This window comes from Chanos chanos, chromosome 4 (assembly GCF_902362185.1).
Source record: "Chanos chanos chromosome 4, fChaCha1.1, whole genome shotgun sequence".
Classification (NCBI taxonomy): Eukaryota; Metazoa; Chordata; class Actinopteri; order Gonorynchiformes; family Chanidae; genus Chanos; species Chanos chanos.
In genome coordinates this window covers 3951028-4021999 of record NC_044498.1, presented here as the reverse complement: position 1 = coordinate 4021999, position 70972 = coordinate 3951028, and the positions used below count along the sequence as shown (strand labels likewise).

General features: G+C 40.9%; 6 protein-coding genes across 8 annotated transcripts in view; all 6 read left to right on the top strand.

Annotated features, from left to right (window-relative positions):
- The window catches only part of myt1la (myelin transcription factor 1-like, a), a 40483-nt gene extending 36527 nt beyond the window's left edge, over window positions 1–3956 (top strand). Inside the window, exons 20-22 of one of the 2 annotated variants that reach the window (XM_030771153.1) lie at window positions 796–939; window positions 2819–2881; window positions 3816–3956. In XM_030771153.1, the coding sequence (XP_030627013.1) occupies window positions 796–939; window positions 2819–2881; window positions 3816–3956 (348 nt within the window). The remainder of the gene's footprint in view (window positions 1–795; window positions 940–2818; window positions 2882–3815) is intronic. The other variant, XM_030771154.1, reaches the window with a different exon arrangement.
- Window positions 3957–10224: 6268 nt separating this feature from the next.
- On the top strand, window positions 10225–23019 carry cep43 (centrosomal protein 43). Of its 2 annotated transcripts, XM_030771214.1 has the most exons (20): window positions 10225–10333; window positions 11163–11216; window positions 11335–11389; window positions 11546–11634; window positions 13824–13961; window positions 14080–14106; window positions 14953–15009; window positions 15472–15542; window positions 15982–16043; window positions 16402–16463; window positions 16608–16688; window positions 17912–17971; window positions 19223–19440; window positions 19897–19962; window positions 20858–20947; window positions 21098–21189; window positions 21615–21689; window positions 21980–22013; window positions 22199–22286; window positions 22853–23019. In XM_030771214.1, the coding sequence occupies exons 1-20, from the start codon at window positions 10250–10252 to the stop codon at window positions 22925–22927; spliced, it is 1578 nt and encodes a 525-aa protein (XP_030627074.1). In that variant the 5' UTR covers window positions 10225–10249; the 3' UTR covers window positions 22928–23019. The 2 variants fall into 2 exon arrangements, with proteins under 2 accessions (XP_030627074.1, XP_030627075.1); XM_030771215.1 differs by lacking the exon at window positions 20858–20947.
- A 5139-nt stretch (window positions 23020–28158) lies between these two features.
- Window positions 28159–29337, top strand: LOC115809245 (C-C chemokine receptor type 6-like). The gene has a single exon (XM_030770825.1). It carries the CDS (start codon window positions 28159–28161, stop codon window positions 29335–29337), a length of 1179 nt encoding a protein of 392 aa, XP_030626685.1.
- A 1335-nt stretch (window positions 29338–30672) lies between these two features.
- On the top strand, window positions 30673–31845 carry LOC115809244 (C-C chemokine receptor type 6-like). Its single transcript, XM_030770824.1, has one exon. The coding sequence runs from the start codon at window positions 30673–30675 to the stop codon at window positions 31843–31845; it is 1173 nt and encodes a 390-aa protein (XP_030626684.1).
- Window positions 31846–38830: 6985 nt separating this feature from the next.
- On the top strand, window positions 38831–39973 carry LOC115809242 (C-C chemokine receptor type 6-like). The gene has a single exon (XM_030770822.1). It carries the CDS (start codon window positions 38831–38833, stop codon window positions 39971–39973), a length of 1143 nt encoding a protein of 380 aa, XP_030626682.1.
- A 16356-nt stretch (window positions 39974–56329) lies between these two features.
- Window positions 56330–57460, top strand: LOC115809241 (C-C chemokine receptor type 6-like). The gene has a single exon (XM_030770820.1). The coding sequence runs from the start codon at window positions 56330–56332 to the stop codon at window positions 57458–57460; it is 1131 nt and encodes a 376-aa protein (XP_030626680.1).
- The last annotated feature ends 13512 nt before the right edge of the window (window positions 57461–70972 follow it).

The following is a 70972-nucleotide window of genomic DNA, read 5'->3' as shown; positions in this document are numbered from 1 at the left end:
CAGCACAGTCAGATCCCAGATCTTAGCGAGAAGAGAACAAACCAACTATGAGGGAGTGAAATGAGAGACTAGCGCTTGTGAAACTTGGTTCACATTACGTTCAACAATCTTAGCACATAGGCTAACGCAGATTCTCCGTGTGACTGCATGCACCGAACCGTGACGTCCATACCGTGACAGTTCGGAACGAATACACGTACCGTTACACCCCTAGATCACACTTATGTTGTAGTTTTGAAATTCATCTTACACCATAAAACAAAAACATTAGGATGACTTATGTTATGGGTAGTGTTGAGGGTTTTTTTTTTTCTGTTTTCTGTCAGTTAGTGGAACTTGAATGAAGTCAAATCAGGTCAGTTCATTCCACCAAATGAAACCAGCTTTTGAAAGTGTTTGTGCACTTTACAACACTAGACACTTAGCTGATGAAGACAGTAAGTTCCATCACATCACCTGGCTGGCTCTACGAATATAGCTGATAGCTGGTTGTGACCTGGGTAGTTGTGGAATTTGATAAAAATTTTCACAAAAAGGTCTTACCCAGTGAAAGTGGGTAAACAAGACACACACATGGACCTACAGTAGAACTAATCCTTGGGGAGCACCAGAGGCAAGTGATTTGGATTCAAAGCCAGAACTTTTCAGCTCCTGTAATCATAACCAGATGACCCACTGCTGGTTTTGCCTTTACGCAGTCAATTAGCTTTTTTTTTTTTTAGCATGTTAGTGAAATCTAATGAATGGTTTATGACGCGTTTCTTAATACATATCCATCGCCCCTTCCATTCTTAGATCACCACTATGGAGACCAACCTGAAGTCCATTGAGGAAGAGAATAAGGCCATTGAACAGCAGAATGATTCCCTGCTGCATGAGCTAGCCAACCTTAGCCAGTCTCTCATCAACAGTCTGGCTAACATCCAACTCCCGCATATGGTAAGACCCTCCTCATGCAGTACTCTCTAAACCACACTCGGGTCTTGAAAAACCATTTGACATGTCCTTGATTCACTTTACTGGTGAGTTGGAGGTAGAGTTCCAGAACTTTCCAGTAATGTTTGGTTAGCTTAGCATCATACCCCGCTCACTTGCTCTAGCTTGTATTCATGCACAGTTAAAATAGGAATTAGTAGTATCTCGTGGATTCTGCTCACTTGCAAAAGGAAAGACTGCCTTTCGGGGTTGTGTGTTGGGGATGGGGTGGGCGGGACTGTATTCATTAACATTCTGACTGACAGTAGTCTCAGCGAATCATTAAACACAAGGCAAGCCCTAAAAAAAAAAACAACAGACAAAATAGATTTTTTTTTTCCACAAAGATTTCAGTCTTAAGTTTGCAAGACACTGAAAGCAGAGGGAGTTCCACAGTTAAATAATGTCCTAAAAACTGGCCCTTTAAAACCTCTCCCCAAAACCCTTTCATCAGTCAGAAAGATGTCAGAAGATGATGGAAAGCATTGCAAGGTAGAAATAGGTGATTAAATACTTGAAATGTACCATGCTCTTAAATGATTGGAAGTGAACAGAATTACCTGATGAATAATAATGACATGACCCCCCCAAGCCAGAAATTATACGCTGGCTTTAAAGGTCATAGACCTCGCTGTAAATGTTAATCAAGTTTAATTCAAACTCACTGATTCTGTAATTTAACAATTAAGGTGGGTCACATTCCAAATATATTGTGAGGTCCTTTTACAGTGCCCTAATTAAAACGTAAGTGCATGATATAACGGACCATAATTGTACCTAAATGGTAATTGGATCGTGTTAATCAATACTTTGCGTCATTAGTGACTCTTCTTTCCTGTGTTATGATAATATTTTGTAAGAGCGAAGGAAAGTTTTAAGAGTTAAGAAAAAATTTGATACCTTTGGTTTAATTTTGTTATATCACGCTTTACAGATCATTACCTAATGTACCCTGGTATCACAAAGCAATTACAACTTGAGGAAATATGTAACTTACAAAGAACAAAGTTGCAGCCTTCCAGTCAGAGCACAGTAGATGAGAGACTAATCCTTCTCTACATTTACAATGTGAATGTTCCATGAACCTGAAAAAGTCAGGGACAATAGTTATAATTGTAGAGGGCGGAGTTTTGGGGGGGGGGGGGGGGGGGTCGTGCGGTGAACGTTTAATCTGTAAGGGTCAATGACACTGCTGACTTTCTACCATCTGCTTCTTTGTCTGTGTTGTTGATTATTATTTTTTTCCTTGCAGTTCATGTGCTTCTGTGCCAAGGTCACTCCCCTTTTTGACCATTAATAATTATAATAATTAAAAAAAAAAAAAAAAACATATAATGGTCTCACTCCAAAGACTGCTTTCAGTTGAGTACAAACATGGATGCCTTGCTCTCACATGCTTGTACCTTGCCTATAATCACAATTTGCTTTTTTTGCCATCAGAATTCCTGGGGATTGGATAATCCCTGATTAGTTAAGGTACCCATGTTGCTAAACAACTGAAGACACGTCTTACTGAATATGGCTCCTTCACCCTCGCCTATTCGGGCTGTTTATTTAGAGTAATGAATGAGAAATTCTCACAGTTCACTCACAATGGCTGAACATTGAGTATTTGTCTTTCTCTGGACAGTGTGTCTTTAATCAATCTCAGCCTACATGCAAGCTGAAGATCTACTCTGTGTGTTAACTGATAAGCTGTAGATTTTGGCAATGCTTAAGACTTCATTTTTTCTTTCTTTCTTTCTTTCTTTCTTTCTTTCTTTCTTTCTTTCTTTCTTCTTTTTTTTCTTTTGGAAATAAAGCCATTAATTTCAACATTATTTCTCTATACCTCTCCCTGTAGAAACCGATGGCACAGAGAGAGGCCCCAGTAAAAAATTACTGCTGTTTACAGATGCCCCACAGAGTAAGAGATTCATTTTTCATAGTTTAATTTATCCTCCCTCCTCACTACCATTTCCCTCTAGTCCTCTTCCTCTCCGTCAGCACACTGTGGTGTGTGTATCTATATATCACAGCTGTCCATACATATGACATCATATCTCTATCTGATTAATGCAAAAACAAACAAACAAACAAAGTCAATTTATTGCATTTTCTGAACAATATCAAAGTTGCCCTGGGGCACATATCAAATTGTCAACCCGGGATTAGAGCCTGAGCCATATTTTCATACATTTCTTTGGAAAAAAACCCCCCAAAAAACACATTAACACAAACAAACAGTCATGATAGATTGTGTGTATTCAGTCAGCTGTTTGCACATAATTGTCTGTCTGCCATTCATAGTCTTGCTGCATTTAGTGTTTGATTTTTCTCATATACTGAATGCCAGTATTGCTAGCTTCCATTGACGCCCCCAGACTCACGCCAAATGCACATCCCGTTCTGTGTCTACACAAGCCTTTTTTTAAACCATGAACCATCGCATAGCAGTATGTGATGTCATCAAACAGTGCTCTGAGTTTGTCTTAGACAACAGATCTATACTCACTCTGATTGGACGGGATACTCCCATGGGTCATTGCCCTTGCAAATTCCTTTCCATGTTGGCAAAGTGATATTCTAAAGTATTTAGAGTTGTAGCCCAATTTCAAAGAAATTTAGAAAAGTTCCACCACACTCTTGTTACACAGGCTTTGAACTGACTAGACTAGTGAAAGTTCATTATTCCCTAAAACTTTCCCTTCCTCCCTTTCCCTGTATTGATGTATGCTTTCAAACGTAAAAGAACAATGTTTTTTGTTTTTCATTGAGGGATGCTGAAGATACCCTTTTGGTATGATCTTGTTTGATTTCCGTGCGTTTTGTATTCTCATTTGTTTGGGTCTGTTCCACAGGAGCCGATGAACGAGCAAAACTTTGACTCTTACGTGAGTACTTTGACAGATATGTACACCCATCAGGACCAGTACCAGAGCCCAGAGAACAAGGCTCTAATGGAGAACATAAAACAGGCGGTGCAAGGCATTCAAGTGTAACTCACCACAAACCTGCACTGAGTCGCGGACTCCCCATTTAATGGGGCTGCCAATTGAAGAGCTGATAAGCAAAAAAAAAGAAAAAAAAAGAAAGAAAGAAAAAAGTGATGGAAAAATAAATGAAGTGTTGAAGAAAAAAAGGGAAAAGAAAATGTAAAAAGTATGAATTATGATTTTTTTTCTCTTGCTGCTGTAATTTATTGTATCATTTTTTTTTTGCATTGTTTTTAATTGAGTTACGCTTTTAAAAAGAATATCCATAAACTATGATTTGTTGCCTTGCTTTGAAAGATATTCTAATTAATGGCCAATGTTTTGAGGAACATTCATGTTTTGTACATTTTCATATGACCTGACATAATGTGATGTAATGTTTATAGCTGCTATTGTATGCACATTTTAGTGTATATGTATTTACTAACTGTAAGCCGAACAAACAAAAAAAAAAAAGGAAAAAAAAAAGAAAAGAAGCATCCATTCTTTCTAAATGCTTATTGAAAAAAAGGTGAATGCGGGAGTGGAGAAAAGACACTGGAGGGGAATGTAAGGGCAATCAGCTTAAGATAAGCTTTTTTTTTTTTTTTATAAAATGGGAACTCAAATGTGTGGTGTGCAAGTAGGTACATGGATGTAAATTTATTAATTTTGTAACAATGTCAAAAAAAAAAAAAAAAAACAACCTCTTGGTCTTTTTGGTTGGAAGATCATATCAGTAGTGGTCAATGTGGGCACTCAAATACAATGTTTTGTTTTTGTTTTGTTTTTTGTTACATTTTTTTTCTTTCCAAAAGTATGAATAGGTGAAAATTAAAAATATATCATATATTTAATGAACGCAAACATCATGACACGGAAACCTACTGGTGCGAATCCCCAAATCCAGAGAGAACTCTCAACTTTCATAACGTTCTCCTGTGTCCTTGAATGGTATTCAGACACAGATCGTGATGTCCAATGGCTATAAAAAAAATTACGGAGACAATCCAGCATCAAATGTTAATTTTTGATCGTAAAACCTCGGTAGTTAGCAAGATCATGTATCAGCAATATATAACAACGAATCAATCATTTATTTAGATAAGAGATGCAAACATTTGGGTATATGCAATTTCTTATTCTTAACCTAGGAGAAAGCTGATTAATCTTTTTACTAAATGTAAAGTATTAAGTTTTATATGAATCTTTTAATACAATCATGTTGTAGGAGTTAAACAATGGATTATCAATTCCGAAAATGAGGAATGGCTTATGATTTTACTTTTTCTCGTCTTCGAGTTTGCACAGGGACACCTTCGTTTCCATGTTTTGATGTTTTTTCCAGAAACCGAGGAAATGCCCCTTAGCTTGAATAGAGGGACAAGGGTTTTCGTGGAGTGTAATTCTGTGACGTGAAAAAAATAATTGTGCGTTTATAAAAGTGCGCTGGATATACAGGGTTAATGTAAAACATCCATAAACATCATAATAATGCCACACTTGTCCTGTAAATTTGTCTGACTGATCATATAGAACTTTAGTACCCGAGACATGCAACATGACTGTCTAAAAAAATATACAGATATATATATATATATGTATATTGCAATTTCATGTCCGATTAGAATGGGAAGTACAAAGATTATTATGAAGCAGAATCTTTTTACATAAAGGGCAGTCATTAATGCGTTTATGCTAATCAGTGATTCATTAGAGTTTTTACTTTTGTTTTGAAAACAAATTTCAGCAGCACTTTAAGCTTAAAGAAAAAAAAAAAAAAAGAGAGAAACTCAAAAAAGTCTTTGTAACAACTTTCTATGAATGCATTCTCTGTTATACACCAACATTGCATATTACATCAAACATCTCTTGTTAATAGTATTCATGAACAAAAAAAAAATTCAATTGCAAATTTCTGCGTTTACAAATTGTAATTAATGTCCATTGCATATTTAAAGAATTGCAGAAATTGTGCATAGCCGTAAAAGTGGGCTAAGTAATGGACCTCCCACAACAACAACAACAACAGCAACAACAACAACAACAAACTGTTACCATGCCAACCTCACAAAATAAAACTCCATACCTGCCTCTGTTCTCTAGCAAAGCTTTTTCTTTTTCTGTTTCTTTTTTTTCTTTTTCTTTCCTTTTTTTCCAGTAGAGGCTAGCAATGTTAAGCAACGCTAACTCAAGCATTTCTGAGAGTCAGTGCAAAAAGGTGCTAGTCATTCACTTCTCACACACAGTGTAATATTCAGCCAACCCCTTTCATTGGCCCACTTCCCCTTATGAGATCACGCCTCTGTCCAAAGCTTTGTGTACGCAGCTTGTTGCTAATATAGTAATGCTTTAAATAGACTGATAGCAAGATACGTTTTCCATTCATCTGAGCCCTCATTGTGGATACAATGGAAAAGGGATTTAAGCACAACTCAGCTGCTCATCTTCTGTTGGTAAATATTGCAATATCAAATCTAAAAAGGTCATCTGTGACTATTTAAATAGAGAACACTACGGTGTCACATGCTTGAATGCAAAATGATTTTCTTATTACTAATTGTGAACTCATCAGGTTATGATAAATGGTCATCTCAAATTTATTCAATTAATCCTTTGAGGGAAAAAAAGGATTTTATAAAAACATTGCTTTCTCTCTGTCTCTGGCCTCTCTCTTATTGCCTCTCTTTCTCTCTTTCTATTCTCTCTCTCTCTCTGTCTCTCTCTCTCTCTCTCCCTCTCTCTCTCTCTCGCTCTCCCTTTCATTCTCTCTCTTACTTTATTTTTCTACCACATAGCATGATTTTTGTTGATACGATACTTTTGCTATAAATGTTAAAGATCACAGGTTACAGTGATATTTCATTTTCAAATTGTGGACTTTGTACAATTTTTAATCATGCTGGTGTTGACATCTCTTACTCAATAAAACTTGTGTTGCCACACCACATTGTTCTTCCCTCTGTCATTGAAAAGCTAGACAAAAAAAAAAACCCAGAAGAGTTGAGAGCATGATGCAAAAACAGACAAAAAATAAATCCTTCATCTCGGATATCAGAATGTCCGCACTGGCCACAAACATCACAAACATCATTAACAGACTTGACTGATGTGACAGGTGCATTTAAATCTGTATTACACAAGCACATTTTAGAGTACCACTGAGCCATCTCTACGGGTGGTAGCTAAAATGAGAATCCGATACATCATACCAAATGCAGTAGAAGGGAACCGTTCTCCAATAAGCAGACACTGGGACATTGGTTTGTGAGATACCTCAGAAGTTGGGCACCGCTCAATGCCTCGGCTCAAATACGACTAATTCGCGAAGCCATAGAGATTGCTGAGTGAAAGTGAAAGTGAAAGTCTTAACAGCCAGGGTGTCTGATCCTCCGGGGTCAGAGGTCATTTTGTTTCAGTGCCTGTGAATTTGCCTGTTTATGCTGATTTAACTGGTCTAATTACAAATAAGGAGTAAAGTATCACTTAGCTGTATTTTCATTGATTTGGAGTATAAGAGATTTGACCAGCAGTACACACTACAAATATATTTTTACCCCCCTTGAATTGTTTGCCAAGGGTGTTCAGTAAATTTTATTTTATTGAACCTTGTTGTGACCTTTTTGTCAAGATACCATTTAAAGTTACCATTCCATTAATGAACTCATTCATTATTTATTTTAGATAGACAACAATATCACCTTGATTGCTTGTCACTTGCCATACATTTTTTTATCATTTTAATGAAAAAAAAAATTCACAGTTGAAGGTGCAAATTATTTTATGAGAATGATTACTAATGAAATGATGGCTCCAACACTTAAGATGTCTACTCCTGTAAAGTGACGAATCTTAATGAGATGTTCATATCTGAGCATGCTTGCCATCATCTACAGTAACCTTTCTTTCAGAGCCCTGTATTGGATAACCAGTACAGACAGGTTCTGGATGACAAATTTACCTGAAGTTACATAGCTTGAGTCAAGGAGAATGGAGCCCAGGGTACACTTCTGTCACTTGGGGAGATCCAGACTTAATTTACTCAAGCTATAGGATCTTATCAGATAGACACATTCACCTACTTAAACAAGCACAGCCCATCAGTAATGCACAGTACTTCATACAGAGTGATGAGGGAGAACTCATTTGGTACCAGCAGTTCTTAACCATGGTAGCCAAAACTTTTTAATTAGTCAGGCCAAAGTAAACAAAATTAAAACAACTTGTGAGGTTATAGTGCTTTTGGTGCAAGCAAGATGCTATAAAAATACTGAAATCGGCCAACTCATGAGAAAGGCTGTAAACAAACAGGCCGCAGTTTGTGCAGCCGATGGTTTTAATGGTGTTCAGCCTCACCAAAACATTCTTTTCAAGCAAGATTCTTCACAAATCTAAATTTTGAATTAAAAAATGCATTTATCTGAAATTTTCAGGCATAGGTAAATGATTTGGCTGAATACAGACACTCGTGAGGTAAAGGCTTTAGTTTTCTGATGTGGTTCACTCTACACGTGGACTGCACAGAAAGCTCACGTGGTTTCCTCGTTTTCAGAGACATTTTTAGCTTATACTTTTTGGCAGCCTTATGTAATCCACAACCACACATTTGAAGAATAAAGCACCGGCTGTCTGAGCTGCTTTCCGCCACTATGTGAACATGAATATTTGAGTTTAATAAGCGGCTTACGTACAGCAGCCCAACCATAGTGCTCCGGTCTGAATTTTCTCAGGCTGTCCTTGATTTAACTGCGTGCTCATATCCTGGATCAATATATACAGTCAGCCGGTTTAGAGTTGCTTATTTCTGTTGCTTTGCATTTCAAGCCGGTGAGCAGATGTTGTGGTCAAGAAGCCTGCATTTTTAACCACACCTGACTCTGGTTGTGGTCTTTAGTGACGTCATCTTTTGATAACAACATCCCGCTTGCTGGTTCTTGTGAAAGATCAGCAAGTTGAGCAGTCGTCAATGCCTCTCCTGCCAAACTCCCTCACCCCCCCCCCCACCCCTTGAATCACCCCTCCCTCGAATCACCCCTTCCTCTAAGTCACCAAAACCTTTTCTTCTTTTGTTACACATTCTCCTCTTTTTCTAGTTATCTCCCAGGAACACAGCTGTGTTCTGGGGGTCTGCAAATATTGTCCAGTTGTTTGGGATTTCCAAAAACCAGAAAGGGCTCTATTCTGCCCTAACCACAGCCAGACAGTTTAAGCTTCCATCAGATGCAAGATGACTACAGTAAACTAAATTAGCACTTTTGCTTCCTCTTTCAAACCTTTTTTTTTTTTTTTTCGTTGACCTCAGAGCAGGTGCTGCGGTGAGGCTAGGGGCCCTAACCCCACACAACACTCTCTTCATTAACCTCTCTCCTATAGAAATGAGGTTTCAGCTACCAGGCTTACACAACCTGACTAATGCACCTGTGGTGAAGCCAGTCTCAGCTCACTAGCATGCTCAGCCCCACTGAGGCGAGATGAGAGTCACCTCACAGCATGCCTTTAACATATCTTTGGGTGTGCTGTTGCCTAAAAACCTACAGTGCTTATGTGATAAATTTGACCCTGTGTTAATTGCTAATGTTTGTTGCCATATTACAGGTTGTTATACACTTGACAACTAATGCATAATTCATTAACAGTACCACTCTCTTCAGCAGACTATCATTCTCCTGCAGCAAGCAAAGAGGTAGTCGCGTCATGACGCACAACCAGAATGCATTCCTCATGAATGACCCTGGAATTCAAATGTAGCACAACAGAACAGTGAAAAAATAGTGCTCCAAATTAACAAGGAAAGAAAATCTGTGCCCATTTGTTGGGTACATTGGTAAGGTGACCTTATTGTCTACAGTTGAGGCAGTTTCAGGCATCTATACTGTCCATTTATTCCTACTTCTTCTTTAAGTAATAATAACTGGAAGTGGAGAATGCTGAATAGTATATCTCTAGAAGTATGTGGAAACTTTAGTATGTGGTTCAACCAGTGGTAACTGCAGAGCAGTGTTTGGTTTCTTAAATCACTAAAATCACTGCAAAAAATAGTCATACAGTTGCAAATGCAGTTTCCAAAAGTTTCCCAAACAAAAAAAGTTGCAGGTTACACAGCATTTCGCTCAGTGCTTCAACAGAGATGAAAAGCTTTCGTCGGCAAAAGTTTTATCCATTGCCGACATTGTCCTCCAGTGTTATAGGGGGCGCTACCTTCAAAAACTTGGACCACAGACACCAAAGAATAAGAAGAACTCATTTAGCAGTTAGCTAGCTACGGTATAGACAGGTAGGTCAGTTAACTGAACTAGTTAAGATTATTCAGTTTAGTGAAAATGTCTGCCACCGATGAAGACACGGAACTGAGGGATCTCTTGATTCAAAACTTGGAAAACAATGGCGTTTTGAATAAAATTAAGGTGACGGTTATTTGTATGTGTTAGCTGTGTTTACACTATGTCTTTACTTACTATGTATACAGATGTCGCTATGTCGCTTATCTGATGCTGATAGATAGGTTAGCCAAAGTTAGCCAAAGCTACATGGGAAATGCTGTTTGTTTATGTTCAGAGAATCTTACGCTAATACTGCAACCAAAATTTGAACTGACGTTAAACATGATGCTAGTTTGTCTTTAAATAATGAAAGAGCTCACTGCATCTTGTATCTGTTTCCCCTTATCTCAAGAGTGTTTACATATCTCTCTGTAACTAACAAATATTAACTTGATACGTTGGCCGGAAGATGTAGCTGGCAACTGAATTTTAAAACAGTGTGTATCGCTTATACTCGCTTATACTAGCCGCTCTGGGCGGCTAGTCCTTTGCCGACTCATTGTTTTGGGTCATAGAGTAAATTTGGAGCGGGCATGTCCTCTAACTTGAAAAGCGTAGCCTACGCCATCTGAACAGTGAGCAGTGTTATTGAAGTGACTCACTGAAGACTCCGCCAGATCATTTAACACTGTTTTCACAACTGCATATATACGTTGGCATGAACAAGTCCTTCCAGTAGATTACATTTTTCATATTTCCTTCTGCCGGTTACCTATTGTCTCTTTTTCCTGATTGCGAGCATAGTTTGCCGTCTAGGTTTACGGTAACAGGATCGCACGGAAGAGTTGTATCATAGGGATTCCATTGTTTTGCATGTCCTCTACCGGTAAATGTGCAGTTCGTTATGTGTTTAAATTGAGCAGGTGTTAAAATAACAACTCAGTACATTTACAGAAATGTTATTTTATTGCAGGCAGAGCTGCGTGCTGCTGTGTTTCTTGCTCTTGAAGAACAGGATAAAGTTGAGGTATTTCCATCTGTTCCATTTTTCGTTCTCTCAGTTGTTCCACTTATTCTGACCTAATATGTGTCTGCCATCGCACTGATCCGTTTCTAAAGATGCTCTTGTTCATTTTTCCTTCTAGAACAAAACTCCACTCGTCAATCAGAGCCTAAAGAAGTGCCTCAATACCAAAGATGGTAAGAATCCATTCAAATAGTCCCAGCCACACACTTTTATCCCTCTCTGTCCCTCTCTCTCTCTTCTCCCTCCCTCTCTCTCTCTCTCTCTTTCTCTCATACTGGCCTGAACTATGAATAAACTCTCTGAGTTTTGTTGATTTTATCTGTTTAAAGGGCGTTTGGTGGCCAGCCTCATCACTGATTTCCTTCAGGTCTTCAACCTGGACTTCACACTTGCTGTCTTCCAGCCTGAAATTAACACGGTGAGTGTATGATTCAGTAATGCACAAGCATGGTGGTACTAACATGGACTCAGACTGCTGTAGTCCGAAAGCGGCACAACACAAAAAAAAAAAAGAGAGAGAGAGTGAGTTTGGCTCCAGAACGGGAACCAGGGTTTGTTTGGATGAATCCCAGTCAGAAAAGCCCTAGTAATGTTGCTGTTGATTTACTAGAGAACTGCTGTTTCCGCTGTCCCTGACCTCTGACCTGGTCACTGCCACTGTAACCTTGTGATGAGAAGTTAATCCAAACATGCTCTGGGAACGCTGCAACACATCACCTCTGAGTCCCCTGTCCTAAACTCCAGTATGGTTCATTTAAAGGACCAGCTAAACCCAACCCAAAGGAAATATGTTCTAGGGGTCAACTGGCATGGTGTTTTTCAGGCCTGATACCAATCATTAGTAATCAATGGGACTGATGACCATTTAGTGAAGATATTCATTTCCTGTGAATATGAAAATCATTGTATCAAAATTTGCAGTGACACAAAGTCTAACGCAACATTTCCTTCAAATGAACACGTGTTTAATGAAATACAAAAATAAAACACAAAAAATTTTAACATGATGTTAAAAAAAAAAAAAAGTAGACTTTCAAGAAGGAACAAGACATTTAAATGAACTGAATGGAAATTTGAACTATGTAAAATAAATAAGTAAATAAATATCTCTCCAAAACATAAAGTGGAAAAGGTGAGAAATTTGTCAAAAATGTTTGTAAATCACCGAAAAGATGATGCTTTTCATATTGCAGTAGATGTCCACTCAGTAACAGGGGGGAAAGGGCTCATAAAAGGCGACATAGTGATAATATACTAATATACTTGGTAATAGTTTAATAATGGCAGGGTTGGAAAGTCACTCTTAGCTGGCATCAAAGCTAAGGCTGCTTGGTTATGTGTCTCATTACCTTTGCCAAGTGGATTGTTTTGGTGTGGCATCAGGGGCGGTCTGGTAAGTCGTCAGGCTGCTTTTGTGTGTTGGTATTTTGTGAAATAAATGAGTGCTCAGTCGTTCTAAAGATATAAACACTGCTGGTGACAGCTGTCATCTCTAGATGTATGTATGTTTGGTCCCAGACTGACAGGCGTGCAGAGTTTTCGCTGCAGCGTTGTATGTGTCCGGGCGAAGGCAGCGAAATTTTTTCACCCGTTCGAATGTTGAGTGGAATTCTGTTTTGACAACATAGTAGGAGCAAGCATGACGCATGTGAACACATTAAGTTATTTTGCTTTAATAAGTAAAGCGAGGCCATTTAGTGATGTAAGCCCGCAGAGTGAGAAGTTTTAGCCAGGATGTTATTACATGTAAATTATTATATAACGTCTTACAGTGGGTTAGACCAGAGAAACACTGGAGTAGAGGTCTAACAGTGGGTTTTGACTAGAGGTCTAACAGTGGGTTTTGACTAGAGGTCTAACAGTGGGTTTTGACTAGAGGTCTTACAGTGGTTTAGACCAGAGAAACACTAGAGTAGAGGTCTAACAGTGGGAGTGACTAGAGGTCTAACAGTGGGTTTTGACTAGAGGTCTAACAGTGGGAGTGACTAGAGGTCTAACAGTGGGTTTTGACTAGAGGTCTAACAGTGGGTTTTGACTAGAGGTCTAACAGTGGGAGTGGATAGAGGTGTAACAGTGGGTTTTGACTAGAGGTGTAACAGTGGGTTTTGACTAGAGGTCTAACAGTGGGTTTTGACTAGAAGTATGTGCTGAGAGATCTCTAGGGGTCTAAAGAGTCTGTTCATTTTGCACTTGTAAATACCATTTTCTTCTAAGATACCAGGGGTTTAAAGAGACACAAAGACTTTCAGATTTAGGGTTTCGTTAGTCTTGTTTGCTATCAAGGCTTCATTTTCTGGATCCTCCAAGGTGGACAAACTACAGCTGAGAGTAGTCACAGTAATGTCTGCATCAACACTGTAAAAGTGCATTTTAAAGCACAACATTGGCAATTTATCAAGTGTTGGAGTCTGAATGTGTTGGTCTCTTTAGCAAGTTTGTCGCTCACGCAGTTACTCTCTGATGGAAGGGGTGTTTATGAAGTCAATGTTATTCTCACTAATGAGTGAGCCACTGTTTGAGAGGGTGTTGTAATTTTCCAGTCTACTGAATATGAGTGCTCTGCTTCATACTTCCCCATTGTAAATCTTTTTTTTTTTTTTTTTATAGCTTAACGGGCTCGACAGCCGAGAGACCGTGTCCAGGGAGCTGGGCATCTCCGAGTCGGAGGTCAATAAGAACACGCCGCTCCTGCTGGAACTGGTGAAAAGAGGTCGACACAAAGAGAAGCCCTCTGTTTACTCAGAGGTGAGTACATCAAGGTCCTCTCGACCTGAGTGTGTTTCACAGTGCTCATTCAGTGTAATTTCTAACTGTCTCTCTCTCTCTCTATCTTTGGGTATTTCCTGATTGCCATCACCCGCAGGGAGATCGGGCCACACATTTACCTAAGGTAAATTTGTCCTACGGTCATGATACTGCTTATGACCCTCTGTCATTTCCCCTTTTCTTTTTTCCTCCTCCTGTATGTGTGCTGAAACTGTTCTACGCCCACACACACACACACACACACACACTCAGGCGCGTGCACAGCCAGCACAGGTAGAGACCTGTAATGAAAGACAGATAGACGGATACTGTTAACCTGCCTCCTAACCAAACATGGTCACATGTGGTTAGACAACAGAACTAGGGTTGATTCATAGCAGGCTTCTCCCCACACACGGTGCAAATTTTTTTTTTTTTTAATGTTTTTTTTAGGTCACACACATCAACCCTGGATCTCATGCAAAAGTCTTGTCTTTGAGAGAGAGAGAGAGAGAGACAGTATGAAAAAATGTTTTCCTGTTCAGCTAGTCTTTGCAAAACAAGTTTGTCCTACTTTATTGAGTTTAGTTTCTCGTATAGGTGTTTTTTTTTTTTCATTTGCATACGTGTCCGCTTACGCAGGTTGAGACTAATTTGATGCCAGACTGCATATGTTATCCCGGCTGATAAAAATATACACCCTACAATCACCCCTACTGTTTCAGCTCTCAATGACCTCACTGGTGTTTAGGCTTGCAGTCAAACAGTGGAAGCATTCAGTGACTTACAGTCGTAGACACTGAGATAAGCTCTGATCAGATAACCCCGTGTCTGCGTGTGTGTGTATTAGATGCTTGACGTTGACAACGTGAAATTAGCTTGATTCATAACTCCTCACGCAGCATCTGAACTCAGTCTTCAACCCATAAAAAGTCCCAGTGAACAAGACGATGACGATTATGATGATTAAAAGTTTGATGTTTGTCTACAGGACCTGTCTCCTGGCCAAATTGCAGAGGTCCGGCGAAAATTTGACATGCAAGACAAGGTGATCTCTTTCTCATACTGGAGCCTTCAAAACCTCCTTTTTTGTAGAGCTCAGTGTTTTTTTTTGTTGGTGGTGGTGATGTTTCAGGGGTTGTTGTTGTTGTTTTGTGAAATCACTCCCATCATTGATAATTGAGCGTTTTTACATTAATTTGTTTAGATTAATCAGTTGTTGCACTATCACAGTTATTAAGTAGTTATTACTGGTTCGCAGTTATTAACTAGTTATTGCTGGTTCGCAGTTATTAACTAGTTATTGCTGGTTCGCAGTTATTAACTAGTTATTGCTGGTTCACTGTTATTAAGTAGTTCTTGCTAGATCACAGTTATTAAGTAGTTCTTACTGATTCACAGTTATTAAGTAGTTATTGCAGGTTCAGTTTGTTCATTTCATGTGCCTCTCAATATTTGTGTGTGTGTGTGTGTGTGTGTGTGTGTGTGTGTTTGTGTTTGTTTTATTCAGGACAGGAATGGCGGAGTAAGCAAAGAGGGTGTCATTGCGGTTTTTGCGGACCTCGTTCCGTGCTTCAGCAGGTAGCTCGTTTCTCACGTCGCAGATGAAATAAAACGTCCTGTTCTTTTCTGAGTGAAATGAAAAACGAAGACGGTCAGAGCGTGAAAAGAGCCACTGCTCAAAATCCCCTTCCACAAATTACTGAAAGTTGTGTGTTTACCCTTTACCCGCAGCCGCACGCTGACATCGCGTCACTAAGACAGGCTGTGGTTCCCACTGTGTTTGTGGTCTGTTTTTCATAAAACCTCAGTATTAGAAAGCATGGAGTTTGCCAGTCAACAGGCTTTGCCTCATCTGTCTGCTTCCACCGAGTACTGATCACAAACAGTCACCTCGAGATATCATTTATGTATTCTGTTTGAGATTTGTGGTCTTTGGTCATTCAGGCTTTCGCCCACGCGTGTCCTGATTGTTTATCGTGGGCCTGATCTTTTGTGCTGTGTTCTTTACACTCTGCAGAGGCATGCTGGAGCAGTTTGTCACAGATGAACTCAGGACCAAAGACAAAAGCACTGGTCACTGTGAGTGTGTGTGTGTGTGTGTGTGTGTGTGTGTGTTTGTTTGTTTTTTTAGGCTGTGTCTCGTGTAGAGGAGTTTGAAGGAATTCACTAGAACGTGATGGTAGAAAGACTCAGTTGTTCATGGTGGAAACTGGGATAAGTTGGCTGTGTCAGACGTCATGGACAGTGAGATGAGTCATTGTTGTTGAGATGTCTTAATTTAAAAGTCATAGATGAGTGACAGAGGTGTCTCTGTTCCTTAAAATGTCACACCTTAGTTTCTGTCTGTGTGGGTTTTTTTTTTTTTTTCTTTTTGGTGCCCTTTGACTTTGCTGTTGGACATTTTAGTTATGTGTCTTTCTTCCCTTGTGCGATCTAGCCTTGGACTTTCAGGAATTTCTCGGAATGTACAAACAATTTTTCGGACAGTGTCGAAGTGTGGTGAGTCATACTCTGCTGATTCTTTTCTTCAACCTAGAACATTGCTCACAAGTTAGCTGGTATTAGCGAGTTTGTCAAGTTTCCCATCCCATTCAACGGACTTTTTCTTTTCTTTTTTTTTTCTTTTCTTTTCTTTTGGAAAAGGTCAGTTCTGAGTCCAATGATGCGACTCCCTCCTCTGGTAAGAGTTTTGAGGAGAGATTTGGATCTTCACCGGGCAGCAAGGTACGTTTTTTCTTCTTCTTCTTCTTCTTCTTCTCCTTCTTCTTCTTTCTTTTTTTCTGTGTGACCTCATTTTTATTTTCACTAACTTTATCATCAGGCCTTTGTGGTAGATGTGTGTGAAATAATCTGCCTTAGTGTTGTTTCATTTTAACCACCACACATTTCTCACATATATTACGTCTTTCGCATGTCTTCACTACCCTGTTTGTTCAAATATGTTGTTTTCAAACATGTCTCATTTTTTTGTGTTGGTGTTTTGTTTTGTGGTTCAACTGTGTTCAGTGGCATCAAATCTACGCTGGTCCAAAGAGTCAAAATTAAAAAGAAAAAAAAAAAAAATTCCACAGAATGTTACCGCATAGATCATTGCTGTTTGATGATATCTGTGTGTGTGTGGAGAGTTTATAATTTATGGTTAATGAATTTGTCACAAAGGTTGTCAGTTGGGCGTAGATTGTCTCACAATGACTCAAGGGTTTCTCCCCCTCGAGAGAGAGGTCTATTTGACCTGCCTGGGTTTTATGCATGAAAGAGTCTTGATTTGTGAATACTGTGTTTGTGTGTGAGTGTATCTGTGTGAAATGAAGGAATGACTGTTTTTAAATTGAGACGTTTGTGTTTTGTGCTCTCTGTAAGGATGTAGAGGTAAGGCAGTTCTTGAAATTAGAAATAACAGAGAGAAATGGATATGAGTGCGATCAAAGAATGTGTTTTTCCCCTCAGTTACCTTTCAGTCATTTCATATTCGTTACCTTTTTTTGTGCTAGTAAATTCTGACCCATCTTCCATTTTGGGGCGTTATTCGACTCGAATCCCTCCTCAGTTTGTTCGCCTGCTTGGCATCTTTTTTTTCTTCTTTTTTTTTTTTTTTAATTCCTTCTCTTTCTTCTTTCTGAGTCTTTGCTAGAGCTCAGTTAGGTACATTGTACATTCGGATTGGACAAAATCGGCTTAAGCAAAGGGTTCCACTTTAATTTCTATACCCCCCCCCCCACGAAAAATAGCCATTTAGGATGGCAGTCATTACTGTCAATTTCCAAATAGACAGACAGAAAGAACTGTACACTTCTTCAGCCTCCAGTGACTCTGCCCTGGTCACTGAGCTGAGTTGTTGTGTGACAGAGAGGCTGGTGCTTTCTCTCTGTAGCTTGGCTTGGTTAGATGTTGTAGCCTGGGTCTTTGTAGTGCTCTAGACATCTGACAAGGTTTGTTCTCATGCTTAGATACCCAGATATAGAGGATTTCTAAAACAAAGTGCAGTGGAACAGAGAACTGTTGTTCAGGTAAATGCATGCTACGCTTTAGGCTGAGGGACTCTCACAACCAACTCAACCAAACAGAGCAGGGGCCTACACTCTACCACCAACAGCGTCAAATTAACACAGAATAAGTCGAGTTTTCTCATTGGTCTGTGGCAGCTTAGACTGCTGTTATTTTCGGGCGACTTGTCGCGGGTACTGAACGTGATCCTAAGCTCTGTGGTTGAATTGGTATGGGGTTAAACCATTAGCACAGGCTGTACTGGGCTGGTCTTCTGAATGCAGGCTCCACAAGTCCATCTGCAACTCCTCCAGCTCCTCAGAGTCACTTCACTGGACGAATTGGGATTGAAAACCCCCCCCCAAAAAACCCAACAACAGGAGATTGAAAATGGATTGAATGAATATGGTTCATATCTGTTGAAAATTGTTTTTGTTCTCTAAAAGTGTTCTCTCAAACTGGGGAGTGGCTTTCAAGATTAGTAATAAAATTAGTTTAGTGCTTTTCCACCATTATATTTTTATTGTTGACCATATATTGACTTTAAGTGACTTGTGAAGAAAACTTTTGTGTTTTAGTTTGCGGTGGGTTGGCCTGTTTTTTCTCATAGTCCCTGCCTCTACACTGTGCTAATGGTCTTTTAACAACTAATCAACCAAGTAGGTTACATCTCAAGGCAAAAAAAGCATTTTACACCCATCAAAAACACCTCCCAGGATGCACTCTGCTCTTACCTCCATTACAAATTTAAATGTGTTCTATAACTGCCCCCCTCTGCTCAGGACTTTGTCCTGTAAGTGGATGACTTTTACTGTGGGATGCAGTTTTGGAAATGACTGACCTAGTCAAGCACTGCTATCATTACTGATGTCCCATTTAAAATCCTGACTGGTGTGTTCACAGAGACTTTAAGAGAAAAAGTCAAAGCTTTAAAATGCTGTTTTACTTGAGAGAGTTCATGTTTTAAGACCTCTAAAAGATATTTTTGCTAGGGATGTTAGTCTTTTTTTTTGTTGTTGTTGTTGTTTTTATGTTTTTCGGATGCATGATTTTTTTAGGTTTAGCCTACATGTTCCGACGCCACTAACCTCTGTGGGGCTTTGTGAGTCTATTTTAGCTCAGTTTCAGTATTCTGAACAGTACACAGGAAGTGGTGATGTAACCAAATCTCACCCCCCCCTAGCTGTGAATGTACTCAGAATAAAAGAGTTTTGTATGTGTGTGTGTGTCTGGTTTGAACTCTTCTCATTGTTTCGGTGAAATGTCACGCACAGGGAAGTGACGGAAGCCACAGCAATGCCAGTGGCACAGAGAAGAGCAGAGGTCAGGTGCATGTGACCCCTGGGATCACGGAGGGCATTGGCGATGCTGCCAGGAACGCCTCCGTGCCCCTGCGGAGATCCCTGGACCTGGGCGACGAAGACGAGGATGAGGAAGAGGGAGACTCTTTCTTCGACGACCCTCTCCCTAAACCTCAGAAGACGTACGGCTGGTAAGCGGACCTGACAAGACAGAGGAGATGCAGCCATCTCTGCTTCTCTGCAGAACTCAACAGCGTACAGCAAAACCCATCACGCTCTGTAACACGTGCGTTGAGGTTTTGAAAAGGGAACTCGGCGAATGTGTTAAGAGAGTATAGAAACTTTTTTTTTTTCTTTTGTTTGCTGGTCTTTTTAAAAAGAGCGAGGCATCATTGTCTCTGAAACCCTAAAACATGGAACTACGTGAAAGAACATGACCGATATTTCAAAAGACAACAAAGAAAGCGACACTCTCCATTGTCTGTGGTCTGATAGCAGGTCCAGCCTTGGAGAAGTTTGGGCTGGTATTTATACAACATTGCTCACATCAGTCTCCTCTTTCTGTCTTTTCTCTTGTTTGTCTTTCTTTATGTCTTTTTTTTTGTTTGTGTTTTTTTTTTTATGATGACTGCTTTTGGAAATGATAGTCGTTCCTCTGCAGAAAAGAGAAACTCGGGCATGAGCCTGTCTGAGAAGAGCTATAGTGCGAAAGAGTAAGTATTATTGCCTGGGCTTTGAAGCTTAAGGACAGTGTTACAGTTACCACATTCCCTCTTTAGGCTAAAAGAACACTTGCAGCATATCCTTTGTCAGGTCAGGTTCTCTCTCTTTGTTTTTTTAAGGGGGATTAAGCTGTGTGAACTGTTTTAGATTTTAGACTTTTAGTGTCATGGCCTGGCTTATCAGAGAGGACGTCTGTTGGCTTTGTCCTCCTCCCCAACACCCCCCCCCCCCCCCCCCCCCCCCCCCCCGTCTCCCTTGTTGTTCTGTGGTCCACCTGTCTGGCATTCTGTCTTTCTTTCTTTCTTTCTTTCTGCCTTTCTTTCTTTTTCTTTTTCAATCCCCTCTGTCTCTCGTCCGAAAGAAGCAACCACTCTCAGAGAGAGGGGAGTCTGTCAGGGCGATCCTTTTCCCAAATGAAGAGGGGCACTAGCCTAAATGAGTGAGTCTGCATGCCAGTCCTGACTCCGCCTCCCCAGCTCTCTGCATTTCATTCTGCCCCTCCCCTGCCAGTACCAACCCCTCCTCCCCAGGGATGGACAAGTGAATTAGCTCTGCACTTCACTGTAACATTGGCTGGGTTTTCACAACACCACTGTCACTCGTGAAACGTGTGTTTTTTTGGACCTGAGCAACCAAAACATGAAACCCCAGAACTAAAAAAATATATATATAAATAAATAATCATTTGTTCACCCCTGCCTAATTGTTTGGTTTTTGACCTTTTGAAATTGGCCTTTTGGTGCCATTGCCCTGGAAAGACTTGTTCGTTTTTGGGCTTGAACTTTTAACCTTTTTCCAGTCTGCAATTGTCTGTTAAGTGTGCGTCTTTCTCTTGGGGGTGCGTGTGTGTGTGTGTGTGTGTGTTCACTCCGTGTCTGGGCTCAGCCTGTCAGCCATATGCAGTGACATTGAGGCTGATGGAGAAGAGGTTTTCTCCGACGCTGAGGTTAGAGGCGGGCGTGTATGTGAGGCGAGGTGAGCCCAGGTGTCCTCTCCTGTCTTTTTCTCCCCCTCTCTCCTTGACGTCTCACTCGCGTCTCAGTTACGCCTCCTCATTGCGACTCCCATTCGGAGTTTGATCTTCGTCTCTCTCTCTCTCTCTCTCTCTCCTCCCTCTACCTCCAGGAGAGCCGCGGAGAAGTCTCTGTCCTCCCTGTCCGCCAGCCCGCCGTTGAGGAGCTGCGGAGAGCAGAGAGACCACGCGGCCGGCAGGAACGGTGAGGCCTCGTTTAGCTGAGACTCTTGTTTGCTCTCATCCTTAGGCCTCTGTGGGCTGCGTGTCTTTTGTGTATGTAAAATGCACCGATTACTGTTACTGAGTATAAGTCAGTTTCTTTCTGAAGCTTAATAAAACTCATTCGTGTTTAAGCCAGGCTCAAAAGCAAAACAGGCAGGTCCGCCTTTTTTGGGACTTACCAAAGCAGACGGAAATCAAACTGTCGGTCTAGATATGGTGTTGCCACTTCATCCGCTCCTTTCGACGCGGAGGGAGGAGCAGGTGTTTGGTTTAGAGAAGAGGGCGGGGCTGCTCTCTCGGTTGCCTTGGGGACGAGGAACTTCTTTGGGATGGTTCTTTAAGGCACCGTTGACTCTTCCCGCGTGTTGTGTTTGACGCATTCTGTTTCCCTGTTCCCCGTGTCAGGCTCGTTACGCTCTAAAGACAGCGATGGCAAAGATGTGAAGACACGGAACGAGAAAACAGGATCCCCTATGATGGGTACGCCTCCACTGTGTCTATAGTTTACCCCCCATCCGTAAGGCACAGAACCTGCTTATAACCACACAGCGTACACATTGTATTTAATTAGTCAACCCCAGAAAATATATTATACACCTTTAATTTAATCTTTCTCCTCATATCTGTCATCTCCAAACGGTTTATTTATATACATATATATATATATATATATATATATATATATATCTTTTATTTAAAAGTACAATAATTGAAATGTTTATCCAGGTTTTTGAGGAGAGTGTGATGTGTTCTCTGTTGTTTTTTTACAGATGAGGATATAGAGTACGATGATGACTTTAACAGGTAAGGCAGTCAAATATGAAAGAAGTGGCACTTCTTCATTCGGGAGTTTGATGTTATTCTGTGCGAGACATGATAATGGCTTTGAGGGTAATACACAAACCTTTTTCTTTTTTCTTTTTTTTCTTTTTTTTTCTTTTTTTTGCCCCCCCCTCTTACTTTGCAACTGCCTGGGTGAAACCACTCAGCCATCAGTCTGAAAACTCAAAAAGCGAAGTGAGCATTGGTGAAGAGATAGAAGAAGTTTCTATAGAGGGCCCCGACATTAGCGATAAGGTAACAGAACGCACGCGCTCTCTCGCTCTCTCTCTCTCTCTCTCTCTCACTCACTCACTCACTGTCACACACACACACACACACACACAGAGCACTGAGGTAACAGCTGCACCAGCCGTCTTGCTCTCTCTCTCTCATTTGCTCTCTGTCTCTGTCTCTCTGACTCTCTCACACATATACACTCGCCGTCTGACTGTGTACATGTTCTGTCATACACACACACACACACACACACACATGCATGGTGAACCACTTCGATTGTGCTGCGTTTTTTTGTTTTGTTTTGTTTTTTTTACATCAAGCAGGAAGTGAGGGCTTAATTTGGGACTTAGTTACTGTAAGGGGGAGCTTTGCAGGAGCAGGACCATAGAGAGAACAGAGAGAGAGAGATCATTATCAGGACTCACGTGACATGGACATTCTACTTTTGCCTTATTTTGGATGTTTGATGGGACCTAGTTGACTTTTCTTTCTCCTCATCTCTTATTTCATTTCTCTCTCTGTCTCTCGCTCTCTCTCTCTCTGCCCCCCCCCCCCCCCGCCCCACCTCTCTGTCTCTTTCTCAGCTGGACGATATGACTCAGGATGTGAGTGTGTCTCAGATCAGTCAAGAAGCTGATTACATGGAGGAGGTGGCCTGACCTCTGATCTTCCCAGTCTGTTCATGTATTAAACTTATTTATGGCTGTCATGCTGTGTAACATACCTATTAAAATACCTCCGTCACCATGGATCAGAGTATGTTTTCTCTCACACTATATTTCTCTCTCACACACGCCCCTTCCACACACACACACACACACACACACACTAAGAGTTATACTAGTCATCTCTCTCTCACTATTTCAACAAGACTGAGAAAGCACAGATGATGTGTTTAGGCTGGTTTAAATAATGATGGAATCCAGCTTTGGATTTTTAAACAGTAATTAAAAACACACACAGCAGAACGGGAAGACGTTTGCATAACCCTTTACTTTTGTATAATTGTTTTAGTATTTAAAGGTCCCCCCCTCCTCCCCCCGCCCCCAAGAAGCTGGCTAACACATACACATATTAATTACAGTAAACAAAGTCCACTGAGTTGATTTTGCCGTCTTAAGTGTGTTCAACACCAGCCGTTTTATTGTATATCCTTCCTCTGGAACTAGTGTTAACACCTCTTTCCGAATAAACAAGTTTTTTTTTTTTTTTTTTTGATTTTCGGAAACTAAAGTGACAATTAGATCTCATGTTAAAAAACAATGAAGGGTTTTTTTTTTTTGCGCTCCAGTAATGAGTTATTGTGTTCAGTTGAGTCAGTGCCTCTCAAGGACCCGTTGAAATTTCGTAGATGAAATTCTTGGCTCGCCCTCTCCGTGTTGTTTCAACTTCGTTTGTCAAGGAAGTTGTGACAACAGCCCAGCCAAGTTTTCATTCCATCATATCTTCTGTCATCTTCTACATAAACACATGCATTGTTTTTCCACTGGGCCAGACAACTGGAGCTTTCTTGTATACCATGTATTGGAATCAGTAGTTCCTTCTCTGGCTTTGGCTCATACCACACTGTTCAGGACAAGGCGACTTAAGAGTATGATTAGAAAAAGTCATTTGATGCTTTGCAATTGATTTCAAAATGTTTTTGAGATCAATTGCTCTCTTTTTTCCCCCTTTTTCCCAGATGTGGCCTGGCCTCAGTTTATCAGCAGTGTATTAACTACAAACCCACTGGAAACACTAAACTCGACGCTTTTCTTAAAAAAAGATTATTTATTTATTTTTAGGTCAATGCTAAAAATCAGGTGAACACTGTACAGTCTGTGAAATGGCCTGGCTTCAGAGAAAAGAGGGTTTTACTGGTGCTTCTTTCAATAACCCTCTGAAAACAAACTTTTGGGAACCTGCTTTGGTTAACTTTGATCCTGATTTCAACTGCTCATTGTAAATCTTTCCATATGTATGTTTTAATTTCTTTGTTTTTTATATACCTCCTTATTATCTGTACTTCATATTTATTCTTTCCCAAAGCAGTCGGTACCCTTGTGATTAAAAAGTCCTCTTTAAATCTAAATTATTATTACTATAATAAAAGGTGGTATGGTTGTGGAAAAGTGGTGAATTCAACAGTGGTTCTTAAATTTAATTAAATATTCATTTGTGTCTCATGACTCACAAACAGGATAAAATAGTTTAATTGAAAAAAAAAAAGGAATTTCTTTTGATTCTGCTTCTTTTCAATCTCCACTGCATGCACGCACACCCGTATGTGCGAACACGCGTAAACACACACACATAGACGCACACCTCCCATCGTGTGGATTTAACTACTCTTATCAGAAGCTAGCGTCTCACACGCAGGACTTCCTTTCTTATGGTTCTGTTTTCAAGTGCCATCTGGGCTTGGACAGAGTTGCAGAGGCTCGGTTACATTCTTTCACATACTTTCATTGCATTCCAGCAGACTTCTCTCTCGTAACACCGGTAAGACTTGTTTGCCTGAGATTTTAAAAAATGAATGCACTTTACAAGGGCTTACAGGATGGTCTTAGCAGGTCTTCGAAAGATAGATTTACGGTTTATTGGAAAGTGACCGACTCCGTCTGGCCGAAATGAATGTCCTACAGCGCAAATTTTTTAAAGGACTGTCGTAAAGAATGATGAAATTTGCTTATCGATAGCCGTTTGACCAAAGCTGTGAGGGAAGGTAATGTCATTAAAACTGCCCTGAAGATTCGTCTATCGTAAATAAAAACTTTCTATGCAATTTTTTCTCTTTGTAAACTTGAAATTGAAAGTAAATTACTGCGGCTAGTGTTTTTACGCAGTTTTATGAATTGCCATCAAACTGTTGCGAATTTAGATGCCCAGACCCTATAATCGTCGGGTGAAATGCCAGGCACATCAACTGTAAAAATGATGTAGTCGATAGTTTTTGTATCAGCTTAATTCTACCAAATGTTACGTTTCGTGGGGCTGAAATTCTAATTCTTCCAAAAATATAGGCTATTTATTTGCGATTTCTGTTTTTGTGTTAGACTTGTGTTTCTATATCAAGCGAAGATGAATTATGGTATTGTAAAGATTAAAAAATAATGAGTTTGAATTTTTTCAAGTTTGAAAAAACGGAATTCTCAAACATGCAGAGAAAAAGAGAGAGCGAGCGAGAGAGAGAATGTCATGCTCGCAAGTGGTAATATAGTTCTTGAGTATCAATTTTTATACAAACTCAATATAATTATTAAAAAATGAGGTGTTTTACAAAGAAAATGTATTTAGAAAAGGTAAGGAAGAACATGGCTAGAACTGAATCACTTATTCTGTATAGAAAGGACTAACCGTTAAAAAGAGTTTCCATGACAAATGGCCATTAAAAAGACGCACACTCATGAATACATCTCTGACACATTATATTAATCATATTAAAGCTTTAAACCACACGAACATCCACCCAGGCTTCATCCAGAGTCGTGCTGATTCTGAGCAGCATGCTATAAATCCCCGAACATCGGATGGATGACGACTAACCAAGCACAGCACAGACTCAGCGTTCCAGGCAGCTTCCTCACTGCCTGGAATGGTCGTATGATTTATTAGAAAGGCGCTAATACGCTGGAGGTGGAAAAAATTGTGTTTCGAAGAACGCACGCAACATTATCTTACAAATCTGGGGGGGGGGGGGGTGCTCTTTTATACCCGCAGAGTAGAATAGGGACGATTTAAAGAGCCGCAACAGGGAAGCTCAGCAGGAGATGACGGAACATGATATATTTTGTTTGCTGTTGAAATTATGACAACACTCTGTGTGTGCGTGTATGTGTCTATGTCGATATGTGTATTAGTAGCACCTCTTTTACATATGATATAACCTAAAAGCCAGATTACGTTTTTTTATTGGTTTGTATTTAGCAGATATGAGCACAGTTCTTTAAAATGACGCCCCAAACAGATTTTCTCTTGAACACGAAAATGAAGTGTCCAGTGTTTCGCTATGCTCTCATGAGATGGACTGTCCTAGCATATGGTTTTCAGACTACTCAATACTCTAGTTGTGTATTTTTCGAGAACACTTAGTGAGGCCATAGACCGGTTGCTGTACTTAGGTTAGACCATCACCAATTTCTGATGTCATTTTATCCCGCACAAATAGGTCGGCAGGAGGTATTTGACTCTTGGTGGCTTTTTACTGCATTTTCGTGACCTGATTTTCTGCAGATTTCCTCCTAGCTGCTATGCAAATCTGTTACCATAAAAGTGCAACAAACTTCAGTGCAATTTCAAAATGTTCAGATTTCCAGCCTTGATAAAGAACGGTGCGCTTAAGGGGTACATTTCTGATTCGCAAACAGTGAATGATGCTGGCATGGGTTTGAATAAGGGTCACGTAAGAGTTCACATGTTCCAATTCACCATGAACATATAACCCTTTCTGAAGACTTATTGACAAAAATTGGCAAAATCAGCAATTTTTGTGCTCTTGCAGTGTCTGTGTCTACAACGTCTACTTTTATCTGTAAATGTACATAGTGTTCTAAGTTATGTCAGTTTAAGTCAAAAAGCTTGTTTTCACTGTCAGATTAACTAATGTTTGTGGTTTATGTTCAACGCAGTTTATTTAATGTAGACAAATTAAAATACATCAGTAGAATGTTCCATGCTCCAACCTGTCAGAATTACACTAACAACACACAAAGGCTTTTCACACACATCCCCGTGTTATGTACCATATTGAAGACTTCATGGGAGACTTCAGACGAATGAAAAACTTTCTGCCTCATTACTACCTCTGCCATTCTCTCAATATCTGTTTTTATTTCATTTCAATAACCCGTCAAAAAAAAAAAAATCTTAGCATGATATTAAACTGCACTGTTTCATTCAGTTCAATGAATGAAATACAGTACCAGAAGAGCCAGAGTCTTCACCGCTATTGCAGAGATGTGTTACATGCAGACTGCAGTAATGCTGTCTCTAATGGAGGGGGGGACCCAGTGACCAGATGTGCACCGGGTCTCACTGTTAAACTTCATGCACATGCTGGTTGCCCTCTCTTACCCTGCGGCATTCGCGGCAAAGCACGTCTTCCCTTACGTTCACAGCTTCTGCTTATTGTCTGTCACACAGACACACACACACACACACACACACACACACAATCTATTACAGAACAATGTTCCTTCCTGCTTCTCAAAGCCTGTACTGTTCTGTTCTGTCTCCACGCTCTCTGCTCTCACTGTGTGCACTGAGACCCCCTCTGGTCACAATGCTCTCTGACATCCAGTTGCTTGCTGTTGTTCCATCACCAGACCTGCACTCTAAGAGAGACACTGCTTTTCCTGCTGCAGGCTTTAAGCTTCTGCAGGCTAACTAGCCTTCCTGTGACTTCCTCAAGACTCAACATTTGCTTTTTTCACACTCGTTTTCAAACAGTCTCTTGACTCAGCAGTCTTTGTGCGATGCTTGGTCATCCAAAACTAATTCTAAACTTTACAGTTTTTTAAAAAAAACACTGACGAATCAGCATTATTATTTTTATTCCAATTTTAATTATTAGCATAAAAAATTCCTTACTTTCACATTGAACGCTTGGATTTAAATGAAATATTTAATTTATCTAATCTAGGTCCCCTTAGCTAAGATTAAATTTATCATGTCAAAACATTTATCACCAGGACCGGTAGGAAGAATGTGGGTGGGGTGGTGAATGCACAATGTATGTGGCTGAAGTGCCCTTCAAGTTAGGCGAGGTACCTAACCCCCAACTGCTCTGTGTGTGTGTGTGTGTGTGCTCACTGCTCCTAGTGTATGTGTGTGCTCATTTATAATCCCACAATAATGGGATTAAATTTAAACTTAAATTCTCGGCTTCCTCCCTCAGAGACCCATGCATAAAATGAATAATCCCAGTTATGGAGACATAGACATAGAAGAGCCCTGCGAGATGGGGAGAGACAAATGGCTGAAGCATGCCCTCAGCATTTACATCCACCCCATCATCTGTGTTGTCGGCTTCATCGGCAATGTCCTCGTCATCATCACCTACGCCTTCTACAAGAGGGCCAAATCCATGACAGACGTCTACCTGCTCAATTTGGCCGTAGCTGACATTATATTTGTGCTAGCATTGCCGCTGATAATCTACAACGAGCACAACAACTGGGCCATGGGCGATGGGGCTTGCAAGCTCCTCAGTGGCCTCTACAGCATGAACGTGTACAGTGGCATCCTCCTGCTGGCCTGTATCGGTACCGACCGTTACATGGCCATTGTCCAAGCTAGCCGGTCGTTCCGGATGCGCTCGAAAACGCAGGTCTACGGCCGTGTGATCTGCATCATAGTCTGGTTCCTGGCTCTCATGCTGTCCCTGCCCACGTTCATCTACTACAAGAGGTATGACGCCAATGAAAGGCAATCCAAAAGCTTCGATGACGACTATGACAACTACATGGGATATGTAAAGATATTCGAAAACCACACCTATGACGACTATATGGGAGATGTGAAGTCATTCGAAGACGACACATATGACAAGTATACGGGAGATGAACCCTACATAGTGTGCTCGTTCCGTTTCGATGACAACACGACCGCACGGGTTGTAAAGCGTTTGGTTCCCAGTTCGCAGGTGGCCATAGGTTTCTGTCTTCCCCTTCTGATCATGGGTTTCTGCTACACCAGTGTTATCTTGACCCTACAGCGCGCCAAGAACTTCCAGCGGCACAAAGCTGTCCGTGTGGTCTTGTGTGTGGTGATAGTGTTCTTGGCCTGTCATGTCCCCTACAACACGACTCTCCTCTACTTCACTGTGCTCTTGTTCCAGCAGATGGAATGTGATCAGGAAGTTAGCATACAAGTGGCACTGGTAGTGACCCAGACTATAGCTTATCTGCACTGCTGTCTAAACCCCATCCTCTATGCCTTTGTTGGGGTCAATTTCCGCAACCACTTCCGTAAGATTCTGACGGACACATTCTGTAAAGGAAAGAGGTACATCCAAGGGGAAACAAGCTACTTTAGCCGTCGCTCTGTAGATGGATCGACCAAAGACAATGCCACGTCTTTCACTATGTGAGCCTGGCGCGGTGCCAGCGGGAGAGAAGATGGTTCCGGTTCCAGTTCCAGTCATGTGACTCTGAGCAAAGAACTTTCAAAACCTCAGAGATTCAAGTCTTTCGGAACTTTGTAAATGTAGCTGATTAGAACATGCTTGAAGAAAAAATATTACAAGGACATGCTCGAGATAAAACTGAAGGCTTACATTGTGAGAAAATGCAGTATAAAAACACAGCATAATGTTCATAGAGTGTGACTCACGAGCCCCTATAAGTCTTGCTTGTACAGTAACATAAATAAACAGTGGTGTAATGTCTAAAAGACAATTACACCGCTTCTCCATGTGAATATTCTCAGTGGTCACATGCCTAGGAGTGTTTGTCTAGAAGACACTTTGTTGTGTCTCCTTTTTGTGTGCTTTACTTTGAACATTTTTTGAACTTTTTTTTTTAGTTTTGTTTATTGAGCTATTTCTGTGGTCAATTATTTTGTAAGTGATCAAATATTAAGCTAGATATTAAAAGCCATAAAAGATTAATTTAAGCTAAAAACACATTCTGGTGTCATTTCTTTTAATTGTTCATGGGGTCAGTTCATGAGGTTGACTGGTTCTCTGTTTTTCCAAGTTACATGTTTTTTAAAGTTATTTATTGAGATTTGGTTAAATTTATCATTTGAGAGACAGATCACAGGTTTATAGTAAAAATATTGATATAAATATGAACTTCCTGTGACTTCCTCAAGACTTGACATTTACCTTTTTCATTCTCATCTCCAAACAATCTCTTGACTCCACTGTCTTTGTATGGTGCTTGACCATCCAAAACTAATTCTAATCTTTAGAGTTTTTAGAAAGCACTTACAATTTAGCATTATTATTTTATTCCAATTTTAATTATTAGAACAAAAACGTCCCTACTTTTACATTGAACGCTTGGATTTAAATGAATTATTTAACTTATTTAATCTAAATACCCAGACGTATGATTGAATTTATCATGCAAAATGCCTCTAAACATTTATTTTTATGTAACTCTATATGTAAGCATAAATTCAATATCTAATATTTACAAAATATTTATTTTAGAAAACAACAACAAGAACAATAACAGATTTAAAACATATATTTTGAATGCTTAGCCTTATGGCGGACTGATGCCAACAGGCTTGCAAGTCTTCACGAACAGGTTTGTAAGAGAACAGATAAATCCTCTCATGTGTTAACTAATGTGTTTATCAAAAAGAGGGCCAGTGTACAGGCCGGTGCTTCTCAAAAACAAATGATATATTTTATCACCTTATCACCAAATTGTTTACATGCTGTATCATTCTTGGCTTCCTCCCTCAGAAAACCATGGGTGAATTGAATACCACGGGCAACTTCACCTACTCCGATGAGGAACTAGCGGAGATGTATGATGGGATGGAGGAGCCCTGTGAGATGGGGAGAGACACACAGCTGAAGCATGCCCTCAGCGTTTACGTCCACTCCATCATCTGTGTCATTGGCTTCATCGGCAACATCCTCGTCATCATCACCTACGCCTTCTATAAAAGGGCCAAATCCATGACGGACGTCTACCTGCTCAACTTGGCCGTAGCTGACATTATGTTTGTGCTAGCGTTGCCGCTCATCATCTACAACGAGCACAACAACTGGGCCATGGGCGATGGGGCTTGCAAGCTCCTCAGTGGCCTCTACAGCATGAACGTGTACAGCGGCATCCTCCTGCTGGCCTGTATCGGTACCGACCGTTACATGGCCATTGTCCTAGCTAGCCGGTCGTTCCGGATGCGCTCAAAAACACGAGTCTATGGCCATGTGATCTGCATTGCGGTCTGGTTCCTGGCTCTCATGCTGTCCCTGCCCACGTTCATCTACTACAAGAGGTATGATGCCAATGAAAGGCAATCCTTAAATGAATTCAAAAGCTTCGATGACGACTATGACAACTACATGGGATATGTGAAGACATTGGAAGACAAGTATATGGGAGATGAACCCAACATAGTGTGCTCTTTCCATTTCGACGACAACACGACGGCGCGTCTTGTAAAGCGTTTGGTTCCCAGTTCGCAGGTGGCCATAGGTTTCTGTCTTCCCCTTCTGATCATGGGTTTCTGCTACACCAGTGTTATCTTGACCCTACAGCGCGCCAAGAACTTCCAGCGGCACAAAGCTGTCCGTGTGGTCTTGTGTGTTGTGATAGTGTTCTTGGCCTGTCATGTCCCCTACAACACGACTCTCCTCTACTTCACTGTGGTCTTGTTCCAGCAGATGGAATGTGACCAGGAAGTTAGCATACAAGTGGCACTGGTAGTGACCCAGACTATAGCTTATCTGCATTGCTGTCTAAACCCCATCCTCTATGCCTTTGTTGGGGTCAATTTCCGCAACCACTTCCGTAAGATTTTGATTGACACATTCTGTAAAGGAAAGAGGTACTTCCAAGGGGACACAAGCTACTTTAGCCGTCGCTCTGTAGATGGATCGACCAAAGAAAATGCCACGTCTTTCACAATGTGAGCCTGGCGTGGTGCCAGCGGGAGAGGAGATGGTTCCAGTTCCAACCGTGTGACTTTAAGTGAAGAACTTTCAAAACTTCAAGGGCTCACATATCTTTCGGGAACCTTGTGGCCGTAGCTGATTTGAACATACTTGAAGAAAAAATATTACAAGGACATTTAAGAACCGCAACATGCTTGAGATAAGACTGAAGGCTTGTGTTTTGAGAAAATGCAGTATAAAAACACAGCATAATGCTCATAGAGGAGTGTGACTCAGGAGTCCCTATAAGTCTTGCTTGTGAAGTAATGTAGATAAACAGTGGTGTAATGTCTAAGTGGTGTAAAGTGACATGTGTAGGAGTGTTTGTCAAGGAGGCACTTTGTCGTGTCTCCTTTTTGTGTGCTTCACTTAGAGTGTTTTTTTGTTCATTTTTAAAATTTTTTTGTTTTGTTTTGTTTTACTGAGCTATTTCTGCAGTCAGTTATTTTGTAAGTGATCAAATATTAAGCTAGATATTAAAAGCCTTAAGAGATTACTTAAAAGTGAATTCACATTCTGGTGTCATTTATTTTAATTGTTCATGGGTTCAGTTCATAAGGTTGATAGGTAACTTGGAAAAACAGAGAACCAATGTTTTTTAAAGTTATTTATTTAGATTTTATCAAATTTATCCGTTGAGAGACAGATCACAGGTTTATAGTGAAACTATTAACATAATATAAACTGTGTTATTTTACAAAAGGAACATTTTTACATTAATATATAGACGTGTCTTTTTGATGCTTAATCTTCCAAATTTATGAAACTTTTTCTATTTGACAAGCAATCTAAATCTGCTTTTGCAGTCCAGTAGGTGGTGCCATTCCCCAGATTTGCCATTAGTAAGCTCTTCAGAATGAATCACTATGGGATTACTGACTAGAGCGGTCTGTGATGAAGAAATGGCTATCTGTCCGTCTAAAGAAAGGGCCAGTAGAGCTTTCGGTCTGTCTGTCTGTCGGTCTCTCTGTCTGTCTGACTGAAGACAAAGCCAATAGAGCTGTCTGTCTGAGGAAAAGGCCAGTAGTGCTGTCTGTTTGTCTGAGGCACAATTTCAGCTCTGTGTTTTTGTTATAATTAAGCCACTTCTTTCACATGGGCACAATAAAAGGTCATTTCTGACTCATATCTGTATCCAACTCTAATTTCTATCATCCATCTCACTAATGCAGTTACTCACAGGACCAGGTCTGGGTGAACATTGGTGTTGTTTACTCTCAGGAATCATAAAGTAAACAGAATGAGGTCCAGCAGTTAAATCATTCTTCTTTCGTAGTTCTTGCAGTTGTGGATAATGTCTTACATTACAAGATCATAACGATAAGGCTACAGATAATGGTCAAAAGACTGTTCGCTTACAAAGCGTGCACGTGTCTGAAGTACTGACTCAGTCGCATAGTTTCGCTTTCATAACATTCTGATATCTACACATGTGCAATAGCAGATCTACAATCAACAAGTACAATATCAACATATCAACTGACCTTATTTCCACAATTTTCATCACCAAATATCTGACATCTAATTCAACACATATAAGGTAACATAATAACAAAAAATGGCGTTATTCCAACGCAAAAATATTTCCAAAAAAAATGGTGTTCACTGAATTTGGCTCCTGCAGACATCTTATGAAATAACTGCAGATTTGCAGATGATATAGAGAGCCTGGTGACAGTTCAAAGCATCACACCAGGGAAAGTGGAGAAGATGAAAGAAAAGGCTAAAACACAGTCTGCTCTCTCACACAAAGCATTTATGACACATATGGATTTTTGGAGGCAAATATTTTCTCATGATTACAAAGTGGGGAAAATTTAAGGCGTGGCAAGATGGGAGTTTCCATCAGGCTCTTGACTTGTATCTAGGGGGTATTCCAAGTAGTGACTAACCCGGATAAGTTAACTCAGAGTAAGTAGTAAACCTCCTAACAGAAGAGCCCTATGGCTTAGTTCTGCTAGGAGAATGAAGCCATAGAGCTCTTCTATTATCAGGTTTACTACTGTGTGTGGCAAGGTCGCGATTTCTCGCCAGTGTGATATCTAAACGCACTTACACCACAGTCACATTTTAACGTCAAATCTGTAGATGAAGTTTCTGTGCGCAACCATATCTGCAGATTTTTTCCTGCTGTTGTTGTAAGGGCACTTTATCCAGTCGTCCCGTTTGGAATCGTATTTCAGAAGGCGATAAAACAAAGATCCGCCAGAGACATACAGCTCCCCGTTACAGGTTGTTGCCTCGTGCACCATGGCGAATGCTCCTTTGTTTAGAGGGGCTACGTAACTCCATCGATCAATTCTGGAGTCGTGTACATGGTACATATCCCACAGCCTTTCATGTTGACATCATCTGGCATTCTTGTCAAGCCTTTACAATTTTTAGCCGCCTCGTTATAATACTGTATCATGTAATTTTCTTCCAGAGACACAACAGATAACGGGCTCTGCAGACGACTGCTCTTGCGGCTGGAAGGTCTGCTCCCGATGCAGTCATAGACTTCACTGATTTTGTCGACCATTCAGACTTGTGCTCCCCCCATCCAATATAGAGACAATCATCTCTCTCTCTCCCCCTGTGAGACGCCCATAGACTGCGGGTCATATTCACAAGAAGTTGTTGCTCATGAACCTGTAAATCAGTTGCAAGCAAATGTGACTGACTTTTTAAATTAAGTGTTAGCCTCCTGAATCAGTGTGAAAATAACTACATCTATTAAGCAGCACTCCTGAAATACAGTAAAGCGTCCACAGGCCTGTGTGACAAAATGTTTCCTCTACAAGATGCTGTGGTCCATAGCAAAGACCTATTCATGTTCTTTTCTGTTCACATCCTTCTTGTTCTTTTAAAACTAAAAAAGAATTAATCCAGCAGGAGCAAAACTCAAAAGTACTCAGAGTTTATTCATTGCTCAGGCCAGTATGAGAGAGCGAGAGAGAGGGTTTCTGCTACTCCAGCATTATCTTGACCCTAAGGTGCACAAAGAACTTCCAGCAACACAAAGTGGTCCGTGTGGTCTTGTGTGTGGTGATACTGGTAGTGACCCAGACTATAGCTTATCTGCACTGCTGTCTAAACCCCATCCTCTATGCCTTTGTTGGGGACAGATTATGCATTCATCTCCATAAGATTTTGAAGAACACATTCTGTAAAGGAAAGAGGTACATCTCAGAGGACACGAGCTACTTTACCTGCCGCTCTGTAGACGGATCAACCAAAGACAACGCCACATCTTTCACTATGTGAGCTGTTTTCACATATGCAGTACAGACTATGTCCGCAGAATCAGGTTCGCATTTTGTACGAAGTTGCCCCTTCACACATGTAGCACACAGGAGACTGTCAGATGCATTGTCACCTATTCGAAATACTCTATTTGGTTTAGGCGAGGGCTGGCACCTGGGTAGAGCATGCAGGAGGCAGGACATGACGCAAAAAATACTCTGCGAAATCGCACCAAAATCGCAGTGTTTTGTTTACAAATCAAAAAAGGTGGATGATGCTACCGACTTCTGTCTGACGATTTTAGTGTCGGCCCTTACGGACAGATGCTCCCGAATCTCGTCAACTCTCTAGTTAGATATTTTTGTTGCCGTCTTCGTGTAAATGACCCTTCCTCACCCTCGGATGTGTGTATTCTTCTGGTTTCGCGCCTGTCGCGTGTTAGAAACGGCATCGACAAGCCCACTCGCTCGCTGTGCATATGTGACCGGTCTGGTCTGACACTTTTAGAACTCTGCGTTGTGTTGTATATTGTGCATAATAAGAAGACAATCTCTGGTTAACCAACCAAGGGGCAGGATTTATTCTTTCCTGATCACAGCGTCCAGCCGACTGTGTGACACACAAAAACAGCAGTACAAAAATTTCATAAAGCGATCGTCTACATGTACGTGTCTCTCTCCTCATCACAGCGTCCAGTCGACTGAGGAGAAACCCGCGAATTTTTTATAGTTACTAAGAGCTAGTACTAAAGTTAAACAAGAAAATGAGGTTATAACAATATATACACTATGTTTATACAAAACAAGATTAATCATACAAAACAAATTTACACGACAAAATAACAAAATGGGGGAGCTTACATACCTGTGTGACATACAAAAAAGCAGTACAAAAACCTTATAAAGCGATCATCTACATGTACGTGTCTCTAACAGAGGAGCGAAACAGAAAATTGGACCGCATGGTAGACCAAACACGCATTCCGCTAGCCTAGCCCCAGACTGGCGACTAGCGTTCTATGCAGAAGTACTGTACACAATAAATAACAAAGAAAATGCACTTGCATACGAAATAAACATTACAAAAAAAATAGCATCTGTGACCTGTTCAAGGTAAGACTCTCGCCTTCGTTTAGCATTTCTACCCCCGCTTTACCATGTTAACAGCATAAGTACTAGTGTAAACCTACCTCTCCTCATTACAGCGTCCAGTCGACTGAGGAGAAACCCGCGAATTTACAGAGTAACGTCACAAGATGTCAGAGGTCACACAAAAAAAGTACAATAAATAAAATAAAAGCTCCCCAAAAGAAATACATATACATAAGCATATGTATACAGAAAAACAACAAAGTATATACAGAAACTGAAAATGGATTATTGGTGAAATATAAACATATTATATTTACACATCGGCTACACATACTCCGGACTACAATCTGCTCTATTCACACATGGACCCAAACAAAGAGAGAATGGAGTTTGTACTAGGGGGCTGGTAGAATAAAGTCCGTTTAGAATCCGATTCGACTGATTCGGACTTTTGTGGTCGAACGCAGGATTTAGGGGCACATTCGCAAAATTTCCATTTTCGTTTATCACAAGCTACTAAAGTACAGATTCAGAGCAACAAAATTAGGTATCACTTGCCAAGATCGACCAAATACTTACAAATACTGGCTATGCTCCTGGTTGTTTTTTCCCTTTTGTTTCTAGTGTTCCCTCTCCCTTGTGTCACCTGTGCTCCCCCTGCTGTATATCTGCGTGTGTGTGTGTGTTTGTGTGTAGGTGTGGCGATTCCAGGTCCCGATCGGTGGCACACCTGCTTCTCATCTATTCACTGCTGCTGCATTTATACCCCGGTTCTCCTACAACTCACCGCCCGTTCGTTGCCTCAGATCGCTCAGTAGAGTTGTCGTTTGGTCGAGTTGAAGTGTGTATTTTAATTTAAGCCTGTGATTTGCCAGTTGTGTTAATATTCATCTTCTGCACTCAGGTTTTCTCTCTGTGCCGCCAGCACAGCTCTTGTCTGTATCTCACCAGCCACACGTTTTCCTTCCTTGCCTGCCTCTCGCCAGTCGTTCCCGGCTACCAAAACGCTGCGTACCCTGACTCAGCCTGCCGTCGCCGCTCCAACATCATTATCTCATCTGCTGCAATCTCCGTGTGTTCTCAGCTGCCTGTCACATTTCCATTATTTCAATAAACCCCCATTAAACCAATTTGCCTCGACATTTCTTATTTTTTCTATAACTACAAATCATTTTCAGTTTCAAAAAGAAGTTGAATGATAGATAAGCACTTAAGGAAATTGTATCCACCACTATCTCATTTTTGACGAAATACTGATTCTCCGCGATTTTTGTGGTCTCCTGTAAAGTTGACGTGGCTACGATCTGGAGGGTTTACTGACGTCAGGTCACCTTTGCATTCACACATACAGCCCCCTCCGGTTAGAATACCGATTATTTTAGGGTTGTAGTGCATGTGTGAAAGGGGCTTAATTGAGCCAGGCGTGGCGCCACCGGGAGAGGAGAAGGTGCCACCTACAGTCATGTGACTTTGAGCGAAGAACTTCCCATCCTCGGAGATTCCCATGTCTTACGTAAGTTTGTGAGTGTAGCCGACTAGAACTTGCATGAGGGAAAACAGACACCTCCCATTGTATGGATTTAACTACTCTTATCAGAAGCTAGTGTCTCACACGCAGGACTTCCTCTCTTGTGGTTTTGTTTTCAAGTGCAATCTGCGCTTGGACAGAGTTGCAGAGTCTCCGTTTCAATCTTTCATATACTTTCATCGCATTCCAGCAGACTTCTCTCTCGTAACACCGGTAAGACTTGTTTGCCTGAGATTTTAAAAATGATTGCACTTTACAAGAGCTTTCAGAATGGTCTTAGGTCTTTCGAAAGATAGATTTGCGAGTTGTTTAAATATGACCGACTCCGTCTGGCCAAAATTAAATGGAAATATTAAAAGTCTGTTTTATTCTACTGCGCAAATTTTGTGAGGACTGTCATTTAGAATGATGAAATTTACTTATCAATAGCCGTATGACCAAAGCTGTGCGTTGAGGTGCATGTCATCTGCAGATTCGTCTATGGTAAAGAAAGTCTCCTTTGTATTTTTCCCCTTTTTTCTTTTTCTAGAAATTGAAAGTAAATTACCGCGGCTAGTGTTTTACGCGGTTTTATGAATTGCCATCAAACAGCTGTGAATTAAGATGCCCAGATGATCCTGTAATCGACAGAGATAGAGAGAGAGAGAGAGAGAGAGAATGTGCTAATTTAATTCTGGAGTGTCAATTTCTACAAAAACCTAATATATGTATTTAAAACAAACAAACAAACAAAAAACCCAGATATCTGAGAGACAATAGGTATTTAGAAAACTTAAGGAAGAACACGGGTAGAATTGGATGACTTATTCAGTGCAGAAAGGACAAACTGCCAAAGAGTTTCCATGACAAATGGTAACTCTAAATGTAAGCATAAACAGATTTAACCCATATATTTTGAATGCGTAGGCTTAGGGCGGATTGATGCCAACAGGCTTGTAAATCTTCATGAACAGGTTTATAAGAGAACAGATAAATCCTCTCATGTGTTAACTAATGTGTTTATCAAGAAGAGGGCCAGTGTACAGGCTGGTGCTTCTCAAAAACAACTGTTATATTTTATCACCTTATCACCAAATTGTTTACATGCTGTATCATTCTCGGCCTCCTCCCTCAGAAAACCATGGATGAATTGAATACCACGGGCGACTTCAACTACTCCGATGAGGAACTAGCGGAGATGTATGACGGGATGGAGGGGCCCTGTGAGATGGGGAGAAACACACAGCTGAAGCATGCCCTCAGCGTTTACGTCCACTCCATCATCTGTGTCGTCGGCTTCATCGGCAACGTCCTCGTCATCATCACCTACGCCTTCTACAAGAGGGCCAAATCCATGACAGACATCCACCTGCTCAACTTGGCCGTAGCTGACATTATGTTTGTGCTAGCGTTGCCGCTCATCATCTACAACGAGCACAACAACTGGGCCATGGGCGATGGGGCTTGCAAGCTCCTCAGTGGCCTCTACAGCATGAACGTGTACAGCGGCATCCTCCTGCTGGCCTGTATCGGTGCCGACCGTTACATGGCCATTGTTCAAGTTAGCCGGTCGTTCCGGATGCGCTCAAAAACACGTCTCTATGGCCATGTGATCTGCATTGCGGTCTGGTTCCTGGCTTTCATGTTGTCCCTGCCCACGTTCATCTACTACAAGAGGTATGACGCCAATGAGAGCCAAACCTTCTTTCTGTTTGAAAACCACACATATGACGAGTATATGGGAGATGTGGTGCATGAACCCAACATAGTGTGCTCTTTCCGTTTCAATGACAATATGACGGCACGAGTTGTAAAGCTTTTGGTTCCCAGTTTGCAAGTGGCCATAGGCTTCTCTCTTCCCCTTCTGGTCATGGGTTTCTGCTACACCAGCGTTATCTTGACCCTACAGCACGCCAAGAATTTCCAGCAGCACAGAGCCGTCCGTGTGGTCTTGTGTGTGGTGATAGTGTTCTTGGCCTGTCATGTACCCTACAACATGACTCTCCTCTACTCCACTGTGGTCATGTTCCAGGTGATGGAATGTGACCAGGAAGTTAGCATACAAGTGGCACTGGTAGTGACCCAGACTATAGCTTATCTGCACTGCTGTCTAAACCCCATCCTCTATGCCTTTGTTGGGGTCAGTTTCCGCAACCACTTCCGTAAGATTTTGACGAACATGTTTTGTAAAGGGAAGAGGTACATCCAAGAGGACACAAGCTACTTTACCCGCTGCTCTGTAGACAGATTGACCAAAGACAATGCCACGTCTTTCACTATGTGAGCCTGGCGCGGTGCCAGTGGGAGAGGAGATGGTTCCAGTTCCAACCGTGTGACTTTAAGTGAAGAACTTTCTTAACTTCAAAGACACACACGTCTTACATAATTTTGTGAACGTAGCCGATTTGAACATGCTTGAAGAAAAAATATTACAAGGACCTTTAGGAACTGCAACATGCTTGAGATAAGACTGAAGGCTTATGTTTTGAGAAAATGCAGTATAAAAACACAGCATAATGCTGTTAGAGGAGTGTGACTCAGGAGCCCCTATAAGTCTTGCTTGTACAGTAATGTAAATAAACAGTGGTATAATGTCTAAAAGACAGTTACACTGCTTCTCCATGTGGATATTCTCAGTGGTCACATGTGCAGGAGTGTTTGTCTAGGAGACACTTTGTTGTGTCTCCTTTTTGTGTGCTTTACTGTTATTTTTCATTTTCTCGATTCTTTTCTTGATTGACGCATTTTCAACACGACATCATTGATTATGTCGAATAATCGTTGCAGGTCTAATCACAAGTTTGTTTTCACAGTCACTGGAGAGCATCGGATGTCAAGTATGTGGTGAAGTCGTTTTCCACTCCTGAAGCCTACAGCTAAAGCTGTGTGCATGATAGCACCCGTGACTCTGAAAAAACTTTTGTGGACCTACTAAATGCGATGTATTGGTTTATGTTACCTAATTAATAATTTTATATAAAAAAACTTTTTTTTCCTCAACAATTAAAAGAGAGCACTGTTTGTTCGAAATAAATAAATAAAGAGTTTTAAGGACATGCATTTAATTGTATGGTGTTAAACTGATGTTTTAGACTATGTGCATTTATCGATTTATTTATTTATTTATTTTTATTTATTTTCATTTTGAAAGTTAAATATAAAGGAAACATTAGCAAAGAAATAAATAGCTTTACTGAAATTATGCAAAGTTCGAGTAATTATTTTTATCAACATTAGATTTGTACACGGCCTTCTGCGTTCAGCGTAAAACTTCAGTGAATGCCGTGAGCCGAGGAGACAAGTGATGAAATGTACCAGACGTGCGAAAGAATCAAAACTGGAAGACTCGAAAAAAACCCGGTTCAGTTTCTCAAACTGTTCAAATGAATCGGTTGACTAAAAGGAATCAAACTGCCCACCACCACATGCGTGTGTGTGATATGTGTGTGTGTTTCTTTCCCTGCTGGAGCCAGACTAGGTGCCAGCTGATATTGCTCTGAAAGGCCTTGGCAACACCAAGTTACACAGTAACACAGTCATACAAACAGAAGATTTCACAATACGTGTGTGTCTCTCTCTGTCTCTCACCTTTGTTCTGTGATGTATTAAATCATAAACGAAGGGGTTTGCCTAGGTTCTGTGGGCCACAGGGCAAGGTGTCATTCATACAGGGAAAATACAGGATCAACGCATGAGAGAGGCCTGCAGGGCAATGCACATGGATCTCACTCACAGCTCCCAGCCTGAAAAGCTGAAATCAGCACATAAGACAGCCAGACCACATTAACCTCAATGTGGTGCTGCAGTCTGGGCCTGTGTGACTGGACTATATAGTCTGATGGCAGAAAAGTGTGGGATGGATCTTTGCTCTGGGTTATGGAAAATCTGGCTGTCTGGCTGTGTCACACCCTTCTCAGAAAGAGAGAAAGTGAGAGAGAGAGAGAGAGAGAGAGAGAGAGAGAGAGCGCAAGCATGCCTCTTTTGTTGTTTTAAAGACACAAAACAGGAGTAATTGTCAAAAATTATCCAGTTTCACAGTCTGCTTTCAGGGTTGTTCTATGGCAAGCTCGCAGTTTCTCGCCATTCTTCACCACAGTGTGACATCTGAACACACCAACACCACAGTCGCGGCAATCATTGGGGTCCAAGCAGTTCAAGTATACAGAGCAAAAGGGTCAGAAGTCAAGACCTACTAAAGCCGCACGTTTTTCATTACATATTACTGAATTCTGCAAAGTTTCATGAGATGTCATAGCAAAGCTAGTTTAAGGTCTGCTGAAAGTTGATTGGCTGACGGCAGCCATCTGTTTTAGCTATGACCTTGTCCATGTAGACTTTATTCCAACTTTCGACCAAGACAGGGCATACAAAATTTGAAGTTCATCAATCAGTTGGTTAAGAGATTAGTACCATTTCTTTGCTACAGCGCCACGTATCGATGGATTTACACCAAATTTGGCAAGCCTAAGTCCTCATGTCCTATAGATGTCATATCTCAAGTTCTGTGATAATCGAAGATTGTGTTCAGGAAGTAGACCTCATTATATCAACAGAGACCACACCCAAAAAATTCATGGGCTTACTGTGGCCAAGTTTTTTAACATAGCAACTTTATTTACGCAACATTTAAGGATAGTGGTCTGAAGAAGTTGTATACCAAATGTCATACAAAATGGCTGAATTGTCTGGGAAGAGATAGATTTTTAAGGTTTTTCACAAAATTCAAAATGGCAGAAATCCAATATGGCACATCATTTTGGTCCTAGAAGCTATTTCATTCCTCTTGAGGAGAATCATCTAACGGAACTAGTTTCATGTGTCCAGGACAAACAGATGAAACGTTATGACATGTTAAATCTGTACATATTTAACATTGCTCTATAGCACCACCATTGGGACAACTGGAGAAATTTTCCTACAGATTTTTCTTTGACACATCCTAAACAATCCTGCAAAGTTTCATGATGATAGGTCATAGTAGTTAAGTAAGTTTGAGGGCTGCTGAAATTTGACTGGCTGATGGTGGCCATCTGTTTTGAGCTATCAACTTGCCCTTGTAGTTATTATTAGGATGTCTGACCAAGAGACAGTATCCAAAATTTGAACTTGATTTGGCAAGAGCTTTAGGAGTTATAACCAGTTGTTTGACAGACAAGAGAGCTAGGGGGAGGTAGGGGAAATTAGGCATTATGATTCCATCTTAGTGACACCTTCTTCCATGTCCTTACCATCTTTAACTCATATTCTAGATCTGTAAACACAAATATACATTGGTGAATTGTAGTGAGACAGGAAAACAGTTGCAGGTTTGGCTGTTCTGCTTTCTAATTCACGGTTTGAGTGTAACTTTTACCTTTGGTTCAATGCACAGTATAAATTAAATCTTTGACTAGGACAGAATGCAGAGTACTTAATGTACATGCTGAGAAACAGTGGAATATCAGTGAACGTCATCTCAGCAGACACTGTATAGTTGATATGTGGAGCCCATATACTTTATCCCCTCACTAAACTCTGGCCATTAGTGATCATTAATACTCTATCAGTGTAACTACTGATACCTATGTGACATAAACCCTCTTAAGTCTTCACAAGCAAATTTCATGCCACGTCACAGCAATCACTTTGGTTACACCAACACTGCTAGCAATAGGGATGGGTGGATGATGCCTTGTTCTCAATTGTTCTCTTGGCTGTTGTGGATGTTATTGCTTTTTGGGTGATTATGCCGGTGGCTATGGAAGGACGAGCGACAGTGGAATCCTGGTCAACTCCGCCTTCAGTGGGGCCCTTCAAAGAAAATGCCCTTGACTTACCTGATGACATGCCACTGCCAGTAGCAGACATTCGAGGACCACAAGTCTCCGTTGCGGATGAGGCTTTTCCACTCAGGAGAAACCTCATGAGGCCTTTCCCTGGACAGAACGTCTCTGGTGAACGCCGGGTTTTCAACTTCCGTTCGCCACGCACGCGGCCGGGTTGTGGAAAATGCCTTTGGCATTCTTTCCTCTCAGCTGTGCATGTGCGTGCACTGGAAGTCCGTCCAGAAGTAGCAGAGATGTGTGTGAAGGCCACCTGTGCTCTTCACAGTTTCCTCCGGAGAACAACCTCGAGGACCACAGACCCTCCTGGCAGTGCCCCTGGTGGAGAAGTGGAGGCTATGGCAATGGCAAAAGTAGGTCGAACTGCAGCCAACAAAGCGGAGAGAGAGGACGTTCGAGTACGGGAAACCACATATTTCGAGTACTAACTCACCCCATATTTCTCCACTGAAGGTGCAGTTCCCTGGCAAGACATGGTATAGAGCGAAACTACACCATCCCCAAACGGCTCTTTTAAGAGCCACACAAATACCAACATAAAAAAGCAACATTCTAGCTCTGCCCACAAAAATGGAATGTCTCAAACCTCAGTTTGTATCACTTTGTTTAAATTGGTCCATGCTTTGCTTTTCCCTTCTATTCTCAACAGTGCCTGCAGAGACAGCAGTTAATTCAAGTCACTCACTCTTTGTGTTCTTCAGGTCTTCCATTACAAAATCAAAATTAAATGAAAAGTTGTAACAAAAGAAATATTTAAATCAATAGCACTGCATGGAGAACGTGCTCTTTGAAAATAAGTAGTTTTTAGTTTTTCATGCCCAATTTATCCTGTTGTTTTATCAAATTTTTAAATTCAAAATAAAACATTTGAGTTTTAACAATGTACGATACCACATTAACAGCCTATCAGGACAAGTTCAAGGAGAGGGCACAGGTGAAGTAGACTGCTGGAGTGCCTGAAAGTATACGAAAGAAAGTATTAAAAGTATTGAGAAGAAAGTATTGAATTGGAAGTATTGAAATGTACGTAAATACTGAAAGTACTGAAAAAATACTATTAAAAGGGGTGGCCTAATTGTACATTGCTTCATAAACTATTTCGTGAATCTTAAACCTAACTTGCGCCCCTTTTTCAGGGGTCAGCTTCTCCATGGTTGGAAGGAGACTTTTTTAAAAAAAGCTCATCCTCACTGAGAATCACCCTGCCGGATTTTATTTCGCAATAACGACTGGCTTGCTCCACATTATGCCTTACTTAACTGGCATAGAACATAGAGCGATTGAACATAGAACATTTATCGCAAAAGCTGTTATTGTGTTAAGTTACATAAATGAAGTAATAATAATTTAAAATGTTTTTTTAAAAATTGTCCAATGTTGCTTCTGACTGATTGGAGGCCATTTTTCCGCACCACGAATGTTATTGTAAACTTACAGTAATTAACTGGCAGCAGCTTTGCCTGCAAATTGCTGTATTTTTTTCAGTTGCTTATTGTATTTTACAATAACAGTGTATTACTAGGAATAAATGTGCAGTTCCTTACTGTATTATTGTAAATTTACAACACAATAATGGTCACAGTTTTGTCAGTAATTTACTGTACATTTACAGTATGGAAACTGTATTTGAATCTACATTACGTATCTTGTATTTAATTATAAAGAATATTATTGCTACTACTAGTACTGTACTACTACTACTACTACCACCACTACTACTGCTACTACTGCTACTAATAATAATAATCATGAAAAAATGAAAAAGAGACAGTATTCCTTTTCAAATATTTATTGAAATAAAAACATGTCCCCAGTTTGGCACAAACAACAAAGACAGTGAATTTAGAGCATGGTTCGAGAAAACTCTTCGATAAAAGTCTTGTATGGCTCTTTTTGCCAATTGTGGAAAACAAAGCACTAGGTTAGACTTACTACCTCACTACACTAGTATGGTGAAATTATCTTCCAGGAAAGGAACAGTGTTGTTTTAATGTTAATTGAAACTGAGAAAAAATGCCAACATGCACTAATTTTAGCTAGATAGAACACTGCAGATATGAGGTTTTTCAATGGCTATAAAACTATTCTAAATGGCAGAAAGTTCAACTGGAGAAAGTCTCACAATTAGGTTTTTCATAACATTTTGACTCTTTGAGGCAGAATAAAATTGATGACATATGTTACTCGGTGGAGGTTGCCTTATCAATGCAGCTCTGGACGTCTGTGAAAAAAGGCTTCCCATGATGCTCAGCTGTTTACAGTAAGGTTTTCAGTAAATTACTGTAACTACTGGCATTCTCTTAAAGTGCTGGAATCACATTTTGTCCCCAAATTGCATTGCAGTTTACAGTATAACACTGCATGACATTAATACAGCAGAATACTGTTCAGGTTTTACATCAAAGTTTTACATTGTACACTGTAAAAGACTGTCATGTAGATTAACAATAAAATACTGGCAGCAGGTTTGGCAGTAGTTTACTGTTAATTTTACATTTCTCCTACTGTAATCTACTTTACAGTATATTACTGTAATAATGAGATGTCCTGAATTACAGTAAATTGTTGTATTTTCTTGAATTTACAGTAGACTACTGGCAGCAGGATTTCCAGTATATTACCATTTATTCTTAATTTAAACTTAATTTACAGGTTATTACTGTTATAATACCATGTACTAAAACATGGTATAGTGATGTATTTTACTGAATTTACAGTATACCAGTGGCAGCAGGGTAGCCAGTACAATATTATTCTTTTACATAAACAATGGAATTTCACCATAATCCCAAATACACTACCATGTAGCCATTCTTGTAAATAGAGCATGTTAGTGGCAGAATTGATGACAGCCAGTCACTATGAATTAAACACTGTCTTTACTGTAACCTTGATTAGCAATTTAAATGTGACATTCTATACAACACATACATACTGAATGATTTAGTTAACTAAAATGCAGCAACAAAAACATTCTATGGAAAAGAAGAAACTTACAATAAACTTGGAGGAATGATGCATCTTGCCACTGTGAAAATTGCTGCATACAAAATGCACAATTTGTCAGTGCAACTGTAAAAAAAAAGAGCACCAATCCCACAAACATAATAATCTACAAGGAGAGAGACTTCAACTTTCACACCAACAACTGAAAAATATGAAAAAGATTTGTGGTGTTTTTCTTTGTTTTTTAAAAAAATCTAAATGGTAGAAAGGGCAGTATGGTGGTGCAGTGGGTAGCGCTGTTGCCTCACAGCAAGAAGGTCTCGGGTTTGATGACCGGGTGGCCAGGGTCCTTTCTGTGTGGAGTTTGCAAGTTCTCCACGTGTCTTCGTGGGTTTCCTCCGGGAGCTCTGGTCCCCTCCCACAGTTCAAAGACATGCAGGTTAGGCTAACTGGAGACAATAAATTGCCCCTAGGTGAGTGTGAGTGTGTTTGTCCATATGTCTGCCCTGCAATGGACTGGCAACCTGTCCAGGGTGTTTCCCCGCCTTTCACCCTATGAGCGCTGGGATAGGCTCCAGCACCCCCTGCGACCCTGAATAGGATAAGCGGCTTAGATAATGAGTGAGTGAGTAAATAGTAGAAAATCTAGCCAGTCAGACTTGAGTGGTCCCTTAGGCAAGATTAGAGTGCCTCCATCAGACAAATCGCTATAACACGATACATTTCACAACACATTAGCAGGAAACATCATATCTTCAAACGCTGTCAAAATTTGAACAGGGTGTCTGAGATATTGTGTGTGAGGGACAGATGGTGGGAGCCCTGTGGGGGAACCAGGAAGTGACATGTATGAGGTAAATGTGAGCAATAACCTATCAAAATTTCTCTTCTTGTTTACATAAATAGCAATTTTTCTGTGGTGTTCTACAGCAGGAATCCCCAAATTTTTTGAAGTGGAATATAGCATAATTAGTGGGCAGGAGAACAAGAATATGATTACACGTGCATAAAAATGGAAAATAACCATGGCTGCGTTGACGTGAAGTGCCCGTGTAAAGAGCTCTCATTGACCTATATGAAATTCCGCTCAAGGTCTATGATGTTCTTCAGAGGAGTGGAGACATGGGGATGGACTGTGACTGTGAGTTCCTCTGAACAACTTTCCCTGTCCTCTTGGAGACCATCTTGTCTCTCTTTCTGGGTTGATTCCAATGAAGTGTCTGAAAAACACAGAAGTCTGAGATAAGAGGTCTAGAAGTCTGTGCACAATGAAGGTGAAGAGAGAGAGAGAGAGTGAGAGAGAGAGAGTGTGAGAGAGAGAGAGAGAGAGAGAGAGTGAGTGAGTGAGTGAGTGAGAGAGAGAGAGAGAGAGAGAGAAAGAGAGAGAGAGAGAGAGAGAGAGAGAGAGAAGGATAATTGGACGACACAAGCCTTACCTTCAGATGAAGTCCAGTGTACAGGCAGCCTTTACTTGGCACTGTAGGTTAAAGATGTGGAACAGAGAAAACAGGGCAGCAAGCCCCGTCACAAAGGTTGGTTGGATGCCCTCACATATGACATGACCCTCAAGGCTGATCATCCAACATCCAACAGTCACATGTTCTGTTCCATGTGAAACGTTTAAAATTAGAGTCATTTCTGAAAGCATCTTGACTTGTGTACTCAAAAAAAAAATGAAATACTGACTTTAAGTAGATTTATTTTGTCAACAGGTTCCATGAAATTGTATTTGTTGAAAGCAAAAATGTTAAGGTCATCTAACTTAATGAACTAAAAAAACTAACTTCTGATCAACAAGAGATATTTAAGTTTACCCAAATTAAGTCAGTTACATCATATAGACTTAAAGAATTTATTTACAGGCTACATATTTAACAATACAAGACCAACAGCAACTTTTGTTCATTCATTTTCAAAGCTGCTTATCCTAATTAGGGTCGTGGGTGCTAAAGCCTATCCCATTGTTCATTGGCAAAAGGCAGGGAGACACCCTGGACAGGTTGCCAGTCCATCACAGAGCAGACATACAGACAAACACATTCCCCTGACTTAAATGTCTTTAGACTGTGCACTGAAAAAAAACCCCAAAACAAATGTTACATCTACTTAATGATTTATGGAAAGTTTTTCAACAAAAATAAATCATATTCCTTCAAATTTACACAGTTTTGTTGATCTAACAAAATTAAGACTGATTAGATGAATGTAATTTACTGTGGAAAGATCATCAAGTGATCAAGTTAGATGAACTTGATTTATCTGAGTAGGTAGTTACTACAGTTGTCAGTGATACAGTTTGAATATATAGATTTAACAAATAAATCTAATCTAGCATTAACTCATCAATGCTAAAACTGAATTGAAACCATTTCCAGCCTACTTGGTCATGACAACCACTGTTTGCAGTATTCATTCATTTCCATATCTGCTTGTCCTAGGTAGGGTAGTGGGGGGCACTGGAGCTGACTGGGAATTGAATTGAACCCAGGACCTTCTTACTGTGAGAAGGCAGCACTACCCACTGCGCCACCATGCACTGCGTCACCCAGCAGAAAACTTGTATTTTCAAGAATCGCAGAATAAATGGACACGTTTGAAAAGTTTCCACACAGCAGAAAGAGGTACAGCACACACATAAGTGGCACAGGTGCAGAGTGGCATAAGGCACAAGTAACTCATTCAATAAAGACGTGAATATAGTGTAAACCTAATGACAGATTCTTTGTCATTTAAATGAAAAACCACCTGAAAAACAACAGCGAAACCTGGCGTGCATGCACTAACAATGGAAAACCAAGTCTCAGCTGCGTCAGCTGTAAGCTGCCTTACTCGAGTGAACTCATACCGTTTCTCTCCATCCAGAGCTTTTCACACGGTTGCTGCACCTGCAATCTCCCAATGGTAGGGCCCTCCGTGAGAGTGGGATAAACATAATTCATTCTGGTGCATTTTACATGACTGGTTTTAGTTGATTGAACTATCGGCCTATTTATGCTCTTTCGACTAGAACATTTCAAGTAATACACAGAAATTCATCAACATAAGTTATTTCAACTTGATTTAATTGCTTTAGATATACAAATCACAAATTCAAGTTATTTCAACTTGATTTGTTTGTTTTAAATATACAAACATTAGTTTTCATTTTTCTGAGTGTGGGGGAAACCCAGAGCAAACCCACACAGGCTGCACACAGAAAGGACCCTGGTTGCATAGCAGGAAATCAAACCCAGGACCTTTGTGCTGTGAGGCGAGAACACTAACCACTGCTCGCCCTCATCAGCACTTTATCTGCCAAAATTAACTCAGGGAAAATTTGGAGGGAAGCAGACAAGTGGCCTTGCGCATGTACAGTCTGAAGCATTGCATTACTGCCACTGGATGTGAGAACTATCTCAATCCTAATTCACTTAAATGTTTTGTGATTACCCAACACATTCATATTTTGTACAGATAACAAGAGAAGAAAATTATATGGACTTTATTAGAAAAAAAATATTTTAACTTAACAAATACGAGTCTTTTCTGACAAAAATAAAATTAAAATAGTTTTGTCTTTTCACTTCATTGGTTAGACTTTTATTTTCAACAGATATTGCGGTACAAATCAGACAAAATGCAAATGAAAAGACAAAGTCGATAAACCTATAGCAAAGTCCCGGTTTGCGATTCAATTTCGTCGTGAACTTGCTGTATATGACAATATAAAAAGGCAAATGCAAACGATTATTGCGTTATCGCTTCTCACTTTGGCTTTTAGTTTTCGAGTTTGCCTACATGTAAATATATGTAAATACTGCATATGTTCATTAGTACGGCTGCCACGCCCAGGAAAAGAAAACGGACCGGTATAAAGTGAAAAGTTTCACGTTGTAACGTGAAAAGTTTACTGTGAAAACAAGATGTTTTTCACGTTTTAACAAGATATTTCACGTATTACGGTATAACGTGAAAAGTTTCACGTTGTAACGTGAAACGTTTATTGTGATAACAAGATGTTTTTCACGTTTTAACAAGATAGTTTCACGTTATAAAAAGATATTTCCACGTTATTACGTGAAACGTCTCATGTTAAAACGTGAAAAGCATCTTGTTATCACAATAAACTTTTCACGTTATGACGTGATACTAGTCCGTTTTTGTTTTTATGGCGTGGCAACAATGTGCTGCCGTACGCGAGAACCGATTAGTTCAGTATGTGATGTGTTTGGTACGTGACGTTCTCTAGAGAGGCGGGAGTAACAAAAAAGTCTGACCAAGATGGCAGAGGCTAAAGGTTACTTGTAGCATGAAAACATGTTAAAAGATGTATGGGCGACCTTATTGTGTACATCAGCACAAATTGTCGTTTATATGTTACATGAACTTAGTTGGAGCCAGAGCGGTAGAAAAAAAACTGTCTCAACGGCACTGGTTGGGGCAAATAGACCACTGTAGACATTCATTTAAGCATTGGAAACTTTGAGCTAAGTGACTTGCTTGTTGTTTTCGCGACCACGCTCCCGGAGCGAAATTTCGTTAGGCGAAGTTCGCGTAGTGATTCGTGGTTCGGTGTGTCTTTTAGGGTTTCGAGCACTTTTGTGATCACGTGACGCCCACCACTGGCGCCGTGTTTTAAGCAACGCCCATTTCTAATTAACATATATTTACATATATTTACATATATTTACGTGTAGGCAAACTCGAAAACGAAAAGCCAACGTGGGAAGCGATTATGCAATGTTCGTTTGCATTTGCCATTTTATATTGTCATATACAGCGCATTGATGACGAAAATGAACTTTGCCATAGGTTCATCAACTTTGTCTTTTCATTTGCATTTTGTCTGACTTATCTGTTGAAAATAAAAGTCTAACCAATAAAATGAATTTTTTTAAATTTTATTTTTATTTTTGTCAGAAAAGACTCGTGTTTGTGGTGAAAATTAAAATGAAAACCGAGTTATTTAATTCCATTTTTCATTTTGGCAGGATATGTGTGAATGGGTAGGCTATTGAAAAAGAAATGGCAAAACGTTGTTTGAACTTTCATTTTAATATAAAATGTACAATCTATTTCATTCACTTTTTTGAGTGTGTAAAAATCTCTACTTCTACTAGAATCTCTAAAATCTCTATTTCTACGAGAAGAACATCCTGACTGGCCGCATCACAGCCTGGTATGGCAGCTGCACCGCTCACGACCGCAAAGCTCTGCAGAGGGTGGTCAGATCAGCGCAGCGCATCACCAGGACTGAGCTGCCAGTCATCCAGGACCTCTACAGCCAGCGCTGCAGGAGGAAGGCAAAGCGGATCCTCGCTGACCCCAGCCATCCCAGCCATAGTCTATTCACGTTCCTGCCATCCGGCAGACGGGACAGGAGCATCCGGACCCGTACCAGCAGGGTCAGAGACAGCTTTTTTCCCCAAGCAATCAGACTTCTGAACCACTGACACTACTTATGCACACATTGTTTGGCCCGTTAGACTGGAAGTGGTCTACATTACATTGCACTCCATACCCACTCAATATTGCATTGTTCATTCACCCAATTCGGTACTGTGTACACCACTACTGTCTAGGCTGTTGCACACGCTGTTGCACATGCACTTTAAGATTGTTCCACTCAGGACTGTTCATCCACTACACATTCTTATACTCCTATACTCTTATATCTTCTTATATTTTTATATTTCTACATTTCTGTACATTTCTATTTATTGCACATGTATATATATATTCCCTTATATATCTCCTTATATTACCCCTATATTTACCTTTTTGTTCTTTCATTATTTGGCTATTATTTAACTGCTACACTTTGCAAGTTGAGCTGGCCCCAAGCCCAAAAATTTCATTGCTGATAATGATGTCCACATTGTTATCTAGTAAATGACAATGAAACTTGAAACTTGAAACTTGAAACTTGACACATTCACGCTTTGCTGGAATACAGATAACTTGAAAAGCTCAGATATGCAATACACATCATGTCAATTCACTGAATACACACCGAACAGTATACGACAAGGAGTAAGGGGTAGGATGAGGACCACACTAAAGACTGCCCCGCACACATCAAAAGTATGACAAAAATCTGATTAAAATATTAACTGTAACATAGACGCCAAATGTCTCATCCGTGATTGTACATTCCGGCGTACATTAACGGTAGTGTCTGATTAACGTTGATGCGGACATTCACTGCGAACGTGAAACGAAAGAGCCGAACAGTTGAAGCAGACTTGTGTCGTTACCCAACTCTGTCTGTTGTCCGTTTGATCTGATGTGTAGGCACAACTCGCATTACCATTATACGGAACGTTAACGCTACCGTCGATTTAACTTTAACACCAAACAAGCTGTAACGTCACGGTAACGCAGTTTCACCGAGCTCGCTTGCTTGAGAAATTGTCAGTCGTAACGCCGGTGTCACTTTCAATATTTTTTAAACTTACGATTCAAAAGTTTGCTTTAAGTCGCTTTACTAAAGTTCAGGTGAAAATGCACAGAAAAGAGAGAACAATCTCGCGAATCTACAAGCACAGTAATGCTTCTAGCCGCAATCCAACTGAACAAACAAAAACCAATATGCCTAACTTATTTGAACTATTCATAGATTGGCCTTACATACGAAATAATAATAAAAAGGTTAACGTTACTGCTGTACTCTCCAGTCACAGCATGGCAAGTTGAGAAGACTGCATGAGAGTACTGCAAGTTAGTTTAGTTACGTTACTATTCAGTCGGAGTTTGTTTAAAGCAAACATCGCTAGACAGGTAAATGTATTTCAACATACCGTATGATTTGTTCATAAAGTGCAGGATTCAGATGGATAATCGTCTTAAAAAAGTCCAGAGTTGGCTTCGAGACTTCGTGTTCAGCATGTCTCCTCTACAAGTACAGTAGCGTTCTGTATTCGCGGGGCCTCTCTGCCGTTGATTCGAACATCACCCCTAGAATACAACGCTGTTCCCAGTATATAGCAGTATTTTATGGGAAATAGCAAGCTGGCCAGAAATATTGCCCAGAATGCATTGTTTTCTACAGTATAGTACAGTTTTAATGGGAAACCGTAGGCGACTGTTACTGTCAGAATTTGGCTGTTTTCTTACAGCATTTTGTTACAGTCTACGTTTTGCGAGTTTTGCCATTTCCAGCTCATTTCATGAATGTTTGATAACGAGATGTGAGCAGTAAGCCAGGCTTTTTGTAACAAACTTAAGTTTGTTTAACGTTGAATGTAATATGTTCACTTGCACTAACTTTTACAAATAAGTTGATTATAGACTTTAACGGATGTGTGGTAGAATCTCAGTAGTTTTTATTTTATATGTTTGTACTGATATCTACGTTCTTGCACTTCTCTGGTTGCCTGATGATCAAAAACTCTGCTTTTGCAGGTTTAATTCTATTGGGTTTTTTTTTAAGTGTTGTGAGCCCAGTTCAGGTCCAAGACCTTTGTTACTGTTACTGTTTTTGTAACAAACTAGTAGTTTAACTTCAAAGAATGCAACATGTTCTCTTGTGCAGCCTCTTGTGAAGTCTTAACAAAAGGAGTAATAATAGGCTTTGTTGGAAATAATATTGGACTACTCAGGTTTTTGAACCACTCCTCAGTTGCCTGATTATCAGTAAGGTACACTGTCTTTGCCTGATTATCAGTAAGGTACACTGTCTTTGCCTGATTATCAGTAAGGTACACCGTGCAAAGATATACATACACACACACATACACACACACACATATATATGTTTTACATTTGAGAACATAATTTTCACTTGTAAGAATTCAATTTGATTGGAATATATGCATGATTACATAGTTAAAGTTATTTTTTATATTTATATGTATGTATGTATGTATGTATGTGTGTGTGTGTGTGTGTGTGTATATATATATATATATATATATATATATATATATACACACACACACACATTTATATAAAAATTATGGAATCCAAGCTTGCCATTCATGTTGCCATTCATGTTGCCCCCCCCCCCCCCCCCAAATTTGTTTTGCCTCTTCCTTCGAATACTGAATTGTGGCTTAACTGTTTGTTTAAGAAAACACACTACCAAAGTAATTTTTATTTTGTAGTTTATTTATTTTATAGACCCCCCCCCCGTCCCTCCTTTTATGTGGACACGTCTAGGTTAAAGGAGATCAGCTGCCAAAAAGTTTTAAATAAACACTTTTCAGTGGTGACAATGTTTTTCAGTTGTATGTAATTAAAGGTTTAATCACAGAGTAAAAAGTGTTGAGTTCAGTCAACATGAAATATGCAGTGTTTTAACTTAAAAGGTTCAGTTCTGTTAATTTAATTTTTCAGTTAAATATTACATTACTATTACATATTATTAAAATATTTGAGTGGATGTAATCAGTAATTTAATTTCACTTTAATTAAATAGAACAAGCAATTATAACTTAAAAAAATTAGCTCTGTAAACTTCTCTCTTTCGAGTTAATTAACTTAAAAGTTTTAAGGCAATCAGTTGCCTCAATTTTTTATAAGTTCTGCTAACTTATTCGGGTTGCACCAGGTCCTCCAAACTGGAATTAACTAAACAAGAACGGGGAAGTAGGTTAGCCCTAGGTTAGAGTTAACAGCTCTGTTCCAAACTCAGCATCTAAATTAATAAACTGAACTTTTACAAATATGTGAAATTTACTGGGGAAAATCAAAAAATGAAGCAACATGAAAAATTACCCTTTCACATTACACATGCCCTCAGACACGGACACCTCCCATCGTGTAGATTTAACTAAACTTATCGGAAGCTAGCGTCTCACACGCAGGACTTCCCCTCATATGGTTTTGTTTTGAAGTGCAATCTGGGCTTGGACAGAGTAGCAGAGTCTTGGTTGCAATCTTTCATATATTTTCATCGCATTTCAGCAGACTTCTCTCTCTTAACACCGGTAAGACTTGTTTGCCTGAGATTTTAAAAATGACTGCACTTTACAAGAGCTTTCAGAATGGTCTTAACTCTTCGAAAGATAAATTTGTGAGTTATTTAAATATGACCGACTCTGTCTTGCCGAAATTAAGTAGAAATATTAAAAGTCTGTTTTATTCTGCTGCACAAATTTTGTAAGGACTGTCATTTAGAATGCTGAATTTTGCTTATCGATAGCCGTATGACCAAAGCTGTAAGTGGAGGTGCACGTCATTAAAACTGCCCTGCAGATTCATCTATCGTAAAGAAAGTCTCCTTTGTATTTTTTCCCCTTTTTTCTAAAATAGAAATTGAAAGTAAATTACTGTGGCTAGTGGTTTATGTGGTTTTATGAATTGCCATCAAATAGCTGCGAATTAAGATGCCCAGATGTTCCTGTAATCGAGAGAGCTAGAGAGAGGGAGTTTAAAATGGTAATTTAATTCTGGAGTGTCAGTTTTTACACAAACCTAATTTATGTATTTAAAGCTAACAAACAAAAACAGATATCTGAGACACAATAGGTATTTAGAAAACTTAAGGAAGAACATTGGTAGAATTGGATGACTTATTCAGAGCAGAAAGGACAAACCGCTAAAGAGTTTCCATGGCAAATAGTAACTCTATATGTAAGCATAAATTCAATATCTAATATTTTACAAAATATTCTTCTTAGAAAACAATAACAACAACAACAGCAACAGATTTAACCCATATATTTTGAATGTTTAGGTTTACTGTAGATTGATGTGAACACGCCTGTAAATCTTCATGAACAGGTTTGTAAGAGAACAGATAAATCCTCTCATGTGTTAACTAATGTGTTTATCAAGAAGAGGGCCAGTGTACAGGCTGGTGCTTCTCAAAAACAACTGTTATATTTTATCACCTTATCACCAAATTGTTTACATGCTGTATCATTCTCGGCTTCCTCCCTCAGAAAACCATGGATGAATTGAAAACCACGGGTGACTTCAACTACTCCGATGAGGAACTAGCGGAGATGTATGATGGGATGGAGGGGCCCTGTGAGATGGGGAGAAACACGCAGCTGAAGCATGCCCTCAGCGTTTACGTCCACTCCATCATCTGTGTCGTCGGCTTCATCGGCAACATCCTCGTCATCATCACCTATGCCCTCTACAAGAGGGCCAAATCCATGACGGATGTCTACCTGCTCAACTTGGCCATAGCTGACATTATGTTCGTGCTAGCATTGCCGCTCATCATCTACAACGAGCACAACAACTGGGCCATGGGCGATGGGGCTTGCAAGCTCCTCAGTGGCCTCTACAGCATGAACGTGTACAGTGGCATCCTCCTGCTGGCCTGTATCGGTACCGACCGCTACATGGCCATTGTCCAAGCTAGCTGGTCGTTCCGGATGCGCTCAAAAACGCGAGTCTATGGCCATGTGATCTGCATTGCGGTCTGGTTCCTGGCTTTCATGTTGTCCTTGCACACATTCATCTACTACAAGAGATACAATGTCAATGAGAGCCAAACCTTCTTTCTGTTTGAGAACCACACATATGACGACTATGTGAGAGAACCCAACATAGTGTGCTCGTTCCGTTTCAACAACAACACGACGGCGCGTCTTGTAAAGCTTTTGGTTCCCAGTTCGCAAGTGGCCATAGGCTTCTGTCTTCCCCTTCTGGTCATGGGTTTCTGCTACACCAGCGTTATCTTGACCCTACAGCGCGCCAAGAACTTCCAGCGGCACAAAGCCGTCCGTGTGGTCTTGTGTGTGGTGATAGTGTTCCTGGCCTGTCATGTACCCTACAACATGACTCTCCTCTACTCCACTGTGGTCATGTTCCATCAGATGGAGTGTAGCCAGGAAGTTAAGACAGCAGTAGCTCTGGTAGTGACCCAGACTATAGCTTATCTGCATTGCTGTCTAAACCCCATCCTCTATGCCTTTGTTGGGGTCAACTTCCGCAATCATTTCCGTAAGATTTTGACGGACACATTCTGTAACGGAAAGAGGTGCATCCAAGGGGACACGAGCTACTTTACCCGCCGATCTGTAGACGGATTGACCAAAGACAATGCCATGTCTTTCACTATGTGAGCCAGGCACAGTGCCAGAGGGAGAGGAGATAGTTCCAGTTCCAGTCATCTGACTTTGATTGAGGAACTTTCGAAACCTCAGAGACTCCCACGTCTTAGGTAACTTTGTAAATGTAGCTGACATAACTTGCTTGAAGAAAAAATATTATGAGGATATTTACAAACTGCAACATGCTTGAGATAAGACTGAAGGCTTGTGTTTTGAGAAAATGCAGTATGCAGCTGTTAGAAGAGTGTGACTCAGGAGCCCCTATAAGTCTTGCTTGTACAGTAATGTAAATAAACAGTGTTGTAATGTCTAAAAGACAGTTACACTGCTTCTCCATGTGAATATTCTCAGTGGTCACATGTCTAGGAATGTTTGTCCAGAGGACACTTTGTCGTGTCTCCTTTTTGCGTGTTCAGAATGTTTATTGTTCTTTTGTCCATTTTTATCATTTTTTTTAAACGAGCTACTTCTGCAGTCAATTATTTTGTAAGTGATTCAATATTAAGCTAGATATCAAAAGCCAAAAAAGATTATTTAAAAGTAAAAACACACATTCCGGTGTCATTTATTTAAATTGTTTGTGGGGCTTGTTCATGAGGTTAATTGGTTCTCTGTTTTTCCAAGTTACATATGTTTTTTGAAGTTATTTATTTAGATTTTATTAAATTTATCATTTGAGAGGCAGATCACAGGTTTCGTAGTAAAATATTAGCATAAATATAAACTGTTATTTTATAACAGAAACACTTTTATATATTTATATATGAATATAAAGGTGTTGTTTTGATGTGTAGCTTCATAAATTCTGAAGATTTTTTCTATTTGACAAGCGATCTAAATATACTTTTTCAGTCCAGTAGGTGGTGCCATTACCCATTTTTGTCCACAGAGCCCACAGTATGGTCACCAGAATGAGTTACTATGGAATTACTGACTAATGGTATGCTTCCATTGCAGCAAATTTCACTTCACTCTCATTCAGGTTCAGTAGGGACGAAGCTTGCTCTGACTGGCGAAATCAGAGGCGAATTTGCTGAAGCAATTGAAATTGAGATAGCGAATTATCAGCTTTATGCAAATGAGAACCACACGAGAACCAAACAGTTCAGCCGGTGATGTGTTTGGTATGTGATGTTCTCTAGAGAGTGGGGAGTAACAAAAAAAGTCTGACCAAAATGGTGGAGGCTGAAGGCTCCATGTAGCATGAAAACATGTATATGATCAAAAGATGCATGGGCGACCATTTGTGTCTACATCAACATGGGTTGTTGTTTACATGTTACATGAACTTAGTTGGGGCCGAGAAAAAACGATAGAAAAAACTGTCTCAACGGCTCTGGTCGGGGCAAATAGACCCATGCAGACCTTTATTTAAGCACTCCAGCTTTGCTTGCTGTTTTCGCGACCACGCCCCCAGAGCGAAGTTTTGCAGGGTGAAATTCACGAGGTGTTTCGCTGTGTTGAATAGAGTTTTTTGTGACAGAGTTACTGTTTTTTGCAAACGAGTTGAGGCCTGAGAGCTAAATTTTATTGTGCATTGCTCTCAACACTGATGCATTATACAGATAAAAGATCCTGTTTTTTTATAAGCTAAAAGTTTATTCTCAGAAATTGAGATCGATTTTAACAAGTTTACATCCGTCTTCTTTTAAATTTGAATTTTGTAACACAAGAAAGCTACAATGTAAAACACACTGAGGGATTAGCTCTCCAATACGTATTCGGATAATTGCAATCCTTGTTAAACATTTTCACACTGCAGCTTTCGCTATGGCACACAAGCTTCAGACAATCCGTGGTGATTCATGAGCATTTAAACAGTAGAATCTTGCAAATCAGATGAGCGTATTTAACATTAATATTCCATGACTTCAGGCAGGGAGCAAAAAGTACAAATGTTCATATGGTGAGGTGTCTCCCATGGGCAGCTTTTTTGTATCTTTGTTCATTACATGCCACAGAAGAGAACTAGAATGGCAGGAGGTTCTGAAGAACACAAACCAGAGAAAACAGACAGAGTAAAAACCTGAACATTATGGAAGGCGTCTTACAAAATAACTGCAGATTTGCAGATGAAAAAGAGAGCCTGGTGTCAGTTCAAAGCATCACACCAGGGAAAGTGGAGAAGTTGAAAGAAAAGCCTAAAACACAGTCTGCTCTCTCACACAAAGCATTTATGACATGTATGGATTTTTGGAGGCAAATATTTTCTCATGATTACAAAGTGGGGAAAATGTATCTCTCTGCAACTTTAATGTGTATGGAAAAAAGTGTACATTAAAGGTCATTTAAGGGGATAATACCTGCAATGCAATATTTAGTGCTTCAACAGATCTTGGGGGAAAGAGAAAGACCAGAAACATTGGAGTATTTGAATCTTACATTTTCAGCATGAGCCAATCCGAAACAAACAACATCATCAACTGTCAGACTCAAAGAGCTGTTGAGTGGATTGACCACACACACACACACACACACACACACACACACACACACACACACACACACACCCACACACAGACTTCTTCTGTGGATTTCCTTTGAGTTACTGAGTAGAATTGGTACTTTTAAGGTATGGCAAGCTGAGTGCTTCTGTCAGGCTCTTGACTTGTATCTGGTGGTATGGTGAGCATTCCCTTAAAGAATGACCTCAGTGTTTCAGCAGAACAAATCACGAATGCACACACAGTCATCTCATCACTTAGTGGCTTTAGAACCCCATTTAGTGAAAATACTCACACACTCGCACATACAAACAAATGTTCATACTTACTTTCCTCTGCTTTTGATTGGGAGCTTGTGAAATCACATCATCTTTTTGTACATACCTCAGTGCAACCCAGCAAATGTTCCTGTGAATCTCCTGATCTTTAACCCTCCCCATCACCTCACTCAGGGTGAACTATGAGAAAGTGCACCATCAACTGTGGTTTCAGACACATCTGACTCTCTTGCTCTCTCTATCTCTCTCTCTCTCGCTGTCTCTCCCTCTATCTGCATATGTATTCATACATATTGTTATGTCCTTTGTTGTATTTTGTTTCCTGTTTGGGTCTTTCTCTCTCTCTCTCTCTCTCTCTCTCTCGCTATCTCCCCCTCTCACTCCCTGCCCCATTTTCCTTCTCAGATTGCTGGTGGTTTGTGATTGGCTGGAAACCAGGCAAGGGAGTTCTTAAAACACGACAGCTGTGCAGGGCACATCTGGATTGGTCCTCCTGCGAAACCCCTGCCAGCGCAGTAACCTTTAGAGTTAAATCTTTGTGAAAACTCGTGTGTCTACATCAAGTGCAATTTGTAAATAGTTGTGTTGTCTTATTGTTTTCTTCTCTGTTTGTTTGTTGGTTAGCACTTGTAGGGGATGGGTGCCTTTTAAGTTTGTTCCTGTTTTCTTCTGTTTATGTTAATTAGGGAGGTAGGGAAGTTTATTTGTATTTCTTTTTATTTTCATTTTGATAGGTTAGTTTTTTTTCCCTTTTCCCTTAGCTAAACATGTTTTGTTTATTGTTTTGGCCTTGCTGACCCATGAAGTCTTTTGAGTTCCATTACTACTACTACTACTACTACTACTACTACTACTACTACTACTACTAATAATTAATATAAAAAAAAGCTGACAAGCAGTACTCAGCATATGAGTGTTGGTGTTCCAGGTTGCTCTGGTGACAGGGGAAGGAGGTTGTCCCAAACCTTAATGTTTACCCCACCCTAGACGGGGTTGTAACATAAATTTTGGGGGCTCGAGGTCCGGTAGGCTTGTCTGGCAATTTGGCTGCTGCATTGGTCGGGTAAGCAATTGGTGTTGGCAGTTTTTATTTCGTGGTGTGGGTGTAATTTGTAAAGGAATTTTGTTTGGAAGACCTTGTGATTCGTCTGAGGGCTGTCGCAAGTCAGATCTCTTGCTAGTGGCTGATCAGTACCTGATATCAGTACCTGATTTTGCTATTAAGGAGATTAAAGGCTGTGGCGCAGGCAGAGTTTGTGAAGTAGGGAATTTTGCCGGGTGGTGACATGGCCAGCGTTACCGGTGTTGGTCCGGTGGAGGCTGTGCCACTGCTGGCCACGGATCCTTTGACGGTGGCTGCGAATCCTCAGCTGGCGCTGGAACTAAAAAAGCTCAAGCTGGAGCTCAAGAGATAGGAGTACCAGACTCAGTTTTTCCGTGTTTGGGCTTTGGGGATTGAGGCAGACAGAGATATAAAGTTACACAGGCTTGAGCTACAACCCCGAATGGGTGTTGAACCAACACATCCTGTTCCTTGGCCCTGTACGGCAAGACCAGTGACCAGCTCCCCTGCTACCTCTGTTGCTCCCCTGGGGTTGGCTGCGGATGCCTCTCCAATTCCTTCATCTCCCTCTGAACCAGCTACCCCCTCTCCTGACTTTGACGTCACTAGACACATTAGCTTGGTGCCTCCATTTTGTGAACTGGAGGTAGAGTCCCATGTCGCATTGCAGCTGCCCTTCCCTGGCCCAAGGACGTGTGGTCCTTGTTGCTTCAATGCAGGTTGATGGGGAAAGCACAGGAGGTGTGTGCGTCTTTGTCTATTGAGCAGAGCTTAAATTATGACACTGTGAAGAGTACTGTCTTGTGTGCGTATGAACTGGTCCCTGAGGCATGCAGGCAAAAGTTCAGATCCCTACTTGAGAACTGCCAACCAAACATTTGTTGAAAAGGGGGTTCTTTTTGATAAATGGTGCTGGTAGGGTCACTGATTTCGTTCAGCCCAGGGCATTAATCCTCTTAGAAGACTTTAAAACATGCTTGTCCGACAGCATTGAAATTTATGTAAATGAACAGAAGATGATGTCATTAGCTAATGTAGCAGTACTGGCTGACGAGTTTGTTTTAACATTTAACACACAAGACAATTTTTCCCTCACCAAAGGGAAAAGAGGTGTTTCCCAGGGTTGAGTCAGGTGGTTTCGTGGTCTTCGGTTGGTCTAAAGGGAGTCCTAAAGTGCCTCACCTGGACGTTTCTCCTTGTGCTGGTGAAACCCTGGAATGCTCTTACTGCCACAAACCAGGATTGCGGATTGTCGCTGACCAGTGATAAAAATGACAGACGACCTGTCACTGTTCTAAGAGATACAGGTGCATCGCAATCTTTTACACCTGACAGCGTGCTGCCGTTTCAGTGTGAGGAATTGATCTGGGTTGCGTCAAAGTTCCTATCCACACCATCTACCTTAATTCTGAGCCAGTGTCAGGCTCGGTAAAGATTGCTGTGTGTACATGCTTTTGTATCTCTGTATGTAATGGTACAGGCAGGCTGGCCTTTTTTGGGCATGTGTAACCTCATCTGAGCAATTTAAGGATTACTTTGCTAAAAAAACAAAAAACAAAGAATACTCTTTTCTCTCAGTATGTGGTTTATGCTTTACTCGCTTAGTCATCACTGAGAACCTTGGGATTCTGAGAAAACAAATAGCAAACTCATTTAAAGACAAAGTGCATGCTTGAGTTCAGCAGCAGATGTGTATTAGATTAAACCAGTAGCCGAACAGTATGATAACTGAAGCCGCCCGCTTTGTCATAGTAACACAAATTGCCAGAGGCGCTTTGAATGCATTTACATTGAAGACTTCCATTTTGTAGCCTTTCTCTACTATTTCGTTATATCTTTGTTTTCTGTGCCACTTGTTCATACCCGAATTGCGGCATTTTGATTTTGCATGCTGTTTTTTTTTTTTTTTCAAATGAAGGCATTGTTTGGAGTGTTGACTGTTGAGTGATGGATTATATTTGTCAGTGCAGAGGTAGAGTAGTGTGTGGTTTTCGAGGTCGTTTCCAGTAAGACGCTTTTCCTTTTACTGCCAGCCCCCTGTTGATTGGTTTCAAAGAAATGCGAACGCGTTTTTGTGCATGTTTGCAGGTATCTGAGATATGTTTGTTTCTGTGTATGTATATGTGTGTGCACGTTTGTGTATACATGCATGTTTGTGCGTCTGGTATATTGTTTGGTGTGTGTGTCTGAGTGCGTATGTGAAAAGTGAAAGACGCTATTAACTTGGCTGAAAGTCAGGGGGTGAAAAGTGGCACTGAATGCCACAAAGGAGGTGAGCTCTCTCTCTCTTTCTCTCTCTCTCTCTCTCTCTCTCTCTGCATCCTCTCTCCCTCTGTCCATATGTATATTGAAAAGGCCGGATCCACTAAACAGATAAAAAAAAAAATAGGAACACAAACAAATTAATAATGGTAGATATGATGGCTATTGAATGGTTCACTATTTCCTGTCTGTAAAAGAGGAGCAGTGACCCCAGCGGTTAGGAGATGAATCTGCACAGACCTGAGGGCTCTGTTTGTAACCCAGAAATGAACCGAAGAAATACTGCAAATAAAGCATCATGAATTGGAATGACACTTTCAGCCTGGCTTGTATTGTAAATTCTTTTCATGGAATATTTTGAGGCAGCTCCCAGTCCTCTGCCTGGTCATCTTTTACTTGCTGTGAAAAAGCATTTCGGTACTTCACTCAGCCTTTTGACTTCAAATTCATTTTTCTAAAGTTCAGTCTTCTTGTTCTGAACCCCTGTCTTAATGAATACTTAACATCTCTCTTTGAACTGGGCATGAAATTGTTAAGAGTCAACCAAAACTATACAGAAGAATACATGCCAGAGCAAATTTCTGCCAACTCTTGCAAATATACCAATGTGCGCAATTCACACATACTCATGCATGCACACACAGTCATCTCATCACTTAGTGGCTTTAGAACCCCATTTAGTGAAAGTACTCTCTCTCTCTCTCTCTCAAATACACACACTCACACACACACACACACACACACACTTACTTTGCTCTGTTTTTGGTTGGAAGCTTGTGAAATCACACCATCTCTTTGTGCCTCAGTACAAACCTCAGTGCAACCCAACAAATGTTCCTGTGATCTTTAACCCTCCCCATCACCTCACTCAGGGTGAACTATGAGTAAGTGCACCATCAGCCATGGTTTCAGACACATCTGACTCTCTCTCTTTGTCTCTCTCTTTCTCCATATATATATATATATCCCTCTCTCTTTCTGTATGTAACCATGTACAGTATGTGTATATGGATGTGTGTGGGCATTCTCACTATCTCCCTATTTCTATCACACACACACATACACACACATGCACACACATACACACATTCCTCCATGTCTTCAGCACTCACTAACACGTCCGTTAGCCTTGTAAGGATCACACAGCTGGGGCTGGGTCCCAAACCAACCCCTAACAGATCAGACCCAGCCTTGTCCTCACGCAACCTTATCCAGTCATGCTAATGATTCAGCACATTTATATTGGACTGGGGAAGCCCCGGTAATCTTACTCAGATCTTACAATGCTAATAAATGACTGACTGGTTCTGCAGTGTGTGGTTGTCTTGTTTATGGTTGTGTAAATATAGTTTTTGTTAATTGTTGTGTTTATACTGGTGTGAAATGGATTGCTTTGTGTATTAGTGTATGAATTAGTTCATTGCTGTGGAGTACATTGATAATTAACTGTTAAATATTGTGTAATATGTTGGTGATTAGTTGCATGATATGTATAATACTGATCATCAGTTGATTGCTGTGTTGTATACTGGTGATTAGCTGAATGTTGTGTACTGCATTTATTATTATTTGATTATTGTTGTTTAGTATAGTATGATTTGTTGAATGTTGTCTAATTGACTGATAGATGACTGTTGTTTATTATATCAGTGATTCGTTGAATGCTGTGTAATGGGTTGATAGTTAGTTGACTGTTGTTTATTATATCAGTGATTAGCTGAATGTTATGTAATGGGTTGCTAGATACTGGTGGTAGAGAGATCCGGTAGGCCTGTTAAATCTTGCTTGAGTTAGGTGGACTGTAGGTGTGGTTCAGGATTCGAATATAGGAGGTACTGTTGCATCAAACAATGTAAAAACTTATCGACAGGTGCTACAAACACCATATTTACAAATAACAAAGCAACCATTACTTACAGTTTGTCAAAGACACACATAACTTTGTGTACAAAGGCAAATGTAACTCCTTTCAGAAATATTTCCACTCTCGTTTCTCAGTCAACAGCGAGGGTATTCTGTTCATTATGCGTGTAGTGACTGATGAGGGCACATGCACAAGGTTCTAAGCGCATGTGGGCAGGGGGACACATCCACTAGCGATGTTGGCCCTTCCAACACAGTTGCCCCCAAATTCGCTCTATGGAAAGGCCAATCTAACTATGCCTGAGGGTTCCCTCCGTTGTCATTGTCATCACCATTAGGGATCTCTGGAAGGATGATCAGGCATACAATGTGTCTGGTGTATGTTCTGTCTTTTGTCTGCACCTCTGCTGACCTTACATGACTGTCAGGACCTGGAAAGACCTTCACCACCTTCCCAACTTGCCAGAGTGACTAGGGTAGCTGTGGATCTACCAGCATGATGACTGTTCCAAATTTAATGTCTACAGAATGGCTCTTCCACTTGCCTCTGGTTTGAAGGCCGGGTAAGTAGTGCTTTACAAGGTTGTCCAGAATCTATTAGCTAGTACCTGAGAGTGCCTCCATCTTCATTGCCCAAGAGGTTCAGATTGAGGATATACCACCTGAGGTAACGAACTGTCAGGCCGCCCCATCAGGAGGTGGTTGGGGGTCACTGGATCTAAATCGGCCACATTAGCTGAAACATAGCCCAACGGCTTTGAAGTGAGTATGCACTCAATTTCCACAAGGACAGTCCTGAGTACCTCTTCACTCACTGTTTGGAAACCGATGTTGGTGTAAATGGCAGACTTAACAAATCGGATTTCTCGCTTCCACGCACCTCGGAAGTGTGGTGCAGCAGGTGGGTTGAGGTGGAAGGCAATCTGCTGACTTGCCATTTGCTGCTGTAAATCTGGACTCAAGTCCGCAAAGGCTTCTCTTAGCTCCTTCTCACCACCTTGGAAGTTTGATTCCTTATCTGAATATAACTCAGCTGGCTTGTCATGCTGGGCAATAAACCTCTGAAGTATCATTAGGAAAGACTCAGATAGAGGTCAACACATTTACATGGACTGCTCTGGTGGTGAGGCTTTTAAAGAGTACACCCCATCTCCTTTCATCTCTTCGACCCATCGTTATCAGGAATGGGCCGAAGCAATCCATGCCAGAGGAGCAGAACGCAGGCTTAAACAATCTGAGGTGAGAAGACGGTAGATCTACCATTTTCTGGATGCCAGGCTTTGATTTCCATCCGCAACAGTCAATCCATCCACGCCGGTGACACTTAACTGCTTCATGCCCTCTGAATATCCACACTGTACGCCTCAATTCGCTAAATACTTGCTCTGGTCCAGGATGGTGTAATCTGGAGTCATAGTTCTGGATAAGTAGCTTGGTAGAAGGGTGGTTAGGATCTAACACTATAGGGTGCACAGCTGCTGGATCAAGTACCTCTACTCTGCTGTCCTCCAACTCTTATGACTTGGTTTGTGGTGTCAAACTCTGGAGAAAGGCACGAGAGATGGCTGTTTGGGGCCACTGGTTTGCCTTACTTTAAGAGCTCGCAGACCTCTGAATGCAAGTATCTCTGCATCTTGTTAAGTGCTTGCTGGAGGGAGACCAGCCTGGGCAGCCGCCCCATGGAGTTTCTGGGCTAAGGACTCTACCAGTTCATCCCAGGTGCTGAATTTCCATCCAGCTGCTGCTTGTGGGTCTGAGGTGGTGGTTACTCCACAGAAGGCAGTGCACCTCAGCTCCGTAGTGTCCTGCCCTGAACTGTTCATTGAAGGGACTGATGGCCACTCCTCTGGGGTTGACAGAAGAAACTTTGGTCCTTGGCTCCACCTATTGGGACTCACTAACACCTGCAGTGTTTTACCCCCCGTGAGGTCATCTGCGGGATTCCATGCAAATTCAGTGTAATGCCAGGCCTTGAGGTTGGTAAGGTCTTGCATTTTGGGCCACCCTGGTTCCGACAAAGACCTTAAAGCGGCATGAATCTTAGTGCAACCATGAGAGAACTGTTGTCGAATCGTGCAAGGAGAAAGGCAAGATGAATCATTCCATTGGAATCTACTGACCTCAGGTAGGCCACAGATCCGTACGTCCTTTCAGAGGTATCACAGAAAATGTGTACGTCCCTTACTGTGTCAGCTGGGGTGTTGCATCTGGGCTGCCGGACCTGAGGTAAATACTGGAGCTCATTTTTCAAGCCTTGCCATGCTAGAAGCAGGTCTTCAGGGAGCAAGGGATTGTCCCGGTCTCTCTGCTTATCCCATAGGTGCTGGACAAGGACCTTAGCTCGGGTGGTGTAGGGAAGTATGAACCCAAGTGGGTCATACTGACTGGCCAACACCCAGTAGATATTTTGCATGGTAGGGGCTCCATAGACAATAGGCCTGTGCTTGAAGCCTAAGGTGTCTGAATCATATTGCAGCTCAGGCCCAGCAGTGATTCTCGTACATGTGCCTTGTCACGTTCCACCTTGCTTCGGGGGGCAGGTGGCTGATGACAGTTTGTAAATTGCTGGCCCATTGGTGGATCTAGGAGACCTCTAAGCTTGTCAACTAACTGTCTTGCTCTCTGGGCTGATGGTATGCTCTGCAAACAGTTGTCGCCATAAAAGTACCTTTCTACGGAGAACCGCACATCTTCATGAGGTGCACTGTGGGCAAAGACCTGCTTCTGCAAAGCGAAGGTGGTGCAGCATGGGCTACAAAAGTAGTCCCAAATGGGAGCAGGTGCCACTTGTAGACCTGAAGTACTTCATCTGAAACATTCCTTTGACATCACAGCTGATTCCAAAGCTGTGCTCTCTGAAATGGCTCAACTCAGGGCCAGGCAGCAGATTCTTTCCATTGTGTTGCACCATGTGGTGCGGGATGTACAAGTTCTCTCCAGTGGGGGGAATCTCTAGCACAGGTAATTTAGCCACCATACCAGCCACCTCCAACTTGTTGATCTCGACCTGATATGCAGCTGCACTCTCTGGATCTTTCCTCAGATGTCTCTTGAGCCTTGGCATTGCTGCCTTCATGGGGGCCTGGAAGAAGGGTGAGTCCTTTCTCCTCAGCAATTGAGTAGCATAATGTAGGACACCATTTACCACTACTCTGATTGTCTTGTCCTCAAGAAGACTGATGGCCTGTTGATCTAACTTCTCTCAACGGATCATCTGGAGTATCTTTAGCCCCAAGGAGTATGGTGGCTGAGCGAGATGGGTTTGTGTCCCGCTTGCAACTTGACTTCTGAATGCTCCTCTCTCTCTCTGTCCCTTGTTACTGACTTGGCCCTCACTATTCTAGCACCATGCTTCATATTGCAACCACTGGGAGAAGTCGATCAGGTTATACACTATTCCAGGCTAGCAGCACATGTACCTGTGGAACTCTGACCTCGTCCCAGAAGGCAACTTGCTTAGCAGCTGTTCCTCATGTGACCCACACCTCAGCCGCACTGATCCATCATGCCCCAGGGTCTGTAGCATCCCAAAAAGGGCACAGACTTGAAATGCAAACCCTTGAAAGCCCTCTGAGTCACCATGTTGAATGTGTGGGGCGTCCATGACAGTAGCGATTTTCTTGAGAGTTAGCCTGTGGGGTTGGCCAAGCCTCCCTGTTAAGGCAGCCACAGTATCTGAGTAGGGTGTACGGGAATTCAAAAAGGCACCTGCCGCTAGATGGGCTTTCTCCAACTTGAGGTGGTCCATAAGGATTTGGTACCATAACAGTTCTGTGGCATCAGGAGGCAGGAGGTTTTCTAGAGCAATCTTGAGGCGACTGAACTCACTAGGATCTTTCTGGGCAAAATCAGGAATTGTAGGGATGGGGCCTCCACAGATTCTCTCTCATAGGAATGTGGGCATCGCTCTGTAGGTGCTCAGTAGGGAGGTGTAGGTGGCTCGTACTGGTTGTACATGGGTGTATGTGAGGCCTGGGCTGCAGCTGATCCAAAGGGCTCTGAGGATCTTGGTGGGCTCCAGCTATGGGCAGGCTGCTGAGTGTAGCCACAGGTATACGGTTATCTGGCTGATTCAGGAACATGGTAATAGGCCTCTTCATGGGGCCTAGGTGGTAATAAATAATGCTAGGGAGGTTGCTCATCTAATCGTGTAGTTGCAGGAGGTGGTCTACTAAGAGAGGCAGACATAGCTTGACCTTTCAGGATATGCAGCTCACTCATCATCCCGTCAAGGAAATTCAACATGGCCTGCCCTTTCCGATTTGCTGAGTGTGGGGGCAGGTTCACAGGATGACTGTAGCCCTGATAGCTAGCTTCTAGACTTGCATCTATTCTATGGCCATAGTTAGGCTTCATGGAGGGTTTAGGAAATGGATTGTGGGTGGCTACAGGGAAACTGGGAGTCTAAGGAGGTGGTCTAGATATCATCCCTGATGCAGGAGGTAGCTTTGATTGCAAAGAGGGTGAATGCTAGGGTGGCTGATGATGGTTGTTGATCTCTGCAGGAGCGTAGTGCAGGCTTAGCCTGTGCTGTTTTAAACTGTTAGCACTATTTTTTTTTTTTTTTTTTTTACTTATTTAGCTTTCTTTTAGGTAATAGCTTTATCCCTCATTAAATGGACACCCAACAGTGGTGTTGAAGGAAATGCTGAGGCTGCATCACTGAATCTGCCTCTCTTTCTTACACTCAAAATACACTTTTACATTTAGACTACATCAATATCACACTTTCAGTGCTTTTAAAAAACATTTTTTTCTCAGAGAGGTACGGTATCTGATGTTTCCTGTTTTTTTTTTTCCCACGAGCACTTCCTGCCAAGTATGTGGGTGTCAGTGTGTGTGTGTGTGTGTGTGTGTGTTTGAGTGTGTGATTGACATGGGTGTGTATGTGCGTATATGTGAATGTGGGTTAAAAGGTAGCACATGTTTGTGAAAGCAATTAGTGTGAATGTAACCATATTAACCACACTATCAGACGAATGACCTGCTACCACACAATGGTAACTGACAAGCAAAATCATGCTCATGCAGTAACAACCAATAAAGATAAACAGAAGACTTGTTTACAAGAATTCATTAATGCTGACAATAAATAGCAAGTTTCCTGTGAATAGTTGTTTTACTAACATGAATACTGAATGTGGTTTGTAAACCACAAACAACACTGTTGTGTAGATGTGAGCCAAAAAATAAGTAAATAAATAAATAATAAATAAAATAAAAAATGATGCAGTTAATCAAGCCTGTTCTGTTTTAGTATACAAAGCATTCACAAAATTCCCCTCTTGTTCTCTGTAGATAATTCCTCCACCATTAAATTAAAATGTGTGTGTGAGAGAAAGAGAGAGAGAGAGAGAGAGAGGAGAACAAACACTCTGGCATTGCCATTTTTCTGTCAACTACAAGTGTTCAGGGAACCTTTGTCCTGATTTCCACTGACAACTTAAGAGAAGGCAGATGTCAAATGTTACTAGAGAAAGGGCAAAAAAAGCGCTAACATTTCTCAGTTCTCAGCAGAATTGTCAACAGGGATCAGTTAGGGTCTGCCTGATGTCAATGGTGTGTGTGTGTGTGTGTGTGTGTGTGGTGGGAAAGAAAGAGAAGATGTTAGATA

Coding starts and splice junctions, on each gene's coding strand:
- cep43 (XM_030771214.1), top strand. CDS start 10,250: ATGTCTGCCACCGATGAAGACACGGAACTGAGGGATCTCTTGATTCAA. Junction 19,963..20,857: donor AAGAGCTATAGTGCGAAAGA/GTAAGTATTATT, acceptor GTCTGGGCTCAG/CCTGTCAGCCATATGCAGTG. Junction 21,190..21,614: donor CCACGCGGCCGGCAGGAACG/GTGAGGCCTCGT, acceptor TCCCCGTGTCAG/GCTCGTTACGCTCTAAAGAC.
- LOC115809245 (XM_030770825.1), top strand. CDS start 28,159: ATGAATAATCCCAGTTATGGAGACATAGACATAGAAGAGCCCTGCGAG.
- LOC115809244 (XM_030770824.1), top strand. CDS start 30,673: ATGGGTGAATTGAATACCACGGGCAACTTCACCTACTCCGATGAGGAA.
- LOC115809242 (XM_030770822.1), top strand. CDS start 38,831: ATGGATGAATTGAATACCACGGGCGACTTCAACTACTCCGATGAGGAA.
- LOC115809241 (XM_030770820.1), top strand. CDS start 56,330: ATGGATGAATTGAAAACCACGGGTGACTTCAACTACTCCGATGAGGAA.